This window comes from Homalodisca vitripennis, unplaced genomic scaffold, assembly GCF_021130785.1.
Source record: "Homalodisca vitripennis isolate AUS2020 unplaced genomic scaffold, UT_GWSS_2.1 ScUCBcl_6;HRSCAF=292, whole genome shotgun sequence".
Taxonomy (NCBI): domain Eukaryota; kingdom Metazoa; phylum Arthropoda; class Insecta; order Hemiptera; family Cicadellidae; genus Homalodisca; species Homalodisca vitripennis.
The window spans coordinates 170204-242292 of record NW_025776158.1 but is presented as its reverse complement, the minus strand read 5'-3'; positions in this window follow the sequence as shown (position 1 = coordinate 242292).

Sequence of the window (72089 nt, the reverse complement as noted above, 5' to 3'; positions counted from 1 at the left end):
TTTACGATCACCTTCGTTGTCAAGGATAAAATTCAATGTTAGGATCATAGGGTCAATGACCAAGCAACCGTGCATCAAATTCTTTAAATTGTAAGAATGAAGTTGTTGAGATGAGAGCTCATTCACTACACATTTTAAGTGATTATTTAGATCGTAATACTCAGTTGTCCACACATTTCATCAAGGACATGTAACAAATTATATAAAATATAACTAAGAAAGCGTATAAGATCTTTTACTTTCCAGAAGGAAGTGGTAGTCAGTACAGAATAAATGCATTATTTAACTATTGAAAGCACAAGACAGATTTTAATCTACAGGCTGAATGGCACTTATTTGCTTCATACCATGGGGGAAATGCCTGTGATGGAGAAGGGGCACGACCAAACATAAGGCCACTAGAAACAGTTTACAAAGATTTATATGAGATCAAATCGAAAATATTGACCACATGTATGCCTTTTCCAAGGGAAATATTAAAGGCATAACTAACATTGGTGTTATCCGGAGGCCACTATTTTTGGAACAGTTTTCTTACCAGGGACCTAAAAACACTATATCATTAGAAATAGCAGACTTTGTTTGACTAGAAAATTACATGTCATTATGACGATTGGTTCTGTTTTCTGTGTCTCAAAAGAAAGCGATGTCAGTGAGAATTAGGCTACTCGTTCCTATCTACTTTTTGTTAAGATGTGATATAAGTAGGTTTAGATTAAGTTATCATAAATAGGTTACTAACATTACCAAAATTAAAGTTAACATTTACAAGCACACACGTGATCTTAATAGAGTCTTAATAAAAAATACTGTAAGAAAAATATAAGTTCTTGAAATAAAGCAACAGGAAGATCATACCCTATCCACCAAAAACTGTCAGAAGAAATAAGTATGCAACTGAACAATCATTTAGGGTAATTAAAAGTATAGGATGTCAAACTGTACGGGTACTTTTACTATAATCATTAAACTAAAAAATTGTGATAAAATCTCTTGTTTAGTTTTAAAAATTAACTAAGTAATAAAAAGATTACTGAAAACCAAATGTAGATAACTAAACCTAATATTGTTTTAATCTACTGAACTACTACGAGTGTAAGGGCTCTAAGCTTTTTGAAAACTCTTCCATTTTGAATACATGTTCTAAGCATATCATTTGTTGATTTTTTAAATTCGTTTTTAAACTTGGTCTACGATTAAATACCAAGATTACAATTACATTAGTACTCAAAATAATGTAACTAAAAGGGCTAAATTAGTTGATCTTGATTGTGATGTAGCATAACTATGCCTATTGATTCTATTAGACCTACTACGTCTTCAAAAACTAAGTTTAGGCAAAACTAAGTTGTCACAGAAGTGCCAGGAGAAATACACGCAGTTTGAGAAGACTAGGACAAAAACCCAACTGAATCAAACATTTTCATTAAATTTTTAGGTGATTAAATTGTTATGTATAGAAACTACTGATTACGCTAAGAAACAAATGACTGATACGTCTGCAAGGAAAAATTGATATCTGCCAACAAATGGAAAGACGTGAACATAGACCAAGTGAAAGCCTATATTGCACTTTACATGAAGAGCCGAATAAACAACCGTAATGGACACAAAGATCACAAAATCGATTTGATTTTACTCATTTATAATTTTATTAGTTTATCAGTCTAGGATGCAGTATAATAAGAGGCTACCAACACAATCAGATAATGATTCAAATCATTGATATTCATGACCGTACAACCAACTGAAAGCAAAATGTCGGACTAAATAACGTAATAGATACCTATTTCAAAGAACAATATGGTTTTGCTTGTTTTCAATCTTAGAAATTAATGTATAAATATTAATATAATTTACAATTAAAATAAAGTATATAAATTAATATAATTAGAACAAAACAATAACATTTAATGACCTTACGTATTTTCAAGGATAAATGTGACTGCTTGTGAAACAAAGAAGACGTATGTCACTGTTCTTGTTGCTATTAGTCAATAACGAAACATGATTTTAATTTTAAACATATTTCCAAACACGATTTTACTTTGAATTAATTTTGGGTGAACTGAATTAAGTTCTATGCTTTTAAAATCGTATTATGGTGAAGCTATACTTTTACATGTAAAATACATGTATTTATTTCACATTGCATAAAATAATTAACTATATTTAAACAATATGTGAGCAGCCTAGTACTTACAATTACTTTAGGCAATCTGCATTTCTGCTGGTACTGATGCCATAAAAAGTACATTCATTAATAATTAAAAAGTCATAGTTTGTTTGATTTCAACTAAAATAGTACACAATTTTTCATTTAATTCATAATACCAAATTTTGAATGTTCAAGTCTTTTCAAGATGGTTTTTAGATAGCCAACATCATGTTTGTTCTTACTTTTCTTGTGCTTTTCACCTTTCATTCTAGCAATACAAAATGACAATTAGGATTTAAAGATACAAGGTCATTATCTAGTAACCATTTAAAACATTGATCAGTGATTACAAAAATTATTTTGAGCCAATAACTGCTTATTCATCGCCATTTTACCTGTCGTACTGGCCTTCTCTTCTCCTACATAAATGAAATAACATCAGCTGGTATGACACCACTAGCAATAGCTGGTAATGACGTCATTAGTCTCAATAAAGAAAGCTAGCAGTGATTATCTATAGGTCAAATGTCGTATTCGATAGTATCGATATTTAACACCGATAATCATAATCTGATTGTGTTGGTGGCCACGTATTATACTGTAGGCTCAGTCTATGTTACATCATAGTGAGTTAGTTAAATTATTGTACTAATTATAATAATAATTATTGTAATATAATTGTATTTCCCCAACCTGAAAATGTCCAAGAAACAACAGTTTCGCAATCTTGTTAAGAACTGGCTTCTAGATCATCCCTTTTACTCTTTAAATGAAGTTTTTGAATGGAGACTACTAAAAGATATGCATATTTCGTAGAAGACAACACAATTTTTATGTTGTTAATAATTATTGTTTTTTTAATTCAATTTTGACGCAAATTCTGTTCTTAATGTTTATGAATAAAGCACACTTGACTATTGACCATTGACTAACACGATATATCAACACCAAGTACTAGGCTAATTTTAATATTTAGTAACATGTTCATAATCTGATTGTGTTGGTGGCCACTTATTATACTGTAGGCTCAGTAAATGTTACATCATAATGAGTTGGTAGAATTTTTACTTTTATTAATTGATGACCTTGCCTTATTTGTGATATTAATGTTTAACTATTTTGAATTTTGTGTATATAAGGGATCTTTTACATGTATGTTTTTACTTTTTACTATTATTGTGCATTACCTTGTTTTACCATTTGTTAATTGTTAGTTTTAATTTTCTGTGAAAACTTGATTTTATTACTTGAAATCTATTTTAACTTTAAGTAAAGATGTACCTGTATAGACATAAGTAGTACTAACTAAATTATTTGTTTTGAATGCCTTGTGGAAACTTGACCTCAACTGTATGAGTTAAGCTTACCTACTTGTTTTTGTTGCAATAAAGACTTTGACTTTGTTAGTTAAATTATTGTATACTAACATGATACATCAACACCAATTACTAGGCTTATTTTAATATTTTGTAATAGGGTATTGACAAACAACAGTATTTTCAGTCTCTAGAGGCCATTACTTAAATACCATATATACACAATGTAATTTTGTTTTAATTAATTTGGAACAATAATTTCAAACTGAATTAACTTAGACTTTTAAGATTGGATGGGTAGGGTACCATAAGCGGACCCGGTTTTTTATATCGAAAATGGCAAAGATATTACTTAATCATAACCAACGATATGACCAATCGATACTGATTAATTATTTTGAACAATTAGTCCTTAATCAATATGAACCGCTCTAAACACTTTCAAATAATACACATATTCGTATTATTATTATACATACGATTATAACAAATTATTATTATACACACGTATAATATATAATTAATTATGAATAATTATAAACAGTTCAATAATTATGACATAAACCATACAAATTATGGCTAATAATTATATATGAGTTTTCCTGTTTGATTGATCTCGTTCTGGTTCACTTATTATTAATGTAATTTCTTAATTATTTATGAGTTTTCCTATATATACTCATATTTTAATTTAAAACATTGTTATTTAGGACTTATAGATACTTTTATATCAATTGATAGTCTAAGTAGTAGCCTATTTGAGATGTAAATATTAGGTATCAATGATTATATTCTTCGATATAAAAAACGGGGTAAGCTTACTGTACCCTACCCAATTAGATAATTACTTACTTTAGCCACTTCACACTATTTCTCAAAATTTCAACTTAAAATAAGAATGCAGAATGCCTGTTACTGTCCTACACAACAATCCCTTAATCATGATCTCATGTTTGAAAAGTGGCCTACCTTGGTGGCCAGCCAGCCAATACCAAAGTTAAAGTAGTAAAATTTCAGACATGATTAAAATTAAAATAAAAGAAATAACAATTAAGTTATAGAAACTTACAAAACATTTAATGAAAAGGAAGATAAGGTATTACTTAGCAACTGCTCCTTCATCACACAAGGAAAACCCAATCAAAACCAATTTCTTCTATTTTTTTGCCCGTGTTGTTTACTATCCCATCCACCTCTTTCTTACCCCTATTTAGCTTGTAATTCCCCTCTATAAAGAAACCCCTGATTCCCCTCGATTATTGAAACTTTTTGAGTTGTAAACTAAAATTTCAAGCATATTACCATTTAATGTGCAATTATGGATCGCGACCCCCTAAACATGAGAATGAAAACATAACCTACTATCTTAAGAAATTGATAAAAGTGGTTTGAGATTGCTATAGCTCTTGTGCTAAAGTAAAGTGCAAACTAAATTTTATGAATGTAATTCCATATATTATCAATCATTGGACACTTATACTGCACTGCACACTTAATAATGCCCAAATGCTTGGCACTGACTGTGCCTTCCATCATTCAATTTAGCACACACTAAAAGGTTTAAGGACTAATATGATTTCTAGGCTATATAAAATCAACTATGATACAAGGTAACTTTAACATAACCTAGATACCTCTTGACTAACTTTTGTAGTATCTTGAGATAGCCATTAGTAGAGTTTGTAACTTTTAGTTTCAAGTGGAACTATAACACACAATTCAGTTAGTCAACATTTTAACTCTCTCGTTTGCTTTTCCGCTAAGAAAACAATACAACAGTAGTGATAAAATGCCCATAGCTTCCATCTGTATTACATTAGAATTAGAAAATAGTCAAGTAAAAATAAAATATTATATTAACTATACACGTACACAACCTAGTAGTACCAGCAATCCCAACCACCACAAGAACGGAAGTGAGATGGAGGTGACTGGTGAGACGCGGAACAAGGAACTTTTTTTGTACCTTGTTGGTGCCATTTGGCACAGGCTTGGCGCGAAACCAAAAAAACCTCTTTGCCTTCTTACTCCTTTCATTTATTGTGGTTGCCTTGAGATAGTAACAACAATCACTACTAATCCTATGGACTGAGAACGGTAAAGGAGACATCAGGACCAAATTTATGACGTCACGGGTCCATGACGCCGAGTTGTGGTTTCCTAAAATATATTGTACAAATACAGCGGACACAGTAAAAATGATTGTATGTTCTTTTTTTTGGAGACACGTTTACTGGTTAGATCCAATACTTTCATTACAACTCGTTGCAAAACATTATACTTTTCATAAACAAAAAAATTTTGTTGAGTCATTTTGTTGCATATGAAAGTACGTCATTGGTCAGTCAGTCAACCAGCATTTTAGACACTTCTATCTCGTATTGCGAGAAATAGATAAATTAATGTAAATTCTATTACAATGGAGCCAAAAGGAAATAACCTTCTCCTGGAGGATAAATTCACGTCGCTTATTTATACATCCTTTCTTGATAGTAAATATTCTCGTAATATTCACTTGAACGGTCATGCCTTTCATTTAGTAAAGAATAGATCTTGCACCTGTAAATATATACGTATTTTATATGAGTATGTATCGATAGTTTCCTTTCGATACGAAAGGATCGATATTATATATGATATCGAAAACAATTTCTATGGTACCGAAAAAGTACTTTCTTTTTCGTCTTTAAAACATAAATTGATTATATTCTTAGACGTATTACTATTTTATATTTCAGTACTTTGGTCAATACAATCACAAATAGAACACAGCTCAGTAGCTCTTATTAAGACTATTGAAATTGAACTATAAGTTAAATATTTTTCCTGTTTGCTCCGCTTACAGAATGAAGAAGATAAGAAGCGCAAACGCGTTGGTTTTGTTTGTCGCCTGTCGGTCTGCGTTCCCTTTGTTAAGATATGAATAAATGAATTTATTTCCCATAAGTACAAGACAGTAATACAGTATTGGAAAAAAGCGAGAAATTAATCCGGCCACTTTATCCAGTAGCGTGACCAGTTGAAACTATATACAATACATTAACATAGTAAATCATAGTCTAGCATTTAGAATATTTATAAAAGAAAATCGCCAACTGTAACATCTGTGAGTTCAACTACAATAATTTTGAAAGAAGAAAATAATATTAGTGGATGTATAAGTAATATGATGTAAGTTAAGCAAACAGATGGAATCAATTGTAATGAATATGAAAATAGTTATCCTATATATTAGTTAAGTAGGTAATAAATATGCCTAATAAATGGGTTAAAGTTATATCTTATATTAGAAAACTACCAGCAAGAAAATAACAATTATTTATACTACTTAATTATACTAAGACATAATTAAGATATTCCACATCTTGTTGTGAAGAAAGCCAAGTGACTGTTTCTTTGCAAAAGTGTTTGAAATTATTAATAATTTTGATTTGAAGTGGCAACTGATTGAAATATTTAGGACCTAGATATTGAAAGGAGTGACGAAAAATAACTTTGTTGACTTTGGGTAATTTAAAACAGTTATTTACAAGACTTCTTGTATTGTGAAAATGGTTTGTCGTTGTGTTTTCTCTATTCCCACTTCTGATATAAAACAATCTCAGAACTTTAAAAACGAAAAGATGCTGAAAGGGTAAAATTTTTAATTGTTGAAATAATGGAAAAGAAGTTGTTCTTTTGGTTTTTTTAAGAATTATACGTAAAAAGTAATTTTGAGTGGTTCTTAACTTATCTATTAATGTTTTGTATGTTCCTCCCCAGCATGGTAAAGCGTATTGCAGTCTTGAGTTGATGAGGGCAAAATATAGTGATCTCAAGAGTGTCAAGTTACAAAAATTTCTCAAGAAATAAAATTTTCTAATTTGTGATCTTAGTTTTGCGTGTAAATCTAATATATGAGGTTCAAAAGTCAATTTTTCATCGAGCAAAATTCCCAAATATTTAATAGTTTTTACTTTTTCTAAGTATATAATATTGTCTTTTGTAGTAGAAAGTAGAATGTAAAAAGTAAGAAAAAGTAAAAACGAAAGAAAAAATTGTGTTCAGAAGGGAAGAAAGTCCCAAAGACCCAATGAACTATCAGAACAGAAATGCTTAAATAGACGAATTAATAATGGCTGTAAATAAATAGCTGTAATCTTAAAATGCGGTAGTATAGAATAGAATAGAATAACTTTATTGATCTCAAGGACATAAACATGCATCCGATCTTGTCAGTCATACTACAGATAAAACAACTATACTAAAGATAAAACAACATAAAACAATAGTGCTTTTCATAGCATGCAAAGCAAGTCAAAAAATACAAGCAAATAATATTTAAAATAACAATAATGTTTATGCAAAACAAATCAAACTGTAGAAGCATTAAAACGTATCTAAAAAGAGGATATTTACGCAGTCTACATCAGCAACATTTGATTCATAAAACTCACACACCCTATAGAACGGATTTGCAATTAACCAGGCATACATCATTTTCTTAAATCTTATAAAACTAACATGCTGAGCGCTCTGAGACAAACAGTTAAAAAGCTTAGTGAGAATACCCTCTTGGATAAAAAGTGGTCTGCAGTGAGAGCTGAAATCAGCCTTTGTAATAATTCTGATAGCTTTCTTTTGTACTAACAATATACTGTTTACTCTACAAGAATTTCCCCACAAAAGTAAACCATATGAGAAGATACTTTGAAATAAAGCGAGATATACCATTTTTAAATAGTCTTTAGAAACTAATGGTCTTAAATGTCATAACAAAAATACAACTCTACTTAATCTTTTTAAAACATGCTCGACATGCACATGCCAGGATAACTTGGGATCCAAAAAATCCCAAGCAGCTTCACACTCTGAGTAAAATCACATTTCCTATAATTTTCCTTTAGAGTAAATAAAATACGCTTGGTCTTGGTTTAAATGAAACAAATTTGATCTATACCAAGCATCAGCCTGCTCAATTTTTTTTTTTTTTTTTTTTTTTTTTTTTTTTTTTTTTTTTTTTTTTTTTTTTTTTTACGATAGGAAAATGCATTATGCACCGTCAGGGACAGGTGTTCGCCCTGGTGTGTGGGACTCTTACCCACTAAAAACCTACCGGTCCAGGCATTGGAAACCCTCTCGGGAACGCATCTCTGCAACAACTACTTCAAGAGGGTGCCATCGTTCGCCCAATGGGCATTACTTCATTCTAAAATCCACCAGCATGAGCTATTCTGGTGCTTTATAGCTGCTCTCTTCTTTTTTGCCTTAGCACCCTCTTGCAGAACGCAGCGACAGCGTTCCACGATTCGGGACTGGACAACATCTCTTCTATAAGAGTCTCCGGCGAAACATGCCCGATAGCTGCCTCCAGCTCCCTTCTCTCCGTTTCCCATCTTCTACATTTGAAGAAGGTGTGCAGGGCATCGTCCGCATCCGAATCCCCGTACTGGCATTCCGGACTCGGGATCTTCCCCATTCTGTTAAGGTAGAAGCCGAAACAACCGTGCCCAGTGAGAAGCTGGGTAAGGTAGAAGTCTACCTCTCCATGCTCTCTTTCGGTCCATCCCCTCAGATCACCTATGAGCCTAAAAGACCAACGTCCTCGACTCTCCGTCTCCCATCGAGTTTGCCACTCATCCATTGTGTGCGAACGGGCAGTAGCACGGCTGACAGTGCCATTCCCATCGTATACACGCTTCCGCTCATGAGCAAGAAGATCGATGGGAATTACCCCCGCAATCACAAGGACGGCCGGCTCCGAAACGGTACGATAGGCAGATGAAATCCGGAGAGCTCCTCTCCTTTGCACCGCCACGACCGTTTTCCTGTAACGCTTCTGCTGCAAGGCATCCGCCCATATCTCGCAACCGTAGAGGATAACCGAGTTCGTCACGGACATGAGGACTCGGCGCTTAGTCTCAGCGGGTCCACCGACGTTGGTCATGAGCCTACTCAGATTGGCCACAATCTTTTCAGCTTTCTCGGCCGCACAGGCGATGTGGTCCCAGAATGTCATACGGGAATCCATTCTCACTCCTAGATACTTGACGCAGCGTTTGGTATCGATGAGTTCCGTGTTGACGTTTAGCTGCACGACGGGATCTATCCTCCTCCTGGTGAGAAGCACGATCTCTGTCTTCTCGGTGGCCAAAGACAGTCCATGCTCACCCATCCAACAGAGTATTCGCCTCAGAGCTAGACTTAGCAATCTCTGGGCCTCATCCAACTCTCTCGCGGTTATGACTACGGCAATGTCATCTGCATAACCTACGAGGAAGGTGTCGTGCGGCATCTCCATACGAAGAACCCCGTCGTACATGATGTTCCACAGGTCTGGGCCAAGAATCGAGCCTTGGGCAGCACCTGCCGTCACTTCCCTACTACGAGGTCCGTCCAACGTTCCAAAGACCAGTTTCCGATCCCTAAGGATCGGATCTAAGGATCCCTAAGGCTCTTATTTAGCAGCCTCAAGAGATACGGTGGAATGAAAAACGTGGACTGTAGGGCACCGAGCATGTCAGCCCAACTGGCCGAGTTAAAGGCGTTCCTTACGTCCAGTGTTACCAGCATTACCAGTTTGCGGTACCGATGGTCTCCCTGCTGTACTGACTCGAACGCTCTGACAACCTCACCGACAGCACCAATCGTAGAACGACCCGCGCGGAAACCGAACTGGCGGTCAGAAAGTCCTCCAGCCGCTTCAACAGCCTGGATCAGTCTAGGCTTGATCAAACGCTCGAGGAGTTTTCCCGCTGTGTCCAGCATGCAGAGGGGTCTGTACGCGGACGGGCTTGTGGGGTCTCCTTTTCCCTTGCTGACCAACACTAGGCGCTGGATCTTCCAACGAGGAGGGAACACGCCTTCCAGCAGGCAGCGGTTATACATATTAAGCAGCAGCTGCGGTGAACCACTAGCCACTACTCTAAGCACTTCCACTGGGATTCCATCGGGCCCGGGAGCCTTTCTACAGCACATCGAAGCGATGGCGCTTTTCAGCTCTAGTTCAGTGAACGGAGGTACCTCTTCGGGTAGCTCAATTAAATTAGGAACAGCTACATCAGTTCTAGAAGTCAAAAGAGTGACATCATCCGTAAACATTATAGTTTTACAAGTTAATGTTTTTCTCAAGATCATTTATCATAACAAGAAACAATAGTGGACCCAATACCGACACCTATGGTACACTAAAGGGTACCTCAGCATGATCTGAGAAACCGCCTTTTGAATAAACTTTTTGAAGCCGATTGCTGAGGTAAGAATTAAACAGTGAATTTTCACAGCCAATTATACCATATTGTTCAAGCTTTTTCAGCAGAATATCCCGGTCAACGCAGTCGAAGGCCTTAGAAAGGTCGCAAAGCACCGCACTGGTGTCATATCCACTCTCAAGACTGTAGAGCACATGGGACACTAAATCCTCGACCGCTTCCACCGTGGACAGTCCAGATCTAAAACCATATTGACTATTGGTAAACAACTTATTGTGCTAAAAAAAGTGCTTAACTGCAATTTCATTACTGATTCGTAGACTTTAGCAAAAATAGGTATCAGAGAGATCGGTCTATAGTTACTGACCTGGTCATCCTTTTCACCTGTTATAAAGATTGGCACTACTTTAGAAACTTTAAGCTTGGATGGGAAAATACCTTCAAGTAGACTGGCATTAATGCATACGGCTAAAGGAAAAGAAAGTACATCAATTACATTCTTAAGTACTAAAGAAGATATACCATATATCACAGCTTCTCTTTTGTTTCATTTTGGCTACTATATTACATATGTCCATAGAAGAGACAGTACTCCATTTGAAGGAAATCTGACGGGTTGCGACTTGCACGAGATCGGCTCCCGCAGTATCCACTCGAAGGATACTCTGCTTCACATTATTTACGGCCTCCTAAAAAAAGTTGGCGAAAACATCGGTAGCTGGAATATCGTGATAGACACTGTTTGAGCCCAGCTCGCTCTTCACAACCTGCCAAGCAGCTCTACATGTGTTGTCTGAGTTGAGGATAAAGTTTACATAACTACTTTACTTAGCTTCAATTATTTCAGCTCTATAAAGCTTTTTGGCTTTTATAGGTGGATCTTTCTGTCAGATAGTAGACCAGTAGTACAAAACCGTCTAAAAGAGCTCATAACCTCATCTCAATGCGGCCAATTCTGCTGTATACCATCGCTGACATTTATTTTTTGGGATGTTAATGGTACTTTCTTATGTTTTACAGGCAAAAAGATATTTAACCAGTAAATGAATACGTCATTAAATTTATTAAACATATCTTAACAGCTAAGGCCACCCAACAAAAAAGCCCAATCGAAGCCGTTCAAGCACTGTTTAAAATCCATGACCTTCAAAGGTGGAAGAGGTCGAAAGCTAATTTCATCAAGACCCTCATTAGCCTTAGTGTCTGGTTTTATTTTACACAAAATAGACTAAAAAAATAATGGCCCGATATTTGGCAATCATGTACTTTCGCCATATAATCAGAGTTTACAATGTTAGTGACAATATAGTCAATACAGGCTAGGTCTCTTGTTGGTTTGAAATTTGTGCAATAAAGCCCAGTTGTTCTTAACACATAGTGGAGTCTAAGAATATTCTGTTCATTTCCACAAGCTTCAATGTTAAAATCTCCACACAGAACAATACTACTCTTAAATTTGTGCAAATATTCCAAAAATAAATCAAGTTGGTCTAGGAATATTCTAACATTACTACCACTGGATATATACAACGATATTACAATAACCTTAGTAGTAAAAAGTCTAATGGCACATACCTCAAAATTCATATCTATGCAAAAAGTGCTAACATCGAGTTCATAATACTCCAAGGTATCTTGCTCGTAGATAGTAGCACCACCATGCATTCTCTGCGGCCTACAATAGATTGAGGTCAGCTTGAAACCAGCTAGAGGGTACAAGTAACAATTGCCCTGGGATAGCCAGTGTTCATTAACACACAAAACATTTATATTTTCCAAACTGGTAATAACTTCAAAATCAGTCAATTTTTTGTAATGCATTGTACATTACCATATAACATCTTCAGGCTGTTTAAAGAAACACGACTAGGTAGGCCTACATCGTCCACTTCCCCAGATTCGGTTAAGTTAGTCAAAAGGCTAAGTCCTAACTGTGGCCTTTCAGTACATTCGAAGGGACTAAAAACTCGGGTCTTAACATAATTATTAACTCTACGATGGTGAAACTCTTTGATTAGGGTTCCTTCAGGCCAGAACTCTTCATTCAAAACCAACTCCAGATCACAATCACGGAGACCCATTTTGAAAGACTTGGTCTTATCATACTTGGTCTTAAGCAGTTCACAAATAGCGTCATCAACGCCGTTGTCACTCAAATGCCGTTTCAAATGTTCAGTTGTAACTTCTGGGGTAATCTTGACACGAACACTCAAGACTTCCTTTCAGTTGGATACCTAACTACAGTTTTCAGGTTGTTATCACCTTCACTAGCCCTAACCTTGGTACCAATAAGAGGTGCAGCAGTTTGGCTTACTTGTTTCTTAGTAGGCTTAAAAGTGTTTGTCTTTATTGCACTAAATTTTGATGCCACAACAGAAGAATAAGTTGAGCTTTTAGCTTCACACACCTTGTCCAGAGATTTGGATGTAGATGAAGGTCTAGGCCTACTGATATCTATGTCTTGGTAGCTTTCGTTAGATCCATTTGTTACGTTTGGATTTATATCCTCATTCACAGTCACCAGTCTATCTGTGGGTTGCTCTAAATCGATAGTCACAGCTTTGACAAGCGATTGTTTTTGTTTTAGGTTAACGATTTGGTCACCTAACCTCTCATTTTGACTAATGACATGGTCAAGTTTATTATTTATATCAATATTCTCTTTGGCAAGTCCTCCTACAATACTGAACAACTTACTAATTAAACTGTGTACATTGATTTGATCATCAGCTTGATTAACGTTACGAAATAATTCATCCAACTTATCATAGCAGAGAACACAAAACCAGTGAACACACTTAAGCTCACCGATTTGGAAATATTCCTTGTCTCCAATGTCTACACAAGATGCATGATGCCACTTTTGACAAAATCGTTCACATTGTAACGTTTTTCATCATCGACGCCATAACCTTACTTGTCAACTTGTTTGGTCGGATCTTGTTTATTTTAACGCTGTGGCTATATGGCCGGCTACCGTCTGTAGATTATGCAGACGGGCGTTGAGTGGTAACGTCAACCGTGACGTAACGAAAGGGCAGCCATAACTGTCACCTTTACACCAGTGCCTTAGAAATATAAAAAACACAATTTGTAGACTATTTTATTAATTGCATATTGTGCATTGGTAATTTATTGAACGTTAATGTAATAAAAGTGTACGCTTAAATAAATTAAAAAGAATAACAATATACAACTAAAAATTAACCATGTATCAGAATCTACACTTCGTAGTTTATTAAGATATAGTTTTGTTTCTCACAGTTTTTCTGGAATGTTTCAATTAATAGTCATTAAGAGAAATCATAATTAATTATAAATAATATTTGTCGTATTAAATATGTATGTCATTTAATAGCATAAAATAACTAGAACATTAATTTGTTTTATTTACTAATAACACTCAAATGGTTATGATTTCATTGTATATTGTATGTAAGTGGTAAGAGGGAAATTAGTCTCTCGTTTTGAGATATTTGAAAATTAATTCTTCCATTTACCGATTAAAAATAGTTTTATTATTAATCACTTATGTACTATCGGACTTTAGCAGGACTTTAAGTTCTTATAGAAGGGATCTTGGTACAGTTTAAAGTATATAGCATACAGTCTACATCACTACCTAACTTTTCTATTGTTTTCGGCAAAATACTGTCAGTTATACAAACGTCTGGATGAGTCAGACAGATGTAAAGTAACACTGAAACTGGAACTTGAAATGTTATACATCAATGTATAATTCTCATTCATTGTTATAAAACACAGGGATGTGTCATTACGATAACAGATAGGATTATCTAGAAAAGTTGGCATTTTACACGAAAGAATTTTGAGCTGTTAACTTACCATAAAAAGAAGCCTGAATAATTTCGTTAAGATGTGACTGGCCAAAAACGGAAAATTGCGTTTAAAGCAATAACATCCTAGAGAAATTTATAAGAGTTGTATACGACATCTCAACGAAACAGCTGATGGCATCTCACACCCAGCACAACTGTCGTAGATCTAATACATTTAACGTGGATGATACAGACAGTTCTTTTCATTACCACAATCCCTTACGCTTTCCCATTACTGTACAATAAATCTCGGGGACTGATGTTTCCGCAAGCTCAAAATTCTTATTTAACAAAAATCGATCATGAAAATTCCTAAAATTGACTCTAAATATGAAACTTGAATTATTAATTATAATTAGGAGAGGCAAACTAAAATAAAGCCGTAAAATGCATTATAAGAAAATTATTAAAATGGAATTAATTAACTGAGAACTTACAATATTTATTAACTTAAAAAAAATTAGTAAAAATAAGTAATTCACTTAATAGAGTTGTAAGAGGGATTGGACGTAAGTTACCAATGCGGTATAATGCTGTTACTAAAATGTGACAAATAGCTCTTTGTAAACATCCAAATTAAATAGTTAGTTATAAAGTTTGCATGATAATGTTTACACGGATCAATACTGTGCACTTTATGATCAAAAGATAAGATCACTGTATATTTCTAAAGATTTAAAATTTTATACGTACTTGTAATCTAATTTTTGTTTGTATTCACACTTATGGAGTCTAATCACAACTGTGAAGTTTGGTGCACAATATTGAGTATATTTTGTTACATCTGTACGTAATTTCATAATATTTAATTGTTCATTAATAAATCTTATAATACCACGTTTACGAGCGCACGTAATTGTTCTCGAATCACTTATTCTTAATTGAATATGGTCCGTATTTTCTTTATTATTGATAAAAGTTTTCAACTGGTCAAAAGAACTAAACTTTCTACAACCCGCCATTAATAACAATGCACAGTGCTATAGCTACTTCAAAACCTTTAACGTCACAGTCTGTGACGTCATAGTCGTTCCCGTTCTCTGAAACCAAAACCGGTGACCGGGCATATAGCCACTCTGTTATTTTAAATTCAAATATTTCAATATTTTGACTGAAATTACCTAAGTGTTTTACTTGTTAGAATTTTCAAATAGAAAATTAAATTTAAAATTTAATTGGTTATAAATCAAATGGAACAGTAATATTCAACCTTCTCACCAACAAAGTTGTACACATTGAGCTTGTCATAATCTGTATCTAACGGCAAAAACACTTGAAAATCTTTTACTTCTAGCTGTCGTAAAGCTCCTCAAGATGAATCAGTGACATTCCTTGGTGTTCATCTTGAAACTGCTTTAGATTGGGAAACTCATGTGACTTTCATCGCAAAAGATTGAGTAAATGAATCTTTATTACTAGAGTTTTAATTCACGCCAACCAAACGCAATACACTTAACGAAACAAATGAGAAATGTTGCAACTGAAACGTCAAAGATCGCAAGTATGGGACGGGGAATCCCCCACGACAGTGTCAGGCTCTTTTGCGGGAATCGCCGAATTATACATAGAGCTGAGCTAGTGCTAGTGGAGGAATCCCCGAAAAAGAAATTTTTGTGCTAGCGATTTATTTATAAATTAACACCCCAAAAAGGTGATACCCGGTGCGGCCCGCCCAGCCACCCCCCCCCCTTTGCTACGCCACTGAGTAGAACACATTTTAACAAAGAACATCACAGCATCAATACTACAGTGGTTGGCTTTATAACTAACCAGTTGTCAGTTGAGCACAATTTCAAAGACTCTCAATATTACTCTAACAATACTAATAGTCCATAGTTAGCATCATTGGCAACCTTCTTAAAACAGGTATAACTTGTACTGATTCAAAATGCTAAAGAGTACTCCATAGTCTATACAGATATTTAAACACAGGTTAGAGAGTCACATATAAACTAAGCTCCTTGTTTAAAAATAATTGCATTGAGATTATTTACATATAAATATTGACTATTCTCAAGTCTAATTATAATAATTATTATAATATAATAATAATTATAAATAACTGCTCAACACTTATTAGAACCAAATTAAATCCAGTGCAAGGTTTGTTTAGTAAATGTAAAGTTTTTCACACTAGAAGGTATTTTAGACTTAACACCCCTGACTTTTGTAACACCTTTACTAAACAAGACTTTCATTTATGTTTAAACATCCAGTCTCTGAGACCTGAACCTTTTATTATTCATACCTACTTTACAGCTTAACCGTTTGTTAGCTATGCAACAGTGTTAAGAGACTGGTAAGTTCTATTTTAATAATTTTGTAAGCAATTACTCAATTCATTAAAATTGAAGGGAAAATAGCATTTGTTAAGGGAGTTAAAATTTTGGGACTAATACATAACAGTAACTTATTGTGGGATGACCACACCAAAACAATTATGAATAAGGTTAATTCTGGTTTGTATGCAATGAGGAGAATGCCTGATTTATGCAATACTCAAAACTTATTTATTTTTCTCACATTACATATGAACTATGTATGTACTATAAGCCTACCATTAAAAAAAATTCTTCATGCAATTAAAAATGCATGCAAATTAAAATTTTTTTGAATCTGTCAAAGAATGTTTCCAGTAATTTAATATATAAGGATTTTATATTTTTGAAGCTATCATGTATGTTAAATATTAAATATCCTGTAGTAGCAGTAATGTGGTGCATCACCATGGCACTAGATATAAAATTTAATTTGTAATTGCTCGTCGTCATTTGGAACCATATAAAATATACAATATACATATGAAATAAATGGTCCTGATTGTAAAAAAATCCTGATTTTATAAAACGTGAAGCTACATTTATTTTGATTAAGAAAGTTAAAAGAGTTTGTGGTAGAGTTAGCTTTATATTCTTCAGAAAAATTTTAGTAACTTTTCTTAAGATCTTTCCATTATTTTTGTAGCAGTAAGTGAATATTGGTTTATACTGGTTAGAGATACATTAAAAATAAATTATAAACTTTGTATTATAGTTATAAGTGTGTATTATGATTTGAATACTTCTCTTATGTGAATTTGGCTAAACTTTTGGTAAACTACTCAATGTACAAATTATTAAATGAAGACATTTTTGTTTTTGATTCAATTACATATTTATACAATAAAGGCATGAAAATGGTTTTAAAATATTAATGTACACATTATTTGGTAAAAAATATTAATCTAACTTTTTGTAAGATACAATAGCATTGCAAAATAAAAATAAAGACTTAGTGTAGTATTTCTAATATGAATTGTATTGCAAATAATATTGGTCAATATTTTAAACTTACTTATAATAGTTTACACAGAAATTATGCTACATTGGTTTTATACATATTTTATACTCTTTCAAAAACACTCTTAATATTTGATAAAAGATTTAATAATTATCAAGTGTAAAGCAGTGTTGAAAGTAAGTGAGTAGGACAGCAGCAAGACTGCTGACAATGCAGAGTCAGCACCTGCGTGTGCTGGGAAGCAGTCTAGATCAGGCCTTGGACTCTGTAACATGTGATACTTTGTTGCTCAACTATAACAATTTTGCACAGTCTTTAAACTATGTACTTAAATGTCATATTTCAATCAGAAATGTTCTCCTATGTTAAACCATTCAGAATTGTAACCTTTTATAAACAAAGCAGTAGTAGAATAAATAGTGTTTTTGAAGTTTAAACTTTGGAGTTAAAAATTAATTTCTTTTCTGAAATCATCCAGTGGTGACAGTAGTATTTAATCATTATCAAAGTATTTCCTTTATATAATCACTTACTATTTTGTTGCGTTACAAATTTTGTTGACGATGGGATTGTCAACTTTGGGATAATGTAACTAAATGGTTGATTAATTATATCATGCTGAATTTCCAGTGACCATGTGAAAAGTGAAATTACCATGTGAAACAGTTTTTAACAGCAAGAAACGGTGTTTTTAAGTTGGATTTTGTGAAAATTTGGAAGATAAGTTGCCAGAAGAAGAGGATTAAATTGGATGAAGAAATCTACATGTGAAGACACCAAGCCAAGAAAGGATGTCAAGGGATGATGCCATTTTGTCATCTTCGTCTTCTATTACACATCACCAGCCTGGTAAGGGACGGAAGCAGAGCAGCCAACTTCGCAGAGTGACAAGCTTTGGACAGAGCATAGTGAATCTGACTACAACCTTCAACTGTCCACAGCCTCTGGCATTCATGGTAGTCACAATGGCCGTGATATTTGGTGAGCCTTTGTTCACATTCAGAAATTAAAGAAATAGAAAGAAGAAACATTGGCTGCAAATTTAAAAACTAAACATAGAATAATTGGTAATAATTAAAACAGAAATGAGAGAAAAAAGGTGCTGTGATGAAATAGTGAATGCAGCATTCAATGATAACACAACTATTGGTCGATTTTGGGTATTGATTGAACATGGAGTAAAAATTTATACTTCAATGTCAAATTGTCACTTCTAGGGCACCTTTTTCTCCATTTTTAAATTGGGATAAGAACATTAACTAATTAATACTTAGTATGATATGCCAATGTTTCCAGATAAAGATTAATTATTAAACTTTTGAAAAACTTTTAAACTTAATTTGAAGTACCATTAGCAGATGCCATTTAAAATAGTTACTTTACATTAGTATACAAATACCTTCTAGTGTAAAAGATATATATTGTTGAATATAGAAATCAGTTTAAGTCATCTACTTACAAAATAATAACTACATATCTACCCAGTTATACATATTGGTTGATATTGATGAAAAATCTATAGATTGATTATATATTATGTTTATTTTGATCACAAGCAGTTACTCGCAGCTTTACAAACTATATTCAAAATCAAAGGGTTTTTAGTGAAAGCTTTTATGATGGAGATTTATGATAATATTTAAAGAGAAGTATGAATATATCTGGTAATTATTTATTGCTTTAGTGTCCATGGCTAAGAGATTTAATAGTTAAATACAATTTGTACTGGTTTATATTTCAGGATTGGCACATGCTGCAGCTTACATTTCTGGTTCGAACCTATTACATTTCTGATGTCACGTTTGAGTTTATCTGCACTAATGAAAATATATACAATATAAATGTCTCGGAAACCTACTTCAGTAAAATAGTTCAGATCTTGTAATTTACTTCCGGTTTAAGATACAGTATTTCCAATGCCATAAGTAGAGTTTGCTTTATTGTCAGACGAAGAAAATAGGATGTACACACATATGACTAAGAAACACTACGTCTACGGCCTTTTTATCAACAAACGGTTTAAAAGTTTCTATTTCGAGCATTGAAATTCAGTTAATATATTTACGGTGCTACAGTAGAATTGCCTTGCTCTGATATAGAAAATACATTTAATATTGGGTTTCAAAATATATTCCAGTCAAAAAGCATCTGCTACCGGCCTAGTAATCTACTTGAAGATATTACAAGGTATCTTCATTACCTTAGGTTAGAACTGAGAAGTCCTTCGTATATAGTTTTTTTATCGATAAATTGTCTATAAGTATCTATTCCATTGTTTAAATTTCATCTAATATATTTTAAGCACCATAATTCAGTTGACCTATGATGAAAATGATGAAAAAATATATAATTATGTCCGACTGAAAAGTTACTGCGGTCATAGTGTCTATTGCAGCCATTTAATTCACTCCCTGTCTAATTTAACTGAGGTTCCACAGTCAAGTTTGTGTTGTTGTCCTGATAAAAATAATGCATACATAAACTTAAAACGAATACTTTTATCAAAAACTTTTGGTTACAAAATGGAAATTACAGGAACTAAAGTGGTGCAGAACCTTACAAAATTATATTAAGTTGCCTCAGAAACATTGAGGATGATACCTCGGTATTTAAAACAGACATTGAAAAATATTATTTATAAATTGATGTTAACACCTTAAGAATCATAAAACAGCTGTGATATTTTTGGTAAAAGTGGTCAAATATTTTCAAGGATCCGAGGAAATATTATTTATAAAAGGCATATCACTTATCTATACATACAAAAAATGAACATATTGCAACCCAATAATACAGCCTTACCTTATTTAACAGTAATTTAACTTTTAAACCTCTAAAAGATTTCAAAAGAATTTAGTTGATGACCATGTCGAGATAGGCATAAATTCATTATTGCAAAAGTACAGATATAAATAAATCTGTCATTTTTAGTGTTAATAAGAATGATCATTTCATTGCAATGAATGTATGTAGTTTTAAGCCTGACTTGTATACTGTTTTCAGTTTGATATGTCATATGAGAGTCAAACGCCTTTGCACAACCAACCGGCATCAAAGACATGCTTAGAGCACAAGCGGCCCAGACCAGAGCTAGCTAACAGCCAGAGCAAAGGAAGGGACTCCATTAGCAGAGATCATTCAAGAAGCTTCTTTCGTTTGAATGACTCCCTATGTCATCATGTGTAACATGTGATTCTCTGTAGCTCTATTATAATAATTTTCCATATTCTTTAAACTATGTAGTTAAATATCATCTTTCAATCACAAGTGTTCTCTTATATTAAATGCTTGAAATTGAAACGTTTTCTAAACCAAATAATTGAATAGATTGTTTTTTGAAGTTTAAACTTTGCTGTTGAAAAGAAAGTTATAGAATCATCCGTTGGTGGCAATGGTATCTAAAATTTTTCAATATTCCCTGTTGGGGGTGCATTATAAAAGTATCACTAGCAACTTTGTTATAATAATTTGGAAATAGGGTTAAAATACAGATGTTATACAGAATTTAGTAAAGTTTAAAAACAGATAACTATGAGATAAATAATATTCATGAAACAAAATTGTATATAGTACAAAAGCATTAGAGAAATAATAAAATATTACAGTTTTTACACTATTTAAATTTTTGTGGAGTTTCAGTGGCATATACATTCGAAACCCAATAAATTTATTGAAACCCTCTCTATTAGCAGATGCTTTTCTTTGATGGTTCTATTATCGTCAAATCGCAATGCAGATTTTGTATTCCTTTACAGACATTGTATCGTTGAAATACAGTCTGTTAGCAGAGTCTTTTTTAAACACATGAAGATGTGTAGTTATATCATTTGAAAACTGAAGACAAAAGCAGTAATTCAATCAAAGCTCTGATTTCAATAGCATTGTATCCTAATAATTATACTTATTTGTTGTTTAACTGAAGTAAGATCTTACAGTCCTTTACTTGGTGTTTGTATGTTGAACAGTAAGTAGCTTTGACTATAGTTTCATCAATCAACGAGTTCCATATGGTCAACTTATCTGGATTATTACCCAATCTTATAACTATAAGTATCAAACCAGGTGAACCATCAGTAATTATATTACAATATGGTGTCCATACTCTTAGTTTTGCCTCTGGCTCTAACGTACACCAAAGATATACCGGTTCAAGTTCATGTTCATGTAAAGTGGCCAAATACATATTCTGGCATATTTGTGTCTATTAAGTTATCTGCAGTACCATCAGACTCATCCTCAAACCGATGATCCTCTGATGTCAAGCTGTCATATCTGGAACAGATAGTATTTCTGGCTTCACCTTCAGGCTCTCTCCAATCTGGATCCGTGTTCAAATCATTAACAAAGTCACTCACTTTAAAAGGCCATCGTAATTTATTTCATTGGCTAACATGCTAGTAACTCGAAGGGTTGTACGAATAAATAAAGTAATTTTGTGATGAGTGGTAGGAGGGAGGAGGCTTCTAGGAATGACGAGTAAATGTAGTATACATTATTGCCAACTAGTAGACAGAAATTTCCCAACTGGTACCTGAGATCAATGTTTCGATTAAGGTATTAACATGAACACTCCCAGTCTATGGGACCCTTTTTGTTTACTTAAATACAAAATATTGTATTGCGGTAGTAGTGATTATGTACTAAAATATTGAAACAAAAAATACAAATGAAAATGTTTGATATACACCAAATGTAAAAATTGATGTTTTAAAAAGTTCTTTAGTGGTTTATGACAAGCAAATCTTTTTGTTTCATCCAGGACAGGTATGGTCAGAGCAAACTAAACATTTAGGGGAAGCCTCACTGGGTTTTACAGATGGAAACTTGTAACAAGTTGTTGTCTTGTGAAGAGTGTCATCTAGTTCTGCATTCTCTTCTTGATTTGAAGGCTCATGCTTCCTTCATAAAAGGTCGCTGATAAGGAAAATTTGAATTGTTACAATTATTACTTATGAACTGTTATGTCCTATTTAGTGTTCATTCATATATTCTGTGTGTTATTTTGTCAATGCTTGTTATCAAAGTACCTCCTCCTATTTTAATTCTAGATTAATTTATCTGGTTGTTTCATTATACAAGCCCTCTCAATTGTAGCTTTAATTTATAATTATTATTTATATATTGGTTACATAGTGTTAGTTAATTACTCTTTAGGTAACTGGTGTTTTTGAAAATTAAATTTTTATTACTGTAAATTGACACAACCCTCTAGGAGTATGTGTCAATTCCTCTGAGAAAACATTGATAGCCTTAGTGTTTTTACTAAAGAATTTAATTTCCAGAGGGAATAATTTTGGGTCTTAGATCACTATCATCTTGAAACATATTAAGTAAATCATTATCACTTTCATCATTGAAGTTATCATCACCTAATACCACCTCTTCATTTTCTTCTGACAACTCGTTTAGTATTTAGGTAACTGGTGTTAAAAAATTGTTATTGTTGTAAATTGACACAACCCTTTAGGAGTAGGTGTCAATTCTCCTAAGAAAGCAATGATAACTTATGTTTGTGCTAAAACATTTCATTTTCATAGGGAATAACATATTAGTCATAAACATAATTCAACTTTCAGATTGCAATAAAAACCTTTGCTTCCTCAGTTGGTGTTGATTAGTGCGGTGTCATATGATGTTACGATGTGTGGTGGTTGTAAAGAGTAAGCATTTTACCAAAAATTATCTCAACGGAGGAAGAAAAATTTAAAATTTTTACAGAAAACTATTAGGGTACTTATAAAAACCCTGATAGGTACTTATATAAATATTGTTCTATGAAATATTTTAGTGTGTTAAAGTTTTCAAAACAAGGAAAAATGCTTTGCGGTACTCCACGTGAAGAACACTCTGATGATGTATCCTTTCGCTGTGATGTGGCCTTGCCCTTGTGTGTGTACATATGTAGTAAGGTCTTTGGAGTTTCCTCTTGTGGCTTGAACTCATCAAAAAAGTGGGGATCTTGTGGGTTGAGTGGGTGAGTGCAATAGAGGCCGGAGAATCAGGCCACGAGACAGTAACAGCTGCTTAATTTTTAGAGGAAATGTCAGCTTCTAACAATTTTCGAATGAGGTTAAGGTAGTAGTCCATGATGTGAATCTTTACACTAGCATTAATTCCTTTCCTTTTTTCTCTGTAGATAGGAGGCATTCAAAACTGATAATAAATGCAACAACAGCTTCTCGTACACTTGACAGTTTTTCTTGTTGAATGATACCATTGTATCTGCTTGGTCAACGATTCACATATTTGTTGTAATTTATAACACATAGAGGCTTCACTTGATTTTTAATGTTCTTTTATTCACACTTAGCATTTCAAATTTGTCCATAATAGTACTCATGATTACATTAGCACACCATCGTACTATAATCATATTATTATTGTGTAACACCTCAATATTATCCTTTTTCATTTCTTTTAGAAGACATGGCACATTTTTAGGTTTAGAATTTAACATGCCATACGGGAACATATTTTTTATCATATAGCTTTGAAAACAGATCTGAATTTGATACCAGTTGTCAATATGAACTGTGTGGTTCTTATTCAGATATGGTCTTAGAATACTTTTGATGAAATTTCAATTTTTACAACTGTCTTCGTCCATATTTGTACTTCTACCATTATAAACTATAAAGTATAAAACTACATTGGTTCCATAGTCACACAGGATGTATGTTTGACTATAAATCGTTTCCATTTGTTGGGTACCTATATAATTGGTGAAAAGCTAGTCTTCTCTTCCAGAGCATGAGGCTTTCATCTACAACCAAATTTTGGTATCGCTGAATTAGTGATATGCATTTTCTCTGCAATGTTTCTATCACTTATCCATTCTTATATAGCTTATTTCTAGAATTAGAATTGATGTTATCATCAAAGTGAATCAAGCACTGCAACAGTAGATATCTTCTCTCAGGGGTTCGTAATCAATAGACAATATGCATTCTTTATTAAATATTTATGGAGAATAGTACAAGTGACAGAAAAAACATAATTACAGGTTGTTAAGGTTCTACAGTACAATTATTTAAAAATTTGGTTTCTGTGTAGTAGGGTTGTTCTTGAAGCTACATCGTCAGTTTGTTCTTGAAATGTTGAGGTGTTTCATTTTTCAGAAACTCAGGCAGGTGGTTGAAGTACTTTGCGCCTTTGTACGAGGGCTTCTTCTCTATAAGACTCATGTGGTGGGGTGGAAGGGCATAATTTGAATTATGTCTGGTGTTACACAAGTGTATATCCTGATGACTTAGCTCTTGTGTGGTTATGGCATGCAGGATGGTTTCACAGATGTAGATTTTGAGTTGCTTAAAAAATTCTCTGCAACTTTCTCAGTGGCGTAGTCCTGCTAGGCATCTAATTGCTCTTATTTGTTGCAATAGGGCCGCTTTAGTTTGGTGTTGGAAGTGCCTACCCATGCCACTGTGCGATATCATAGGTAGGATTCAAATAAGTAAAATAAGCGACTTTGATTATGTCCAAGCCACCTACCTGTAATATTCTTTGAATGACATAAGATCCTGAGGAGCGTTTCATGTACAGCTGGTCAATATGCGGTTTCCATGTCAGTTTTGAGCCAGTTATGATTCCAAGTTACTTTATTGTTTCTTTTATGCTCAGTTTTGGAAGTGTGTTTTGTTGTGTGTGTTTATTTGTGGTGGTAAAGGCAATTTATACAGTTTTTTCTCATTAGGGACTAGTTCATTTTTTTAGCAGTACTGTTTGGTTAAATTGAGGCGTGTTTTATTGTTTCTTTCTAGTATTTCTATTGCCTTTTCTGATATGGTGAGAACAGTATCGTCGGCATATATGACTGTGTTGCAAGTGCCTCGAAGTTGATCTGGCATAGTAAAGTAAAGGCATGTCAGGTGAGAAGTAAGAACAGAGCTTGTCTGAGCACTGACTCTTGTGGTACACCCTCTTTACTTCTAAGGTTCTGGAGTGAGTTTTTTATTTGTTTGGCTGTCATTTAAATAGCTCCAAACCATTTCAGTTCCGTTCCTCTCATTCCTAGGGCTCTTAGTTTTTGGTGTAACCTGCCATAGTAGAGGCAGTCGAAAGTTTTGCTAAAATCTAGGAATACACTGGTTAATTAGCAACCTTCTTTCAATTGGTCTATTATGTGTTCTGTGAGTTGGAATAGTGCTGTAGCTGTTGATCGACCTTTGAGGACTCTGTGTTGTTGACAAATGAGAAGGTTGTTATGTTCCAGGTGGGTAAAAAGTCTTTCGAGGGTGATATTTAAAAAAAGTTTTAGAAGGTTGGGATTGATGAGACTGGTCTGTAACTGCCAGTGTCTACTCTTGGTCCGTTTTTATACTTTGGCAGTTTTTAGTTGGTATGGGAAAATTCCTTGTTTTAATGATTTATTTATTGTTCCTGTGAGTGGGAGTGTTCTTCTTTAATGTTTTTTTTTTTTTTATTTGCAGATATCTCATCAAGCAAGGCCAGATGATGTTTTTGGTTTTAAAGTTTCAATTGTTTTCAATACTTCTCAATGTGTTGTTGGACAAAACTATAGATTTTGATTTTGTGGTAGAAAACAGGTCCGGAACATCAAGTATTTTATTGATATTGTTTGTTTGCAGTATCCTTTCTGCTGCTGTAGTGAATAATTTATTAAAAATGATTGCTACTTCTTGTCGGATACTTATCTCTTCAACATTTGTTTGAAGATGTATTTGGTTTTCTGCATCTAGCGTAGTTTTCCTTTCACCATTTATTATTTGTCATAGTGCCTTTGATTTGTTTTCTGCTTGGTCAGTGTGTGTGTGTGTGTGTGTGTGTGTGTGAGAGAGAGAGAGAGAGAGAGAGAGAGAGAATCTTTATTTCAAAATAGTTAAGATTTGAAATGGCGTTATAACAATCAATAAAAGATACAATCATGAATACAAAAAGTTAAATTAATTAAATTAATCATTCCATTCCAGTGTTTCCCAGTTGAGGAAATCATTGATGGCGTAAAATGGTCTGTCTAGGAACCAGTTCAGCAGTTTATGTTTCAACACCTTCGAGTCGATACTCTTGATGTTTTCTGGCAGTCGACTGAAAAACTAGACACCGGCATAAGAAGGTTTCTTCTCAAACAGCTTCTTTGAGTGAGTTGGGGAACAGTTAATCCATACCTAATATGGCTTTCAAAAAGGGCATAATATGCTGTTCTAATTTCCTCTACAGTACTGACTGTTTTTGTTCTTCTAATTGCAAACAAAGCACTGCTTAACTTGTGGCAAAGTGCATTAATGTGACTTTGCCAAGAAAGATCTTCATCAATAACAACTCCCAGTACTTAAATTATGTCACAGACTGTGTTCCAGGAATGTCAGATATATCCCCTTTTTCCTACCAAATGACATCTGTTTGGTTTTTCTGTTCATTGAAAACAAGGTTGTTGTTGTTGCAGTACTCACATGCTACATTGATACCAATGCTTCTTCTAACAGTTCTAACTCGTATTTGCAGATAGAACTACTGTGTCATCAGCATACATTATTGCATGACTGAATTGATGAAAGCTGGAAGGTCATTTGTAAATAATGCAAATAAAACCGGCCCCATAACAGACCCCTGAGGTACAACCCTTGTCACTGGTAGGAGGTCAGAAATCGTGTACTTGTCATCCCTCTATAAGATTGTTTTATTTCAATCAGTTGACTTCGTCCGACAAAGTAACTATTAATTCATTTTAATACTGTGCCTTAATACCAAGTGACTCCAGTCTGGCTGATATAAGGTCATGGCTGAGACAATCGAAGGACTTACTAATGTCTATGAAGATGCTTATAGTGATATTGCCCTCCAAGTTGTCTAGGATATTACATTCATTCAACAATTGCTCTAGTGTTTGATTTCCCTTTCTACAACCATGCTGGCTTTCTGTTAATTGATTATTTACTTTTAGATGTTTCAAGAGCGATACTAGTACTAGTTTCTTGATGATTTTAGACATGGATGACAACAAAGAAATTGTCCTGTAATTGTTTAGGTCGTCTTTTTTACCCTTTTTATAAAGAGGAATGACTTTGGCAATTTTCATTTTTGATGGGAATTGGCATTTTTGGAGTGAAGTATTCGCAATATGCAGAAGGGGGATAACAATTTCATTTTTACAATGTTTTATCAATTTAGAAGGAATCCCATCTAGACCAGTTGAGGCTTTGGCTTTAATAGAACCTATTATTTTTTTATATCTTTTGTTGTAGACCAAGGAAAAGAATCGAGAACCATCATGATATTTGATGGGTAAATGTTCCTCACTTGTGTGAAAGTCTAAGTGTTTTTTTGAAGTTACTTCAGCCATTGTTGAAAAATAGTTCTTAAATAATGTAGCAATTTGATAGGATCCTTTATCTCTTTTTCTCTTATTTTAATAGAAGGTATATGTGTACAATGTTTGTTGGTTGATTTTCTTTCTTCATTTATCACATCCCATATTGCTTTGGTTTGGTTGTCAGACTTATTTACATGACTAGCCAAAACCCGCGGCTCCGCTCGCGTGGCAGTAGAGAGGGCTACATCAATCAAGCATCGAAAAGAAATACTAATTTTATTATACGTTTTTCCAATTAATTTATTGCTCTACTAATACATCGTAGCATATCATAAAATCTATTATAAAAGTTTTTTGTTTATTTTAATGCGTTTTGGTAAACAACGTTATTAGTTGTATTATTTGGAGCATAAATATAAAGGTTCTTCGGGTTTCCGACTCTTGAGCAAGCGACGTATAATTGACCGTGCGAGAAACATGAGGGTTCCAGATGGATTCCTGCGACGTTAAGTGATTGTCCTTGTGCCTTATTAATCGTCTTGCCTATTTTTTTAAACCTTTTACTGATGGAAAATAACACTGTTCTTGGAAATTGTAAAAAAGATATCAAATCACGTTTATCAAAAATTTGACATTTGTGACACGTTGTAAATGTCAAAAAATGTTTGTTTACATAGAAACGTCAAAAATATTTATGTTTACTTAGTTACTGTCAAAAATAACAACAATTTTTGGTCGCATTATATATGTTTACAAAGAACAGCTGATTAAAAATTTGAAAAGACTCTTTCACTTAATAACATATGTTTGCTGCAATGCATTTCTTACGGGTATTTCTGTAACCAGTGGGGCGGAATCCTGAATCGGGAAAGGGATAAAAAGTATCCTATAACCTTCTACAGATCAAGACGAACAAATTAAAAAAAAAATTAGGCGAATCCGTCCAGCCGTTTGTGAGTGATGCTGTTACACACGAACAGTTTCATTTTTATATATATATAGATCTGCATTTACTTCACAAATAACTGTTTTTAACTTCTAACTTCTGATCATATTGGTTTTTAAATGAAAAAGCTTTCTGCTTGTCTTCATCTTTGCCTCATGAGCTTTAAGGAAATTCATTCTTTAATCTCTAGCTTCTTTTTCATAGGAAGGTTTTGTCTTGTGGTTGAAATTATTTCAGGTCTTTTTTAATGGGCATACGTGATTCATCATCATAGTTAGGATGTCAGCAAAGTTATTGTATGCTTCCTCTGCATTTCCAGATTGCAGCACTTTCTCCCAGTTTTGATCTGTCAAGTTTTGCCTTATTCTTTCTATGTTCTTGTGATTGAAGTTTGCAACCTCGTGTCGTCGCGACCGGAAGAGGGCACCTTCCAGAGGAATAATAACCGTGGATCCGCCACTAGATTCCCTCTATCCAAAACCTAACCAGCTTTGATGATTAAAGATTAACTAATAATTTGGATATAGTTCCGAAAGGTTCCCTAACAATTTATCAAGTCCCAGGCCACGTACACTCACTTCTACCATCCACTCCACCCGATCGCTGCACAACGACTCCCGCACAACCTTCGGTCTAAACCTGCTAACCTAGCAGGAACCATCCTACCAGAAGAATTCCGGATGGTAGGAGGCTCCTATTGTTTAAGCTAAGGGCTAGAGGTCGGCGCAGCTGGCTATCGCGTTCGCGGCTACAGAAGGATTACGCGCGCCAAATTCAAATCTGTAGCGGCACTCGCCGCAAGTTTTGACGAGTTGAATAAGCTACATATTATTTTCCTGATGAGTTGTATGTATCATTCAGGCGCAAGGTACAATACTGGCCTGAATGATCTGATAGTCCTGTTTTGAGAATCTCCACTGAAATTTCAGCTGTTTCAATGTTTGTACAAACAATATCAATATTGACATTGCACTATTAGCACTACATTCTGGTTGGTGGCGGTTCAATTCTTGAAACATCATAGGTTGCCAGAATTTCTGAGAAGGCTCTCCTATCTCTTCAGTCAACCAGGTTGTTTATGTTAATGTCTCCCGTTATTAATATGTCAGACTTTTTAGAGTTAATCTTATCTAACATGTAGTTATTGTGCTTATTGCCTAATCAATAGCAGCGGTTGGTGGCCATAAATGCCTAACAAATAAAAGTTTCTTTTTTGTCAAGTATTATTTTAACTGCAGAGACTCCTTAGTATCTCAATGGGTTATTCACTTCGTTTGTAGGTTAGCAACTACTCCTTTAATATGTCTTTCCCTGCTGAATGCAATGACCAATGAGTAATTAGCAACTTGTGCACACATTATAGGATACTATAACGAGATAGCACTCTTATAGAATATTATAAGAGTGATAACTCTTGAGTCCATGTTTTATAAACGCTACTATGTTCTGGCCATAGCCAGAATGACAATGTTAAGGGGGCGAGGAGTCTAGAGCCAACCCCAAAGTACTTGGAAAAGCCCCAGTCTGGCCACCAGACAACAGCCCCAAACATTAGTTCAAGTCTAACTAAGGAGGCATAAAGCCAATCTCAAGTCTCGGCTTAACTCCCCATGATCTATCGTCTGCATTGTATCAAAGACCATTTCCTTCTGGTGAAAAACCTTTCCAGATGGTGTCCTAAGTTCGGCACCCTATCAAGGATGACGCCAACATACTTGATCTCGGACGTTAACTCGATGGAAGTTTCCCTCCATCTGACCCCTTCTAGTAAAGGCAGCATGGGTGGGGTTAACACTAAGACCCATCCCATCACACCAGTTTCCCACTATGTTGAGGGCAGCATTAGTCAGTTCTGTGGCTGCCCACTCACAAGAATCACAATGTCATCAGCAAACCCCTGTGCGGAGACACTACTACTGTTCAAATAGAAGCAGGTCGTCTGCAACTAGTTCCCACAGAAGGGGAGAATGGATGCCACTCTAGGTACAGCCCCTCGTAGTCGGCCGCAGGCCGAGAGAGAATTATAAAGTTAAAATAAAAGAGAACGTGAAAAGTGAAAAACACAACAAAAGTAACTTGGACCATCTCTGTGAGTTTGTTTCTCTTCACAGGTAACTGTACTCGAAAACTCACAACAACACAACTGCAACAATAGAAGTGTTCGGCCGAAAGGCCGAAATTCCCGAACTCGGTGACCTGCTGGCATCCCAATAACCACGATCTTGACAATTTTCTATCTCTCTCGGTGCCCCTACCTCCACGTGGTTGCGACCGGGCAACGGACTCCAGGCAACCCCCCTGCTACCCAGTAGGGGGGCAATAAGAGGAGCCGCACGACACGGACCCGTGCAATTTCCTGGAGCCCGGCTAAAAGGGGCATTACCACCTCCGAGAGAGGTGTGAACAAATTACCGGACCGGACATCAATGGATCCAGATCCCTTCAAGCGTAGGGGGAAGGTCACAAGGACCCCCCGGGATCTAGACCAACCAAGCCGGTGGACCCAAAGAAGAAGGGGGTCAAGACACCCCCTGGGTCTACCACGGCACAGACAACAAGCCACCCCCCCAACAAAGACCTTGTAAAAACTGGGAGGCGTCATTTATACCGGATATGACATTCACCAACAGAGACCTAGACATGGCAATGACATTGACGGTAGGTTTTCCCTCCAGAATTCGTTCCGAATCCGGAGGGAGAGCTGTTAACAAGGATATGACGGACGACCTCACCCCTCCTCGGAAAACAACCGAGAGGATAGTGACGGGAACTACTGACGAAGACTCGGAAGGTTACGCATTAGTCACCAAGAAGAGGAAGAATCGCTCGAGTCCGACCCACGACGTTAGAATAAGTAAGAAAGACAAAGTCGAGGCCCCCGGGGTTAGGTTGGGATTGAGTACCGAAGAAGACAGCGACGACTCCGACAAGGAAGATACTACGACGACAGGATTAACAAATTACGACGCGGTAGATAACTCAACTAACCTGGTACTAAGGAAGCTGAGACTGCTACAGAAAAAGACGGGATCCGCGTGTGGTGTACATATCTGAATCCAATATAAATAGTCAGCTATCTAAAATATATTTGTTAAGATAGGAATGTTGATTGTCAATCTGGCCGTTGGCGGTTACATGTATGTGACGTCATATGAGACCATACCTTTTGAAATAAATCCTATTGGCTACTGAGGTCACGCCACTTCTCCCCGCCAACGTTCCTTACCGTTCCAGCAGCGAGTGCTCTCTCTCAGTCCAGTTTTACCCACGGTCCGTGAAACCCGCGTCCTCCCGACCAAGATGTAGTTCAATAGTTTTCCTTAATTGGTGTAACTTTATTACCAAGTTTTATTACCACCGGCCACGAACATCACACCGCGGACAAAGTCAGGGATATCGAGAGGGAACTTCATCCCATCCTCCGACGTGCACGAATGTTACACGAGGAAAACCTGACGCTAAGGGCTTGAAGAAAGGAATACCATCGTCAAGATCTTCAAGGAAGCCATCCCTCCGACCCAGCATCACACAGCACCGCAACCAGGACCCTCGTACGCTCAGGCTGCAGCTAGGCAAGCTACGACCAGAACCATCCCACCCAGGCCTTCGAAACCTACTCAGACGATCCTCGTCAACCCGAAGATGGAAGGAGCAACGTCTGAGGAGGTAAAGGACTTGGTGCGCCGAACTGTGGACCCCAAAGCCTTGGGCCTAAGGGTGCACAGGGTGATCCGGAACGGTGGGGTGGAAATCGAGCTAGAACGGAAAGATCAAGCACAGAGATTAGCCAAAACGCTGCAGCCCGTCGTGAACACGAGGGAACCCAAGCGAAGATTACCGAAGATCATGATTTACTATGTCCCAAGGGTCCTGGAATCAAGCGAAATGGCGAGGGATGTTTTCGAGCAAAACATCCGCTCAACAGGGATGGAGCCGACAACCTTCGTGGGAGGCTTCACCCCCCTCTTCAGGACGGGCCCAAGAGATCCGGAGACGTCTCACTGGGTTTGCGAAGTAAGCCCAGTGATAAGACAGACCCTTATGCGAACTGGACGAATCTGCCTTGGATGGAGATCATGCAAGGTAGTGGATTACATTGCGACAACCAGGTGCTACAGGTGCCAACGGTACGGCCACCTGGCTAAGGTCTGTAACGCTGTTGGGGACACGTGTGGACATTGCGCAAAGGACGGACATTCGATCAAGGACTGCAAGGATAGGTGTAAGCCACCAACTTGCACGAACTGCAAGAGAGCTGGAAGAGACCATAAGCACGCTCTAACCTCGAACACCTACCCCAGGTATCTTGCGGAGTGTTCCAGGATCTCGACACACATAGATTATGACTAGACCCCATCGACGAGAGATCCTGAGGGTCGGGCAGCTTAACCTCCGAAACTCCAAAGCTGCCGGAGACGAAGCCAGACACACGATGGCGGATTTAAATATGGACATTCTCCTTGCGCAGGAACCCTACAGCGTGTCAGGCAAGGTCAGGTGCTTCGGCTTAGCGTCCACGAACCTCATTATTGGGAACCAGCCACAAGAAGCTAGACCGATGGCAGCGATAGTCTGCAAGCCGGAACTAGAGCCACTGGAATTACTGCAGTTTAGGACGACACACTTCGCGGTGATGAAGATCAGGACAAGCGTAGGACCAGTGACTTTCGTATCCGGCTACTTCCAATTCAGCCACCCAATAGACAATTATATTGTTCAATTGGACAACATCTTGCGGAGTCTGCGAGGAGAACATGTCGCCGTGGGATTGGACGCTAATGCCAATTCTACGTTCTACGAGACGAACGACCGCGGGGCTGAATTGGAGGCATTGATTATAAGAAGAAATCTGGTGGTTCTCAATAATGAGGGACCCAGCACGCACAGTTCGGGCACGAACATCGGGCGACGCCAGGCATTGCTCGATACATAACATCTTGGAGAGAGCTGGAGAACCAGAGCATGAGCGACCACCGACTCATATCGTGGACGATTGACTCTGCGCCAGCAATGAATGAACGATCCGGTACGGTGATGAGAGTGAACAAGACGAACTTCGAGAGGCTAAACGAAACAGTACAAGCAAGACTTCAACAAGCGGGAGTAAGCCCGGAGGATGAGACTCGTGTATTCGGGCATCCACAGGAGGGAGCAGCTGAAGTATAAAGCTATGATCAGGAAGAGCAAGGCGGATATCTGGCAGCGGTTTGTGGGAGAGACCGTAAATGACCCGTTTGGGTTCATCTACAAGCTAGGGGCTGACAAGCTGAGACTCAAAGATGTCATGACAACGTTGAGAATAACTGATCAGGAATTTACGGAGGACATGGAGGGGACGCTGCGGCACATCCTAGGGACATTAATGACACCAGGCGCGATGGATGAAGAAGACGAAGAGCACCAAAGGATCAGGGAGGAGCTTCTTACGCCGTACGATGGGCCAGTGGATCAGGACTTCACACGAGCGGAACTCGCCAACGCAATCATCAAGATGAAGAAGGGGAAGGCTCCAGGGCCGGATGGCATCCCAGCTGACGTTCTGAAAAACTGGTCCGTCGGGGTGGGGGAGATCTTTCTGGAACACCTAAATGGATGTTGGCAAAGTGGACATTACCCATCCGTCTGGAAATCGGCACTAGTACGGATTATCCGCAAATCAGGGGACAGAGACTGGTCGGACCCAACATCCTTCCGACCTATTAGTCTATTATCTGTTCTCGGAAAGACTTTCGAAAGGCTAATTTGCGAGAGACTGACGAACCATATTGAAGGACAAGGACACCTGTACGACTCTCAGTACGGTTTCCGGGCTGGGCGGAGCACGGTGGATGCAATACAACGACTCCTGGACTGGACGACAGCAGTGGACTCAAAGCACGCAGTAGGACTCTTCTTGGACATCAAGGGAGCTTTCTACGGGGTGTGGTGGCCAGCCGTGTTCCATAAACTTCGACAAATGCGAGTATCCATGAACATCTATCGGATTATTGAAGACTACCTGTCCAACAGGACCGCATTTATGGAGCACGGGGGCTGTCGCGCGCAGATACCCGTCGAGAGGGGTTGCCCGCAAGGGTCAGTCCTGGGACCCATCCTGTGGAACTGCGTGTTTGACGACCTTCTGAGGATTCCTCTACCACACGGTTCGTCAGTCATAGCTTTTGCGGATGACGCGGTCTTCCTCGTACAAGGAAGATCCAGACCAGACCTGGAGGAAAAGATGGCGGATATCTGTACTAGACTGGACGCCTGGTCAAGAAGAGTTAAACTGCAATTTTCAGCAAACAAGACAAAGGCCATGATATTAGCCGGCAATTTACACAGAGGACGACCACCCCAGATCAGACTCTCCGGACAACGGGTCGGATACGTGGGGCAGCAGGAGCACCTCGGGGTTCTGCTCGATAAGAAGATGACGTTCCTTCCCCATGTGAAGGCCAGCGGCGAGCGAGCCAAGGCACTCATGGGGAAGACTAGCACGACTAAACTAGGGCATAAGACCAGCCACGCTGCAAACTATCTATCGAGCAGTATACACCCCGATGGTGAACTATGCTTCGCGTGTTTGGGCTCACCGGGTCGAGAATGTACACGTGAGAAGACAACTCCGGATGGCGCAACGGCACGCACTCAGATGCATTACAGGGGCATACCGGACCATCTCCTTCCAGGCCGTGGTGGTTATCGCCGGAGAACTTCCGATCGACCTGAAGATCAAACTGGACAAGATGCTGTGGGAACGGAAGAAGGGACTACGAGATGGCACAAGACAACAACTTAGGGAGCAGATCCCAGACCAGTGGCAGAGAGAGTGGGATGAGGCGGACACTGGACGTCTTACCCACTCCATCTTTCCGGATGTCCGAGAAAGGCTACAGCTTAGGTGGATCCGGATTGACCATGTACTCACTCAGTTTCTGACGGGGCATGGCCAGTTCGGTGAGTACCATCACCGCTTCAGGCACTCGGAGGACGACCTCTGTCACTGCGGAGAACTCGACACCCCGCACTACAGCATCTTCCATTGCAGCTCCTACGACGAACTTCGGCATGATCTTCGGACTTTCGTGGAGGGAACCCTGAATGAGCAGTGGCCGTGTGCCTTCCGGACTCTAATGACAACACCAGAGTCGGCATCCTTGACGAGACACCTCTGCGGGGCTATCCTTGAGGACAAGGCTGCTAGACGACACACTGAGGAGTGACAATGACGGGAAGAGCCAGGCAAACTTCGATGTCAAACTGAACAACTCTGACTTGAAGAGGCTGGCAAACTTCCAAGGAAAACAGAACTTTGACAACGCAAGGCATCATCACTAGCTGAGACATCTCCCACCGGATAAGACAAACCCGAACTAGACTTCCCCCTTTTCGGCGGCACTGGGACTGCGGCTGCACACCCGCAGTAAGGCTGAGGAGCACCGTGGCCCGCGACGTCGAACCCGTCCTGGGAACCCTCCCCTCTCCAGGAGCGTCGTAGCGGCAGAAGAAGATGATCCAACACCAGCACAGCACGACTACCACAGGACCAGAGATACCGGATACAACTCATACCGAATCTGGAAATGACAACGGGAGGACATCGACTTCTGCAAGTCTCCGCCCCTGGACCCAAGAAAGAGACACCAGCCGGCTGCAACGACTCTGCTCGCGGCCCTTGCAGATGGCGGCCCCTTCCACCGACACCGGGACTCGTCCAATCCGTGGAGGGGCCCAGAAGTGCGAAGCACAAGCGAGATTAACAAACCCGTTCCGAGGACATAGCACCACTAACCAACTACCCAACTTCCCTCCCCTGTAGAATCCTTTACTTACTCCTGCATGCCTGACTCCAACAAAACTTCCCCTTCCCAAAGCTCCCTTCTATCCTGCATGTCTTACTAACATTGTTAAACTTAGGTTAAGAGATTAGGATAGATTAGGGACCTTCAAGTAACAAGTTCAGGATTTGCAATAGTATAGTTTAGGATAGTTTAGAATATGATGTCTTGCAGACAAGTATATTCTTAAGATATAGATTTAATTAAAAAAAGCCCCTCGTAGTCCTTGCACTGATACTCGTCCCCATAAGAGTGGTAACAACCCTATCCGCGGGTAAGGATCTTATCCAGTGAAATATTTGACCATCAATACCAGCTATTAGAGACCGCATTATTTCGCTGTCTGCACATCAACTGATGCAGGGCTGAGTCCCACGATCTTTTTGAAGTATAAACATATTGATTTGCATATAGAGAGCGCTCCAAAAGAGACAAACCTAGAAATCATTTTCCCCATGGTTTTGAGAAGAAAGGAGGACAGACATAAAGGACAGGCTGATCCAGTCTAGAGCTCCCCTGCTTCGGTATAAACACTACTCTAGATACTCTCCAGGACAGAGGAATGTACCTGAGGGCACAGAGGTCATAACCAGCCTAGACAGCATGGGAAGGAGAATATTGAACTCCCGCTACAAACAAACCAGTCTCACTCCGTTTCCTCCAATAGCTTTACATGAACTAAACGAGTAAATTACTCACTCAATCCTTCTGAAGGTTTTTACACAACGCACCAAACTCCATTTTGAGTGAGTCGCGTGCCTTAGGTCTCCATCCACAGTTGAGTAGTTCATCCTTTCATAAATGATACAGTTCAAAAAGTGTGTTCCTACCTTTACCTTTAATAACTTCCTCCGGTAGCCGTACGAACCTTGCGGTTTTACAGTGCAAGACCTTCGTGGTAGGTTATAAAACTACCCCAATGTTTTGCTCTCCTGCATAAAAACGCGACTCTCTTCCTCAAAGTGACCAATTCAAAACACCACTAGGCTAATTTGGACCTCCTCCTGTTAGACAGGCCAACTGAGATCACATGAACCCACAATAATTGTAGAATCGTCCAGCTGTACTGTGTTGTGAATCCGTTTCCTGTTACTACCATCGGATTCTAGGTGTACCCTTGGGTTTTCCTTGTATGACACCGAGTCTGTATTCCTCGGATTCCTATACAGAACTTTTTCAAGTTCAGGTCTTTAATTTTAAAGCAGATGTGAGCATAAATGGAAAGACTCTTTCTAACCGTGTATGCGATTAACCATACCCTCAGTCATCATACCCCCCTACGCGACCGCTTGCAAAATGTAGGAGCATTACCCACGTTTACAATCACTAGACATCAGGACATCAATACTCCAGAAGAGACGTACCTCTGCTGTTTGCGTTGGTGCTACCCCACGCCCATGCGAGTTAGCGTCGCAGCCAATCACCAATGACATAATACTCCCAGCAAGATACACAAAAGCAGCTATCTCTCTAGATGGTGTGGAATCTACATCATCACGTGGACGATATGACAAAAACATCAGTGTTCTTCCAGGGCCAATCAGCCTAACGGTCACAGTGGACCGATATTAGGTCAACGGCACACATACGGTAACAATTTAATTTTTAAATATCTTAAAAACTGTAAGAATAGGTTATATATCAATCAATCTTTATTTATATATACATAGAGAATAGTATTGCGTCAAAAACATTAGATTGTAAGAAAAAACACAGGTTTACATATACATACATACATACAAAAATTTTACTGTACATAGGTAAAAAATTGTTAAAGATTAGATATTACATTAAGATATTACATCATAACAGTTGCTATAGTTTCTTGTTTTGTCAATGGGTTCTTCAGTTCAGGAACTCTCGTACTGTGTAGATGGATCGGTGCAGTAGCCAGTTTGTCAGTGCGGTTTTCAGTTTTGTCTCAGGCAGCCTCTTGAAATTCTCAGGCAGGCGATTGTAGAAGATGGCTCCATTTTATAGGAAGGCTTGCTCTCATATAGACTAAGGTGATAAGCGTCAAGCAGAAAGTTGTATCTGTACCTGGTGTTGTAAGAATGCTGTTCTTCCATTCTAGTTTGGCCCGATTTTACTGTAAAGAGCACGGTTTCAAGGATGTAGAGTGAGGCCACTGTCAGTACTTTGAGCTCCTTAAAATCCTCTCTGCAAGAGTCTATGGGGCCCAGTCCATTCAGAGTTCTTATTGCTCTTTTTTGTGTTCTTATTGCTCTTTGCAGATTTGTGTCACTTGTACCTCCCCAGGCTACCAGTCCGTATCGAAGCTGGGACTCAAGAGTGAGTAGTAGGCAGTTAGTGCTGTTTTATGGTCGCTGATCTGTTTCATTCTTCTAATGACAAAGAGACTGGGAGTTCAATTTATTGCATAACTGGTTTATGTGAGGTGTCCATGTTAGGGTATTGTCTAAAGTTGTGCCTATGTATTTATTTGAACTGACAGTTGTGATGTCTGGGGGCCCCTGATGGCTGTTTGGGGTTGTTGTGAAGATGAGTTGGCAGGTTTTGCTTTCTCATTTTGGTAGCAGTATTGCTTTGCCATGTTATAAGCCACATAGGAATTTATTTCCAATTGTTCTTTATTTTTGTCAGCAACAATCAATGCTGTGTCATCCGCAAACATGACCGCCTCGCAAAAGTTTTCTAGGTATTTTGGAAAATCGTTTGCTAGAAGAATGTACAGGACAGGGCCAAGCACTGATCCTTGTGGCACTCCTCTAGTTATTGGTAGTACTTGTGATTTCATCTTTTGTAAGACATGATTCTCTTCATGGGTCTCTACCAACTGTTTCCTGTCACTTATATAGCTTTGAAACCATTGTGCTTCTTTTCCAGAAATACCGAGAACCCTTAGTTTCTTTATTATCAGTTTGTGGTCCAGGCAATCAAATGCTTTGCTGAAGTCCAGCAAGATTCTAGAGGCAATGTAGCCTTGTTCTAGCTTTTCTATGAGGCCTTCTATGAGTTGCGTAATGGCTATTGTTGACCTGTTCTTGATGAAGCCGTGCTGTTTAGAGGTAAAAAGGTTATGCTGATGAAGATGCTCTGTGAGTCTGTTGAGAACTACTCAAGAATTTTTGAGAAGTTTGGTATTAGGGAGATTTGGCGGTAGCTGGTTGCTTCAGTGGTTTTTTCACGTTTGTATTTTGGATATATTTTAGACGTTTTTAAAGTGCTAGGAAAAACTCCTTCGTCAAGAAATTTATTTATTAGGTTTGTTAGAGGGGCTGCTAGCTCATTCTTACAGTATTTAATTAATTTAGATGAGATCTCGTCTTCTCCAGCCGAAGTTTTGGGTTTCATTGAATCTATAGGTTTTCTTATCTCTTCTTCAGTTCCCTTGTAAAGTTGGAGGTTTTGAGCCAATATATTTTCAACAGGGTCTTCTATTGTGCCATGTTCTTCCCTTTTGTTTTGTTTCAGTGTTCTATCTGCAATTGTCACAAAAAAACTGTTTAAGTAGTTTGCTATTCTCTCGGGTGAGCTGAGTATGCCTCCTTCTATATTCAGGTTTTCTAAAATTGAAGTCTCACTCTTTTTCTTCCTCTCTGAATTTATTACTTTCCATAAGGCTTTTGATTTGTTCTCTGCTTGCTCTATAAGGTCTACATTGTGCTTTTTCCTCGGATCTTTCAGTTTGAGGACATAGTTTTTCTTTCTGAAAGTTGTGTTATTTTTGTCTTCTATATTACTAGTGAGGGTTTCTCGGTTTAATCCCTTTAAATATGATCTTTTGAGTTTTTCACATTCGGTATCCCATACTCTTTTTACTCGTGTTTTCTTTATTTGTACTGTTTTATGTGGGCATACCGCGTCCAGAGTAAACCGCAAGACACTATCCAGAGCAGTGAAGGCAGCCTCTGTATTTTCTTTAGATATTACATCTGCCCAGTTTTGGGTTGCTAAGATTGTCCGTATTTCCTCCATTTTGTGCATATTTATAACCCGTTGTTTAGACTTTATTGGAGTATGATTGTCAATGTTTACGGTTACACGACACAGTTGAGCAGTGTGGTCTGAAAGCCCTGTGGTGATCACACTGTGGGATACTTGATCCACACTTATGTTCGTGCAGATGGCATCAATAGAGGTCTGGCTGTGGTTGGTGATTCTAGTAGGAGTTAGTTTTAATCTCTTAATATTGAATCCTTCTAGAGCTTCCATTATGACTATCGGATTTTTTGGATTCGGGATTTTGTCTAGTTGTTTGTTGAGAGTATATCAATAGCGTTCTCAAGGTTAGAATGTGGAGGTCTATAGACTACCACTAGGTATAGAAAGCAGTTTTTGAGATTTATCTTCAGTGTTATGGATTCACAGATCATTTCAGTTGTTGAGTCTGAGATGGATACTATGCTGACCTTGCTTTTTAAGTACTTGTTGTTAAATATTGCCACGCCGCCTTTCTTATGTTGTGTCTGTCGGGGTTGTGGGAGTGAAGGAAGTGTGTCAGTCGTTCTATTTTATTTTTGATTCCGTCTATATTTTGGTGGGCTATTACAATGTTTTGGCGTAGTTCGTGACCTTGTGTTGTTTAGGAGGTGTTTTATTGTTTTGAAGCTGGAGTTCCAGAGTGTTCGTGGTTTGTGTTTCACTTTGGTCTTGTCTCTTTCCTTGCTGTGCTGGATTTTGTCTAAAAAATCGTGGTCTGTGGTTGGTTGCTGCTTATGTGGGTTTGTTTCTTGCCTGTTAGTACTTTGGCCTGTGTTGATTGTTATGCTTTTTCAATTCAGCTGGTCAGTAGTGAGGTTATTTGCTGTGAATACTAAGAGTTCCTTATTGTCAAGGGCGTTTGTCTGCTGGATCCATTTGCTTATTGTGTCATTCCTGCATAATATCACGTAAAGAAAGGATTTGGTGTGTCTAGATAGTGCTACTAGGCAGTGGGGGAGTTAATTGTATTTCCCCTGGGCTACTGGAAGTGCGTATTACAGCTATGTTTGCCCTGAAACTCATGGATGGTGGATGCTTTGCATCCTCTTTTGCTAAATTCGTTCTTTTCTGCCTGTTTGAAAGCCAGAACAGTGTACTCATCTGGGTGTAGGTTTAGATTTTCTAGGTCCTCAAAGGTTTGTATATCTAGTTCACCTACCATGTCGTTTGTTGTTTCCATTCCTTGTGGGTAGAATTTTGAGAGGACAGCTGTCGTAGATTTAGTGCATCTGTAGGATGTGCTTAGCACTTTGACCGTTGTGCTATTTCAGAGATTTTGTAGTATTTTACCTCCAGCTCGGATATTATATTTATGTAGGGGATTTGATTGGTATCACCTATGAGTAGGACTACTTTTGCTCCGGAGAGGGTCGCTGCAAATATAATCTCCCCAGCGTGCATCATAAGTGCTTCGTCTATGATGAGCCTATCATACTGGTTTCCTTTCTCGATATGCTGTGAGGTGTTGATCAGAAATGAGTTTAGGGTTCGGAAGGTGTCATTAATGTTAGTTTTACAGTAGTTAGGGTGTGTGTCCTTGAACCTGTTTCTGAAGTTAACTGCTACGTCTCTAGTAGGGAATAGGATTAGATCTCCAGGTTTAAAGTTCTTCTGTACGTAGGTGGTTTTGCCACATCCTGGTATTCCTTGTACTAGGTTAAACGGAATATCCGGAGTAAGAGTAATATTGAGGTGTTTTGTGCTATTATATAGCCTCAGGTCATTTAGGAGCTGTGTGTTATCTGAAACGGATGTTATCATTAATAGCAAAATTGTTAGGGGATAATTTGTAATTTTTGTTTTCGTTTCTTTGCAGTTCCATTAGGCGTGCACCGTCATACTCGAATTGGTATTGTGTTTGTGTTTTTTCTGTTGTAAGCACTTTTCCTGTGCGTATATTTATGATGGCATACTTTTCTTAGTCTTTTGATAGAAAAGATCTATTTGGGAGTGTTAAGTATTTATTGCATTAAATAACTTAAATTGCTGGCGCTACATACCCAGTGCTTCCAATCCTGCTGACTGCGCCTCCCGTGGAATCCTTCCCTCTCAATTGGTGGATCATCCCCTTCGGTGGCATGGACCCGACTGGTTGCGTCTCCCCTCCTCGACCTGGCCAGATACTGATTCCAGCCTGGACTCGGTCTCTCTGGAGGAGCTAGGGGAGCTGAAGCATTCCACTCCTGTCATTGCCTTGGCCACAGCACCGCCTACGTGGTACCTCCTCATCCAGTACTCTTCCTGGAGGAAATTGTTGCACGTGATGGCCTACGTCTTGCGTTTTATCCACAACTGTCGTTCACCAAACCGCCACTTCGGACCTCTCTCCAAGACAGAACGGGACTCCGCCCAGCTGCGAATTTTCAAGACCGCGCAAGAGGAAGCTTTCACTGAAGATCTGGCTCTACTGCGGGACCGAAAGACGTGTTCTACCAGACTTCAACGCCTCGCCCCATTCCAGGGTCCGGATGGAATTCTCCGCGTCGGCGGCAGACTGCGCCACGCTGACCTCCCGCCGAACATGTCTCACCCGTGCATCCTGCCCAAGAAGCACCCTGTCGTGGACCTCCTCATTGACCATGTCCATGTCAAATATCTCCAGACTCTTCAGCAGCGCCTCAAGTGGAGCACTCCTTCCCGCAACCTCCAACCTGGAGACCTCGTCCTGGTGCATCAGGATACTCCCGCTCTCTCTTGGCCCCTTGCACGGGTCACTGATGTCACTCCAGGACAAGATGGTACAGTTCGAGTGGTATATCTCAAGACCTCAAGTGGAACTCTCACTCGTCCAGCAGTGAAGGTGTTTCTCTTACCTCACCTCTACAATTAATTAACTGTCTCTCTACCACCGCCTATAACCTTTTTAATTTGAGCCTATGTTGCTCTTTCTCTCATTGAATCCCAAGGTGATTCAAGGCGGCCGGTATGTTAAGTATTTATTGCATTAAATAACTTGTTTTTTATTGCCTAATATGAAAAGGCTACTTTTATTGAATAATAATTATGTATATATTTTTTGGGCAATTTATACTCTATATTTGCCTTCATTTACTAAACTGTATATACTACATTAATTCTATATCTCTTTCTGCGGCCTAGTGCCTACAATACCATTCCTTACTGGATTAAAATATTCACGTACAGTAACAGACCAATGAACCATTGTTTCCCGAATCAGCTGTTTACTGTACACTCACCAACCAATCACAACGGTTGACTTATCAATTGCCCACCTTGCAAGCGACGGCACGCTTGCTGGTTATACTCTCGGTCCCGCCTGGGGCACTTATGTACTCTCTAGCCATTGCTTACCATACTTACTCTCTCCCCCATGTGTTACTCTCTTATTTAATTATTAGTTTATATCTATTTGTTGTACATTTACATTAACATTAAAGTCAGTGCTCTGGATTGGCAATCTCTACCAGAATGTCTCTGCTCCCGGACACCCGCGTCTACCGTGCTCTACAGGACTGGCCACAGTGTTATGAACTATTCGTTTGCGGTCGTATTGTGCGTGAGTGAATCCGTGAAGGACATCTTCTGTCTTCACGCCTGCCGACAAGACAGCAGCCTACTTCCACACTTACTGATCACAACCTGGCCCTCAACAACAGCAGACTACTGTTAGGTACCTCTCATGAAAACAAAGGTAACTGTTTATTTTCTGCACTTTATTTGAATATGCACTGTTCATAAACTCATTATGTGTAACCTGGTGAACTCTTGTTAAAATCAGTGTGTTCGGCGTCTTCACTGCCTAGTGTGAAGTGGTCCTTCTTAATCGAGCCTCTAAAATATTATCCACGGTTCTCATAGCCAAAATTCATTCTTTTCAGGGAGGCTTTTGTCAGGTGGCTTACATTGTACTCCTTGTATATTTTACTATGCTCTTTAAGGATATATGTTTTCTTTGATTTCCAAAGCTCTTTTTGTCCCTTGTATGTAGGTGAGCCTGTCGTTCCCAGTTGGACGAGTAGGGTGGTAGGTGTTTGGGCTTGGGAGGGACTCTTGAGTTGTTCTCCAAGTGCTGTATATAGCCGAGTCTCTTGTTGCTACTCTTGATATTTTTATTTGATTTTTGTACACTGTGTCATCAAGAATCCGGTGAATTTTTTTCTTCGTCTTCTTTTCTTGTGTATACAGGCGGAAGCGATGTAGGTAGGCATTTCTGGAGAACTGCAGAAATATCTGAAGGAGCTCTCTAATGCTTGAGGGGCTCAGGTTCACTTCCTTCATGTTTTCCTCTGAATTGATGGAGAAGAGCACTGGAAATTTGATGCATTCATTGGCCAGTTCTAGAAAGCGAAACAGTTTTTTCTTCCAGTTGTTACGTTTGGCGTAAAAACAGGTGATTATCTTTGTGTTTCCATTGTTGTCATGAGTTGTAGTGAAGTTGTTGAATGAGATGTTTTTATTCTTTAGTCTCTTTTGAATTGCAGTTCTCGCAAGATTAACTGAGTAATTTCAAATGAAGACGTATTACACAAACTTCTGATTTTTTATCGGACCCCTACATCAGTCATATTAGACCACGGTACAGCCAAAAAGTGAGGAAACTTCCCTATTTCCTGAATCCCGTGGACTATTGAAGTCAATCTAGATTAGACAGAAGAAAACGAACCCGATGAGTGAAACAGCCCAGTTAAATTGATGGAAGTAGAATAGAAAATATATTTTACTAGTTATATGTTGTATTTGTTTAATCTAGTTTTTATACTGTAAATCTAAATTACAAATTGGTACTCTCATTTATAAATATTAATTTTTCATCTTAGTCTGTGTTGGATTTAATAAGTTATAAGAGGAAAAATGGCATGTCTTTATAGTTTATCTAAAGCTTTATTCTTCACTATAAATTGCAAAATTAAAAAAAGCATAAAAATGTCTTTCAACAATTCTTCCAATATTCCATAATAAGAGAGACCTGAAAAATATGTTCTTCCTGTCAGTAAAACGTACACACATAGCACATGTATTAAATATGAACCCTGGACGTGATTTCTCGCTAGTAATAGTTCAATGTTAAAATCTGGTCAATGTGATTGAGGTAGAGAAAATGATGAAAGTGAAGTTCATCACATGACCCACATCCTACGAGCGGAACGAACTGTAATTTTTCTCTTTCTGATAACTTGTGGAAATTCAATATGTTAATATTTATACGTAATCGTTCCCCGCCTAAGCCTTCCCTAACAAAAGATGAAATTCTAATTTTCATATCACACTTCAAATCTGTCATGTGCTACTTCAAATACTTATACTAAACAAACCCCAAATGAAAGTACATTGATGCAATATTTTTATTAAAATAGATATATTTTGAACTTTTTACATAAGCTGATTAGAAACATCATGCAGGACGTTTTCACGATTAAACGACATCAGTCCTATGCCAATATCATAATCAGTTACATATATTTTGGCAATATCCGCTTATGCCTTTTCGATATGTTCGCACAGATCCTACACGCACTTCTATTCACCTCCACCTATAATGCAAGATCAAACTGACGGACAAAATGTAAATTGTAATCGTCCGTTACAGGCGACAGTTTGTCCTAACACATATATTCTGGTTAATCGCTCGTCGTTTCGTTTTGAAAGATAAGAGCGACGTCTCAGATTTGAATTCGATCCACGACAAATTGAAGTAATCGTACGAAATTGATGCAGATGTCCAAGTCTATGGAGCATTTCACCTCTTCTTCTTCTACTTATAAGGGGCGACCTATTACAAAGCAATAAGTATTTGCTAGTACTCGTTGTTTTTTTTAGTTACATCTATAGTTGTAATGTGTAGATACATCCTGAAGTTTCTGACCCCAAACCAAGTATACTTTTCAACCACCTTCATCTTGTTGTTGCTAGGCCTAACATACTCTCGTTCAAGTCATCTGAAGTATCTCTTCCCTAAACTTTCTTTAGCAAGATTTTGTCCACTTCCCACCTGTCTTCTGTGTTTTTATTATCTCTAGATCAAATGTCATGCTTCTTACAACCACCATCGAGGAGATTTATACCTTGTCTCCCTGGTAAGTCTCTGGCCAAGCAATGTCTTGGGTCCACAGTATTTTTAAGTATCGACTAAAACGTTTACTAAAACACCATACCATCTTTGTCCAACTGTTCGATAATTTTAATTTTATCGGCCAACAATAACACTACACGATGATTACACTAGTATTATTGCACACGATAAACAAAATACTAAGGAACACGAAAAACATATTAATTCATCCTACAGCAGACGAAATATTATTTACTTGTGCACAATACTTACCTTGGATTTCATGTAAGTTAAAAAAAACAAATATTTTCTTTTATGGAAGCTTCAGAACTTTATCAAGAAACTTGAATTAAATACTGAATACTAACAAGCAAGTAAACTATCAAGATTAAGCCAAGTTAAAGACTTTCAATAATCAAGCATAACACTTCACACAACTATATTATTCACTCCAAACTTATAAGCCTTTTAAGATTTAAAATAATATGAAATATAATTCATGTATTACTCATCTATGAAATAACTAAATAACAGTGACGTCACTGCCAAGTCACAAACTAACAGTGATATTCCACATCATACAGCGTTGGCACACAGCTGCTTGGCCACCTGTAACTAGACCAGTGACCCAGACACCGTGTCAGCATTGTCAGCGCTGACCTACAGCAATACAGCCAGCTGCTGTACTCATACTATTGACACAGCACTTGATTGCCATTTAATCAAGAGTTTTTAGGTCTATGTGTTTTTTTCACTATCTGACAAAGCAGTTGATTAGCACATCTAAATCAAATAATATACAGTAATTCATTCATTTATACTCTGACAATTAAACCACAATTGGAAAGCCTACGGACAAGTAGCTGTCTCCCACATATCTTAATGACGTCACTAGAATAGCCAACTAAAAAAAAGTAGTGACGTATTAGACTGTGTGATAGACTCCAGCTCACACCTGCTATACAGCAGAAAGTACAGAGTGAGAAGGTCACAGGCGGGAGCAGTGACCCAGCAGTTGCTGACAGTGCACACAACTACTCTGCCTCAGGCACTGCCACTGCCAACTTGATATCTCACTCAATCCGACAACTGACTTCCCCTTTCTAAAATATTAACAATTTTTATTTTCAATTATTTTCCTGACATAAGAAAATAATTCTCAAAAATGTCCAAAAACAAGACTACATCCGGACCTAAATATCCCTGTGGTATTTGTAGTATAGGTGTAAAATTCTCTGGTATCTATTGTACTGGTCCCTGCAACCTATGGTACCATGTGTGCCATGTGTGCTGGATGTGTAAACATTGCTGAAAAACATTTGAAAAAAATGAATAAAGAGGAAATCGACCACTGGACATGTAAAAACTGTAATACAACATCAGTATCCCTGATTCTACCCACTAAACAGGATCACATCAAAACAAATGGTCAGTCACCAGGGCCTGCACCCAAAATTGCTGAACATGGTCATCAACATCAGGAGAAAATCTCAACAACCTCCAGCTTGGCAGAGGAGTTAGAAATGCTCAGACAAAGTGTCCAAAAATATGAAGATCTAGAAGAAACAGACATGGAAACCTCTTTGACCATAGCGGATGAAGCTGGAAAATTCCTACTGAAGGAGAACAATAATCTCAAAAGAGACATTCAGATATTGTCAAAACAAAAATCCTCATTAGAAGATACTTTTGCAGGGTTGGAGTTGAAGCTGGAAGAAATGACTGAACAAGAAAACACATTTTTGCACAAAATAGAAACCCTGCAGGAAAGATTGCAGGAAAAATTGCATGAAACATTGGCTCAACTGGAAAAGGAAAAACAGCACAGATTAGAATTACAAAACTTATTTGAAGAGAATGACAGAATGCAAACCTTTTCACTAGATGAACAAAAGAAAAAAAATACTGGATCTTGAAAAATTAAATCAACATCTGACAAAAGAACTAAACGTGATAGAACAGAATAATTATACAGATTTAAAACTAAGTTTTAAAAAGATTAAAAAGTCAGATCAATTTCAAGATACTAAAATGCTCAAAGACATAGGAACTCAAACAGTCCATGAAGAAACACCTGTCATAAGCTCCAGCAGCCTCGCTCTGACAGAATTAGCTGAAGTGAAGACGAGACAAAATCGAATGGAGGACGTTGTTAAAGAACTACAAGAACAGCTTAAGACTCTAAATTTATCTAAACTCCCCAGCGCAAGTGAATTGACTGCACCAGGAATTAACATACATATATCTGGTCCAAGAACGTCAAAAAAGACATTTTGTGCCAAAACAAGTTTTTTCTGATAGGAAAAAGACTGCTTTTAGTATCTCGCTTCAGGCAGCCAAATACAACACTAAAATTGACACAGTTGGAGCCAGAAAAAGCACTCATAAAAAACTGAATTATACAACACCCCTTCCAGAACTACCTGACTGTTCTACAGAAATTGACATAGTTGGAGCCAGACAAACCACTTATAAAAAACCGAATGATATAACACCCCTTCCAGAACAACCTAACTGTTCTACGGAAATTGACATAGTTGGAGCCAGACAAACCACTTATAAAAAACTGATTGATATAACACCCCTTCCAGAACAACCTAACTGTTCTACGGAAATTGACATAGTTGGAGCCAGACAAACCACGCAGAAAAAACTGAACTGCACTCTTCATTTAACACAGATGCAATACCCACCATCAACTGCAAAGATCCGTCCCAATGGTGAAGACATAGAAGCATTTTTAATAGACACATAGAGATTTACAAAAACATAAATAACAACTACTTCTATACTCTCACCAGACCACACCCCGCTCCTGTACAAATCTTCTCCTCCCACTCAGAAGCTGATCCTGCAAACACTCTTGAAAATAATTTTTTAGAAACCCTCACTCCCAAAAAAAGCAGAGAAAAACTAATCACAACCTTATTGACCCAGGAAATCAACTAAGGATATTTCATCAAAACAGACTGCTTAGGTGGGAAAATTAACAGATTGACACACATTCTAGAACTTCATTTACCTGACCTGATAATCTTGTCAGAGCATGGTCTTAAAGAGTACCAGCTCTCAAGTACTAGACTGCCAGACTACAACTTAATAGGAGGCTTCTCTCGGCATACCTGCAGAAAAGGAGGTGTAGCAATTTTTTCCAGTGAAACACTAGAAAACCAAGTACACAATTTAACAACTGAGCTTGCTTGTGAACTTACGTGTGAAACTCACGTAGTACATGTGACTATTGGCAAAACCACAATCTATGTAATTGGAGCCTACAGACCACCAAGTGGATGCCTTGACAATGCCCTTGACATTTTATCTAGTACTCTGGACCTTATTCCAACATGGAAATGTTCTACTATAATCATGGGTGACATTAATGTAGATGGGCTGAATCATGACTATAAAAACCAAAAACCTAAAGACATGTTGGCCAGTCATAACATCACCAGGATAGATCTCCCACCCACTAGAGTAACTCTGAACTCTAAATCAGCAATTGACTTTGTTTGCTCTAACCTTGACATAGGTAAAATTGACGCTGATTTAATTATCACTGGCCTATCAGACCACAAAGCTCAGCTCTGCTCAGCTAGTATTCCGAACAAAAAATTACCTTTGCCCATTTTAACCAATAGACATTTCTCACAGAAAAACCTAGATTACTTCAAAAACCTGCTTCATTTAGAGACATGGCAAAATGTATATAACTCCCCTTCTGTGGATGAATTCTATGAATATTTTCATGAAATACTCATTCAAACTCTTAATGCAACATGTCCACACAAAAAAATCCCGCCCGAAAATAAAATCAAAATTCAAAGCAACCAATGAAGAATCTGAAAGGTTGAGAAAACAATTTTCTAAGATTCCTGGAAATGGAATTAACAACTGGCAGTGAGGGTGATAAAATAGAAACAGCTATCAGAAAAAAGAACTATGACCTCTACTTGAAAAAACTGAGGAAACAGTCAACCTCAGACTTCATTAATAACTCACATAACAAACAAAGGGCTGTTTGGGAGGTTATTAACTACGAAAATGCAATAACAGTAAAAAGGACTAACCACTTAAACTTATAATCAATGAAAAACTGATCCAGGACCCTTTGGAAATAACTGAACACTTCAACCATTACTTTACAAAAATAGCTGACATCACTCTCTGTAACGCTAACCAGGCCATAAATAATCAGCTAACAACATGGAAAGACTATGGCGATGTACCTGACTTCATCCCACTCTCAACCACACCGGAAGAAGTCCTTCATATACTCACATCCCTTAAATCGAAACCAGCCGCAGGTGTCGATGAAGTCTCTTCCACACTCCTAAAACACTGTAAGGATGAAATAGCAAATCCCTTATGTCACATAATTAACCTGTCGTTTTCACAAGGTGTCTTTCCTATGAAACTGAAACTTGCAAAAGTATTTCCTAAACACAAGCAAGGCAATACAACATCAGTGGAAAACTATAGACCTATATCGATTCTTCCAACGATATCAAAAGTAATTGAAAAAATCTTTCTGAATCAATTGACAGCACATCTGACTACTCAAAACATCTTGACGCCTCAACAGCATGGCTTCTTACGAGGAAGATCCACCACCACGGCTATAGTTCAACTGACAGAGTTTATTATCGACAAACTTCAAGAAGGTACAACAGTAACCGCCATGCTACTAGACTTCAGCAAGGCTTTTGATTGCCTAAACCACTCTCTACTGCTCCAAAAAGTAGGGAATATGGGCATTAGGGGAGCATCACATGACTGGCTTGCTAGCTACCTGAAAGATCGACAGCAACTAGTGGAAGTAAATTATACCAGAAACAACACATACCATAAAGCAAGATCAACCTTACTCCCAATCACTAGAGGTGTACCTCAGGGATCTATACTTGGACCAATGCTCTTCATATTGCTGACAAATGACCTACCAAGCTATCTTCTTGACTGGACCCAAGCTATGTTATATGCAGATGACACCGCTCTTCTTATTGCAAAAAAAGACACAGAATCTCTTGAAATAAATTCATTTATAGCCCTGAATATGACAAAGCAATACTGCCAACATAATGACCTAGTTCTTAATGAGAGCAAAACACAACAATTAATATAGAAAAGCCGAAGAACCAATGATTACTATGGCTTACCTGAAATAATCCAAGATAATGAAGCCAAGTATCTCGGCATAACAATAGATGACAATCTCTCTTGGAACTCACACATTGATGGTCTTTACAGCAAGCTCAACTCTAGTATCTATGCCCTTAAAAGAATAAAAAAAGTACTTGTAACAATGATACTACCAGGACAGCATACTTCTCTCTTTTTGAATCTCATCTGAGGTACGGACTACTCGTGTGGGGCAACTCCACAGTAAGAAACAGGGAGCGGGTTCTGGTTCTACAAAAGAAAGCAATTCGAATTCTTGCGGGACTGACTCCTCAAGACTCATGCCGTCAGGCATTTGGAGAACTAGCGATCTTGACAGCTGTCTCACTCTACATCTGCGAGACCATCTGCTTCACAATAGCTCAGAAACCTGACCAGCTAGGTGGCACACACAGCTATGACACCAGAAACACCTGTGACTATGCCCTCCCCACACACCACCTGACCCTATTTGAAAAGAAACCACATACATGGGGAGAAAACTTTTCAATCATCTTCCAGAGGAGCTCAAGAGACGCAGAGATGAGAAGTACTTCAAGACAGCACTCAAGACCTGGCTGCTGCAGAAACCATATTACACCCTAGAAGAATTTTTAAATACCTGATTGTACAACTAAATTATATTGACACAATTCTGTACTCTATGTATACGAATAAAAATTTCTGTATTCTGACTGAAGAAGCACTGACCGAACAGTTCCGACAATCACCGAAAACCCCAAAAATACGGCTAATCAGCGACCTCGGAGAGAAAGCGTGGGGACACAACCGAACAGTTCCGACAATCACCGAAAACCCCGAAAATACGGCTAATCAGCGACCTCGGAGAGAAAGCGTGGGGACGCAACCGAGCAGTTCCGACAATCACCGAAAACCCCGAAAATACGGCTAATCAGCGACCTCGGAGAGAAAGCGTGGGGACGCAACCGAGCAGTTCCGACTACCACAAACAAACCCCGAACATATGCGTGTCGATATGAGTACTAAGCTTATAATATAAGGAAATAAAAATACAATTGATTTTATTGTAGGTTTATAGGCGAACAGCCAGGGCCGAGCCCCGCCACTCGTCTCCAGGGTAACGGGAACAAAGAGGTTGAACATGACGAGCCCGGACCGATATCTTTTCCGGGGCCGTATACTACAAAACGTGGCACATGAAGGTAAAACCAAGTTGTAGGGTTACCACAACAAACCTGATGTCTTGATTGAATGTTAAATATTCATAATATAAAAACTCTAGTTTACATCATCTGTTCTTTTTCGATTTTAAACTCCATGTTTCGATATCCGATCCTACCTGAAATTCTCATTTTAATACCTTCATCAACAGAAACAGGAATATGTATGTCAGTGGATGATGAAGCCATATTATTAATTTTGTTAAATACTTTCATACCAATATATAAATGCAAAAAATGGTTTTACAGGAAACTCATAACAGATTAATGTACCATATTTAAGGGTAAGGTAAGTCAGACAAACTGCATAATATTTTTAAGCTAGTAGTAATAATTTCTAAGATAAATAGTTAAACAAATATGTACCCAGAAATAGTAAATTATATGTTATATTGCTTTAGTATTGAAAACGTGTTTTTAATCTTAATTGCAATTGATTTATTTGTTCATGTAAATAATATTAGCAAAATGTTTGATCGCAGTTTTTCTGTATAATCGGTCAATTTAGTGGTATTTATGTAATGTTTCGATAGCATAATCATACAGTTTAATAAGATAATCTAACAAGAGAAAAAAAATCTGTCATGTGATTAAAAAACAACTTAACGTGTTGTAGTTTTGTATAGTTATTTTAGAAGTTTATGAACCATACGTACCGTCTACTTAGATCATGTTTTGCATCATCTTTTACATACCATTTGTTTCTTCCAATGTTTAAACTGTAGACATGTTTAATTTTGAACTATTTAAGATAGTTATAATTGATTTGTTTTATTAAGAGGTTTAAATTTTAATTTGTTATATAAATAATGTTTAAGTGACTATTTATGTTGTACAATATGGTAAAACAGACCTCTTTATTAACTCCAACTTTATTATGTTGGTTAATGTACCAACATAACCAACAAACATTTACATTACATTTAGTTTACATTTCTAGTTTTAATGTAAACTAGAAATTTCTAAAGAAATTAAACATTTATTTCACCTATTGAAAGGTTTAAATTTTAATTTGTTATATAAATAATGTTTAAGTGACTATTTATGTTGTACAATATGTTAAAACAGACCTCTTTATTAACTCCAACTTTATTATGTTGGTTAATGTACCAACATAACCAACAAACATTTACATTACATTTAGTTTACATTTCTAGTTTTAATGTAAACTAGAAATTTCTAAAGAAATTAAACATTTATTTCACCTATTGAAAATAAAGAATTTCTGATGTGCACATAATCTGGCTTTAGTCCATGATCTTTTCTTTTTAGATAATAGTGATTTTTATAAAAATCTATTTGAGTTACACCTAATAAACAATCTGTATATTGCTTGTGTTACACCATTTTGTGTTATCAGTAAATACAAGTTGTTACAGCTGCAATATCATTGAATTTGACGTCGGTTTGTGTTTTGTGCCCAACGGAGAGCTAAAACATGCGTCAGGGAATTTGAAAGGTTAGATTACACAACTAACTGAAAGTGATACAATACCGTTGATGGCTGATAGCAATTAAGTTGATAGAAATGCTCCATACTCACCTACCATGCAACAAGCCTATCAATCGTTACTTTACAAGTGAGATGCTCGCATTGCGTTATGGGGTTCCCTGATAGGTACGATAATAATGTCGTAGAAGATTTTAAGAAAGCGAATGAAGATGTACTTAAATCTTTGGTGAAAATGACGAATTGAAAGGGAAGGGGCAGGATGTCCTTTTGTGAGATGCGTAGAAAGTTTGCTAGGCGGTTGTATACCAAGCATGGGTTACACCACAATGAGGAGGGAAAGCTGAATCTCGTAAAGCTAATGCGGAAAACCATCTTGAGTGATGCAAAGATATCAATGAGCCGTGTAATACTACCTAGCAAGGGAGATTAGTCGTTTGAGTAATGTTTAGATTAAAAAAGCCATCAGGGATTACCCGAGCAACTAGCTGTCTAGACAGTATTAGAGGAGTATTTTAAATTAATTAGAGACGTATTTGAACTTAGTGCGGCCCATCCTCTGCAGTAAACATCAGCTATAATTACACTACGCTTATTTAAAAGAAAACTTATCGGGTTCCATTTGATCAGAAACCCATAGTGGATGAGGTGATTAGAGATCAAGTCATCATTGGGTCTCTTATTTCTATGGCAGTCACGAGACACGTGCACCGGTTTATGGTACCTATAAAATACAATGTCCGGTTGGAAGGCCTTGCGCTCATCTCTGAGCGCAAGACTGATCTTTTGTCTGTTATATAATGTTTTTAATCGCTACAGTTCTAGCAAAGGTTTTCCTGATGTTAGTAGGACATTTTAATTTCGTCCGCTCGCGACAAGCCCAATAAAACCACTGATAAAGGTGCCCAAAATCGTACGATCAGGTTCTTCTCTAAGCGCAGAGTTCACGTCCGGATTCGCAGTAACTTGCACTGTTTTATCATTAAACGTGTAACTCGATCGGCAAAAGCTTTAATAGTTTCTCTCCTTCGTTGCTGTAATACGGTTTCCAGTCAATCTCATTGACTAAGTTTCTCCTCATTACCCCAATGACTAAATTCACTGACCAGAAAAAGATTGGCATGGCTTCTGCGTCACGGGAGCTCTCAAGAAGTAGCCAGGGAATCGGCCATCAAGCCGCTATAAAGCTACGAACAACAACAGTAAATTAATAAATATATGACAGAGGGAAAGATTCTTCTAGCAAGGATTGATAAGCTGACTTCCCAGACAGCCCAAACCCTTCCAATTAATAGATCATAAAGGTCTTGAATCTACAAAACAAGGACCTTATGGTGGGAGTGGAATGTCTTGAGTAGAAGTGCCGAGGGAAAATCTGTACCGCTTGCCCTAGTCTGCTTAAAAACATCCAGAGAACAAGGTAAGATCTACACGTTCCTTTTTATTGAAGTCAAAGTCAAAAATCTTTATTAACAATTTCTTCAAGAAATGGAATAGAGTCACAGAATTTACAATCATGTTTACAAATAAAGTTAAAGGATTTGACAATAAGTAAAAAATTGGTATATTTATTAATTGTGTACAGTTCTTCCTAGGTGGTCCTGTAGTTCCTGCAGCGGTCAATGAATTCATTGAGGGTATAAATGGTTTCTTCAAGCAGCCAGTTTCGCAGTCTTCTTTTCAGAGTGTTGTTGTCTCCTCTCTTGATTTCAAAAGGAAGCAAGTTGAAGAGCTTTGCGCCGGCATATGATGGTTTCTTCGTAAAGAGTTCCATCCTGTGTAGTGGGAGGATGTAATCCTGTGCGTTTCTAGTTGCATGCCCTCGAAAGTCTCCAAGCTTCTTCAAGTTTTTCTTTGTGGCGTGAAGAATTACCTCCAGAATATAGATAGCCGTTACTGTCAGGATTTCGCGATCCTTGAACACCTGTCTGCAGCTTTCATGCGGCAATAGACCCACCATAGTCCTTAGGGCACGCTTTTGCAGGACAAGAACTTTTTGAATATTTGTACTAGATGTACTGCCCCACAGTACCACACCATATCGTAGGTGACTCTCAAACAGAGCGGTGGACATAGCTTCATCTGTACTGGTGGCCTTTACCCTTTTCAGAACAAATGTTGCCGTGCTTAGTTTTTGGCACAAGTATTCAACATGCAGAGTCCATGAAAGACAGCTATCCAGAATCATTCCCAAGTGTTTTAGCGAGTCAGTCATTATTATATTAGGAGGTCCTGATACCCTATCTTTTAGTCGTCCCAGGTTCATCTGTTTTGTTTTTGTTTCATTGAACACAAGGTCGTTCTTTTCACAGTAGTCTTGTGCCATACTTAGAGATATGTATGCATTTATTTCCAGTTCTTCTGCAGACCTGCTGGTAGTGAGTAAGGCCATGTCATCAGCATACATGATGGGATAGCAGTAAGCTTCTAAGTACTTTGGCAAGTCTGAAACAAATAAGATGAATATAACGGGTCCCAGGACGGATCCCTGGGGCACGCCTCGTGATACACCCCTAGGTTCTTAAGCCACTCTCTTCACTGACCCTTCAATAACATGTTTGATTTCAACAATCTGTCTTCTGTTACACAAATAGCTTGTGAACCATTTGAGAGGTGTTCCCCATATTCCCAGAGAATCAAGCTTCTTCAGTATTAGGCTGTGGTCAAGACAATCGAAAGCCTTGCTTAAGTCTAGAAAGGTACTAACAACAGAGTTTCCAGACTCAAAGCTATCGATAACAAACTCAATCAGGTCAACAAGCCCAGTTGTAGTGGATTTTCCAGAGATGAAGCCGTGTTGTCTCTCTGGTAGGAGCTTGTTAAACTCAAGATGTTCAATTAGTCTTATTAGCACAACTTTTTCGATGACTTTAGATACCGTTGGGATAAGTGATATGGGTCTAAAATTGGTTATTTCATCTCTTTGACCTTGTTTATGCAGAGAAATTACTTTGGCAGTTTTTAGTTTATTTGGAAAGACTCCTTGTAAACGCGATTTGTTTATGATGTCCTTTAAGGGAGCACACAACTCTTCTTTGCAGAGCTTCAGAAGTCTTGAGGAGATATCATCAACACCAGCTGACATTGAAGATTTCATTCCTTGGATGATAATCCTGACTTCTTCACTCGTTGTAGGTTTGAAAGCAACAAGTTTGCTCCTCGAGTTGTGCTGAAAAACACCTGTACCAACAGTTCTTGGGGGGTTATTGGCTTTTAAAGTCTTTTCTGCCACTGTTGTAAAGAACTTGTTAAAATGTTCTGCTATCTTTAAGGGTTCCTCAGTTTGCTCTCCTGCGATGCTTAGCTTCCATTTTTCTCGTTCAGCACTAATTCTCGTAGCCCTCTCACAATTAATCATGCTCCAAATCATTCTACTTTTATTTTCAGAGTTAGTTATCAACTTTTCATTAGCCTTTCGCCTGAATTTTGGTTTTCTCAGGTGAGTTTTTTCCATCTGCTTTTCTAATTTGGGCCGAAAAGTCTGTTGGTTGTTTGTGGAGTGTGGGACTTATAAATGTACCTTGTCTGGATTGCGTTTTGTTAATTTTGAGTTTATGAATGTTCTGGTCGGGAAAAGCTGAGTCTGTTTGAGCTTCACTTTTTTCCTTTTTGCCTGTGCTAAAAAATGTGAAGATTTTGGTGCCTTTTGTACAAGATCTACTCTCTGATCAACTTTGTTCTTCTGGTCTGTATTGTTGCCCTGATTTTCAGCATTGATCTTGGTTCCAATTGATAGAATGTCTGTGTTTAAGGTACTTAAAGTTTCACCAATACTTATTATCTCGTTCTCTTCTTCAACAGAATAAGGTTTTTTGGTTGAGATTGTAGGTCTTGATCTCGTGAGGTAGGCAGGTAGTTCTACATATGAGCATCCTCATAGCGATGAATGTCTGGGAACACAGTAGACTGAAGGTTGCTGCTGAAATTTGAACCTGTTGGTGGTGAGATTTCCTTAGGGTGAACTATTGCAGAGATTTGGTGAGTTTCGGGAGTAGACTGCTGAACTTCTTGGTTCCTTCCATTTATTTTTCTTATCCACTTGCTCAAGAGATCATCTGCTGTTGGTGTAATGTATTTAAAAGATCCTGTATGTCTGGTTATGGCGACTAAGCAGTGGGGCAGTTACTCATATATTTCATCTTTATACTTGGCTGTTCGTATTACTATGATGTTCTTCGCCTGTCTCCCTTGGTATTCATGGATGGTTGAGATGTTATACCCCATCTTGCTTAATTCAAGCTTTTCAGATTGTTTGAAGACCAGGATTTTGTATTCCCCAGAATTTACCTGCAGGTTGGTAATACCGTTAGGGCAGATCAGCATTGACTCATTGCTTTCTGGGTTGCTGGTTGTCATGCCTTGTTCGTAGAAAGTTGAGAGAAGATCTGCAACACTACATCGGTATGAGTGACTGAGCACTTGAGTCAATTCTGCTGTTTCCAGGATGTTAAAGTACTTTAGATCATGGGGGGTTCTGTTTATGTAAGGTATTTGGTTTTTGTCCCGAATCAGCAGAGCCTCTGAAACTCCAGCAAGAGCGCATGCAAACAGAATTTCCCCTGCGTGTAGCATTAATGCTTCATCCACAATTACCCTCTTATATTTTCCTCCATTTTTCAGGTGGTCTGTGGAGTTTATGATGAAGGAATGTACTGTTCGACAGGAGTCCTTTATCTCTTTAGCAGATGTTTCTTCTCGTTTTAATTTTAGCCGCTTGCGGAAGTCAACTGCTGCATCTCGTGTTGGGAACAGTACAAGGTCACCCTCCCTATGGTTGTTGATAATAAAGGTAGTTTTCCCGCAGCCGGGGACTCCTTGGACCAACTTAAGCCTTGTTCCCACTGTTTCTCTGATACCAATACCCTTAACGCTGTTGTAGAGTCGAAGATGATTCATTACCTCTGTTTCCTCTGAGACGAGCAAGATATCATTTGCTGGTTTGATGTTAGCGTCAACTACATATTTTGAGTTTTTACATGCAAGTTTAACAAATCGTGATCCATCAAAGCCATGGCTATATTGCTTGCCAGGGTTTCTTCCCAGTAAGATATTTCCAGACTTTAGATCGATTATGTCATAGTTGATTTTGGATGGAAAAGTTATTACTTGCTTCTTGACTGGATAGATGTTTTTCGTTTAAGCTGTGAGATCTATAAAATTGAGAGAATTGTTGCAGCAGAAGAATTTCAGCTTTCTGCCACAATTCCCTCTGCTCTGTCATAGCATGCTCAGCAAATGCCTGTTTCACGTTGCTTGTGTCAGTTGTACTTTTGGTCGGAGTGCAGTCGTTTGTCATGCTTTGTACCTCCCCCAAGCAGATTGAAGTCACTGGTTTCCTCCAATTTCTGTATAAATTTGGGATACTGTTTGTTAATATTCTGGATACCTCTTTCTGATGCTTAAAAAGTTTGTTTAGGACAGTGTCTATGTTTCTTTTAACGGTTATATCTTTAGTGTTAAGTCTGAACCTGTGCAATTAAGCGTTACATTCAAATTGCAGCAGAACTTGTAGTAGATCTCTTGTGGTGGTCAGCTCTGGACGTATTTGTAGCCAGGTGTTGTCTATGTCAATTGATTTTTTTTTTTAATAAGGGCATAAAACACGCAGGTTATCAATGCCCGTAGGGTTAACGGACACCTACACTTTAAAATGTGGTGTCACGTTATCAGTGCAAGGAATAAATAGCAGATCTCTGTGTCAAATAACATTATTATCACATTAAGACAATAAGAAAAACAACAGCAGTGAACGGAGGACTAAAACTAAATAAGAAAATTAACCAGGGGCTGTAAAGGGGCCCGATAGTTAAAATATGTCAGATAAATAATAACGTTAATAAATATAACAACATCTAATGCTAAAACCAGGTAAGTTAGTGAGGGTAGGTTGTAAAGGGACCCACCCTCACCAATAACAAATAACAAATAAATAGAAGGCCAAAAGTGCCCGTCTCCTTACGTGACACCTACATATTAAGATAGTGGTGTCTCTCACCTCACAGAAATTTTTAACTGTAAAGGGGTTTACCCTTGAATAAAACACAGAAAGTTTCCTAACGAAATTTAAAAGATTGCACTTAGGCGGTGCTAGTTAAGAGCCTTAAAACTAAATAACAACTCAGGGGTGAACTGTAAAAGGGCTCACCCTTACCTAAAACTAGCGGTTAAAATGTTTACTAAAACTAATCAGGTACTATATCACTCATATTCTGGACATTAATTTAGTGCTCTCCAGAAAACTAAAGAGCTTTGTTAAAACATCTTCTTTGTCACCAAGCAACTCATCTAACCGGCCTGGCAAACGATGTGCTCTCCTCTGCCCGGCGTAGAGGCGGCAGTCTATCAACACGTGGCTGACGTTTAACTCCATATTACACTCCGCACACTGCGGTGGATCACCACGACTCATTAGGAAACTGTGAGAGAGGCGAGTGTGTCCGATACGGAGTCGACACAGTACAACTTCCTCTCTACGGTTAGTGCGGTAAGCAGTCGACCAAGGCTTTACTGTGTATTTAATCTGCCGAAGTTTGTTATTGGTCACTTGATCCCACGATACATTCCACTGATGTTGTAGTCGTGACTTTACAATCGGCTTTAGATCGGACGCGATTGATCGCCTAGTACATGGAGTCAGAGAGATTGCCTCCTTTGCTGCCCTATCTGCGATCTCGTTACCAGGTATTCCAGTATGTCCAGGTACCCATAGTAACGTAATTGCGATACCCCGAGACATCATCTCGCTCAAAGCGTAGCGGATCTTTCGAACAAGGACATGTTTGGAGTACATGTCCTTGATAGCCAGCAGACCGCTTAGCGAGTCAAAGCACACTACCACCGTATTTGTTCTTGGACATACAATATTTAACGATTTCAAGATAGCTGTTAGTTCTGCTGTGTATATTGAAGATTCAGGAGTGAGGCAGAATTTGTACTCTCTATTGGAAGTGACAAAGGCACAACCCGTTCCTGCCTCACTCTTTGAGCCATCTGTGTAGATGACATCGCAGGGTGAACAGGATGACAATATTTCTCTACAGGCGCTTGTGGACAACAGTGATGCGTCTTGCTTGTCCAACTGTAATAACGACAGTATTACATTTGGAGTTCTGACTGTCCATGGTGGCCTATCCATCTCGTGACATACCTCAACATCAATCGCTCTCATGTCCACTTCTGCGAGATGTAACAGGATTCTAATGCCAAAGGGTGCGGGGGCATTAGGCTTATTGTGGTACAAGGGGGCAAGTGATGTGTCTAGGGCAACCTCAAAGGCCGGATTTTCTGGCCTTGATTTTAAACTAAAAAAATAGTTCATAGCCAATTGAACACGTCTGAAAGATAGGGATGGCTCACCACTCTCAGCTAAAAGACTGACAACGGGGCTTGAACGAAAAGCCCCAGTAGCCAGTCTGACAGCAGAATGATGGATTGAGTCCAACATTTTAAGGGCTGTTGGCTTGGCAGAAGAATAAACCTGTGATCCATAATCAATACAAGGTCGAATATATGCTTTGTAAAACTGAAGCAGCATTTTCTATCTGCACCCCATTTCGTTCCGCTTAGAGCTCTCATCACGTTAAGTCTCTTTAGACATTTCGCCTTAAGTTCTTTAATGTGCGGAACCCACGTCAGTCTGTAATCAAACCACAACCCCAGGAATTTCACACAGCGACTCGCTGGGATTATTATTCTATTTATCCTAAGAGTTGGATCAGCGACACTCCTCAGTCGAGAAAAAGTAATACATTTAGTCTTTGAAGGAGAGAAAGAAAACCCGGTTTGGTTGCTCCAATCTTCAAGACGGTGGATGGTGAGCTGAAGGTACCTCTCTGCAGTAGCCAGCCTCCTGGCAGGGACAAATACAGCAAAGTCATCTACGAATAGAGAGCATCTGACAGGAGCTCTGACGCAGGAAGTGATGCTGTTTATGGCCACAGCAAAGAGAGTACAACTAAGGACACTCCCTTGAGGTATACCGTTCTCAAGAATTTTGGTGTCGGACAAATGAGTTCCTAGTCTTACATTAAAAGAACGCTCATCCATAAAACCTTTAATAAAATATAACATATTACCGCCGACGCCCCAATTTGAAAGGGTATTTATAACTCCCCTACGCCAAGCTGTATCATACGCTTTTGTAATATCGAAAAACACAGCAACAAGTTGCCTCCGTTCAAGGAAAGCATTCAGGATTGACGACTCTAGACACACTAGGTGGTCTAGAGTTGAACGGCCTTGACGGAAACCACATTGCTGTGGAGACAGGAGATTATTGTGTTCCAGGAACCATACCAGTCTACGATTTACCATTCGCTCCAGTATCTTACAAAGACAACTGGTAAGCGAGATAGGCCTGTAGCTAGTAGGGGAGAACTTGTCTTGGCCAGGTTTGTATAATGGTACAACGTAAGAGTTACGCCATGAACTTGGAAAGTTGCGTTCTTGAAAAAGTCTATTGAAAAGGGACAAGAGGCACGCTTTAACCTCTACAGGAAGGTTTCTCAACATGGCGTAGTGGATGTCGTCAGCACCGGGAGCTGAGTTTATAATGGGAGAAATAGCAGATTCTAGTTCGTCAAGGGAAAACAATAAATTTAAGGGACTTATATAGTTATTTTCATTTATGGGCTGTGCTTCATGTTGTACTTTATATCGCTGGAACAAAGGACTGTAGGACGTAGTCCTCGACACGTTAGAAATGGACGAGGCCAGAGCGTTTGCCACATCTTTCGGCTCGGTTAATATGGTGTCGTTCACCCTTAAGCCAAGAATAGGCAGAGGTGGCTGTCTTCCGCAAACTGCCTTTAGTCTCCTCCACACCAGAGATAAAGGGGTGGTACGGTTAATCGAAGAAGTAAATTCCTTCCACGAATTTCGTCGACATCTTTTAAATATGAGTCGAGCTTTAGCTCTGGCAAGACGAAATCGTGCGAGGTTTTCCTCGGTCGGAGATCTATTAAATATCCGCAAGGCTTTCCTGCGCTCCCGAAGCGATATCCTACACTCTTCTGTCCACCAAGGTAAGTTTCTTCTTTTGATGATTCCTGTTGTTTTTGGAATACTTTCTAGAGCGGCGCTTGAAATAGCAACTGTTATATTGTTGACGGCGGAGTCTATAGCTACTGATGTTGAAACATCTGGTGCCTGTAAAATTTGTTTAAATTTGTCCCAATCTGCCTTATCAAGCACCCATTTAGGTCTTTGGGGCACATTACCTGGAATATCGAGAACTTTAGTTATGACCGGTGCATGGTCGCTACCGTAAAGGTCAGAGGAAACTGACCAATCGAAGCGGTAAGCAATTTGTGGTGTGCACACGGTTAGGTCTAATACTGACCAGGAACCTGTTCTCGGGCAAAGATAAGTTGGCGAGCCATCGTTCAACAAAACAAGATTCAGATCATCAAGGACCTTGGAAACCATGTTGCCCCTTGGAGAGCAAGTAGTAGAGCCCCAAACACGATGGTGGGCGTTCAAATCTCCCACAAGTACGAAAGGATGAGGCAATTGATTAATAAGGTCCAATAGATCTTCTCTTGGAAGACATTTTGGTGGCGGGGGGATATAAACACAACAGATATGTAATTTAAACGGTATGTCACAATCTTTATGCATATTACTTGTAGAGGTGTGTTCAAAGGTACCTCCACTGTATTCAGAGAAGGATTCGCGAGAACCATAACTCCTCCACATGCATGTCCGTCATTAGGGTTGTCATGGCGGAAGATATCCCATCCCCTGATGGAAAATTGGCGTGCACGGTGAAGCTTGGTCTCCTGAATACATATGACATTTGGTTTTATTTGTGATGCTAGTAGGTTCAGGTCTTCCAGATGGCTTCGCAGTCCGTTAATATTCCATTGTATAATATTCATATAAAATTAGGTTTTAAAAGTAATTTTGTTTTTTGTTTTTCCTTGATTTTGTTTAAAATTTACAGTAGTTTTTTCAATTTCTGAATGTGGCCTAAGGTCGTCATCAAACAAATCCTCCTCCATTAGGCTGGATTTGGAGGACTGGTATGAGGGAGGGGTTCTGTTGGCACCCTTTGACCGTTCGACCAATTTAGAGGCAATTTTTTGATTTTTCCCAGAAACAAGTCTTTGGCGTACTTCCGGAGATATACTTTTTTCCCCGTCACGCTGGAACCTCCAGCATTAGGGGTTTTTAAAAATTGAGCAGCAACCAGGCCTTCAGTAGACTGTTGCTTGTTAAAAGTGTTCCGTCCCTTGGTTTGAGTAGGTGTAGCCGGTCTTACAGACACAGAAGGTGCAAGATCTGATATATCAGCGCCTCCACTACGTGGGAAGGTCTTGGCACTGATTTGTTGTACCAAGGCAGCAACCTGTTGCGTTAGTTCTCTAACCATGCCTTCCAGAGCTGAGCAGGAAGCACACGGTTTCGGTTGCACAGGGACAGAGGCAGCCTGAGAATAGGATACGTCCTTCTTCGGGGTTTGTCCAAGTCGTTTCCTATACTCTTTACGAGCATCGACGAAAGACAATTTCTCGCTAGTAACTATTTTCAGCACTTCCTTTTCTTCTAAGTATACTTTACAGCTGCGAGAGCTTGAAGGATGCTTGCCCTTGCAGTTGACGCACTGTTCTTCACCACCGGCACAGTCCTTGTCACTGTGACCACTTTTTCCACAAAGACTACATGTTTCAGGGTTATTGCAAGTTTTGCTCGAATGCCCAAAACGTTGACATCTATAAGACCTCTGAGGATTTCTAAAGTATGGGCGAACTTGTAGAGAAAGATATCCTGCTCTAATTGTGGCTGGTGGGTGAGGAAGGGCAAAAGTCAAAATGTGACCTGGTGTAGGTGTCGGTACACCGTGTTCAACCTTCATTATTCTCACCACATCAGTCACAAGACAATCTTTCAGTTCTTCTTTCAATTCTTCAATTGAGCAGCATAGCATATCGCGACAGAATACAATTCCTTTGCAGAAGTTTAGTGTCTCATGAGGATGGACAACGACTTCTACTTTGTCGTAAAAGGATCTCATGGAGAGGAATTTTTGAGCCTGTGGAGCGTTCGCGGCCTCTACCAAGATGCTCCCATTACGAAGCTTCCTAACAGAAGACGGCGAGCCGCCCACTCCAACTAGAGCCTTGTTAACAAGGAAGGGGCTCACCTTTGCCAAGTTCTGAGTTTCGTCTTTGTGCTTAAAACTAGAAAAAGTGGGGTGGGAAGATTTTGAACATTAATTTTCTTATCTGTAGTTTTTCTTTGTTTGGTTGTTTCCTCTTCAGATTCTGAAGAGAGGGCACGTTTCTTTTCTAGATCCATAGTAGAATCTCTTTCTACAACTCTATCATTTTTTTGTGCTTGAGAAGTGTTTAGGGTAGCCATTCGATATATGAACCAGCGCATCGTGATTAAAGGTGCAGGCCGAGACATCGGGAACGGGTATACCCTCGGGAACCTGTCAGCCAAAGCTTGGCAGGGCACCCTACCCCAGTTCCCCGGGGCCCGATGTTATCTCGTTTAACCGAGTCGGGAATTCACGCACGACTCGGGCTCGCACGTGGCAACAGAAATCTCCGACATTTCTGTCCAATAATCACTTCCTGACCAGGGACCAAAGTGGCTGGCACCAGGATTCATACTACCGTTTGCTTCGGCAGAGCAAGCTCACATCAGCTCTCTTCTGCTACACCTTCTCAGAGTGTAGCAGTTCAAACACTCTCCACAAACAATAGCACGATCCAGTCAGGAAAAGGGAGGAATTAGGAATAGGTAGGATTTATGGATGAGACAGGGGAAAGTGCCAGGATTGGAGATGTGTCTGGCATTACCTCGGGGTACGAAAGGTCGCCAACCTTTAAACGTCAGAGTAGGACGTCCCCCTACGGGCTATGTCAATTGAGAGCAGGAGGGGGTATTTAATACAATCATTTAATACCTCCAGAAACTTAAATAATTTTGTCTTCCAATTGTTTAGGCATGACGAGTAGCAGACAATGAGGATAGTTTTCCCTTTAACTGTAATTGATATAAAACTGTTATAAGAGGTCTCATTTGCTTTGACTCTGTATGATATTTGTGTCAGTAGTTCTAGGGGCAGTGATGGTTGGCATGTGTTAGTGACTTTATCATACAATGCCATACCGCATGCTTTTTCCCAGTCACAGTCAAGGTTCAATTGTGAGGAGATCAGAGGAGTTTCGTCAGGAACAAATGTAAACATTTTTAGGCTCGTTATGTTACCTTCATCCTGGGGGTTTAGAAAGGACAAGCGGCCTGTGCTTGTGCTGACTGCGGTTTTCCTAATAATTCTTCTACAGAGTGATCTAGTCTGGTGTGTATCAGTATCTTCATCATCGCTTAGTTCATGTTTCCCTACATTCCTGCGTGTTACACCATCCAGTTTGATCGCATGGCCGGATTTAGAATCCGACAAGTGTTCCAATATGGGCTCTTTCTGTGTTGCCGTATTTGCTTCAATGCGCTTTTGAGATACAGAAAAGCAATTTCTTCCTTTCTTGCAGGGTATAGATTTATTGAAAGTACTTTGTTTCGATGTTTTGGTTTTCTTAGATTGCTGTTTATTTTCAGTTTTGAAGCAGTGGTACTGGATTTGAGTTTCTAAAGATTCGACTCTGTTTTTTATACTATTCAGACTGTTTTCGAGTTCTGTTGATCACTCAAAATTCTGGGGATAAAACTTGACTGCATGATAGTGGGAGTAGTTAGACCTAGGTCTGTTTGAAATTCTATGCTTTGATTTTCGGACTCCGCTTTTTCTGCCCGCTCCCTTTTCTCTGCCACTGCCTGTAGCATTTAAGGTTGTCCATTTCCTTAATGTACCCCGTCATGAGTTGTGTTTGTTCCTTGTCATGTTCTTCGAACATGCTCTGAATTTCTAGGCAGTCTGATTTACTTTTTTCAGCTTGAAGGCGAATTTCATGGTAATTTTCCTCTAATACTTTAATTTTTGCAAGATACGTAATTTCCTTGGACGCAGCTTCTTCAATTAATGCCTCCAGAGTAGTCATTTTTGCTAATAGGTTCTGGTTTTTATGAATCAGTAATTGGTTTTCCTCCAGGAGAGCAGCCACCAGCTTAGCTGCCATGTTCAGCTTTTCTTCATTATCATTACTTTCTTCTAGGTTATTCTCAATTATGCTCAGTTCAAGTACTTTCACTCACTCATGCATTATTGACTGATTCAGTGGGAGTTTTTTTCTGATCCGAGCTGAGTTCGTCAACTTCACTGTATTCCGTCGCGGCACTTGGATCCTGTACAACAGTGTGATGAGGTATTAGGCATCGCTTGCATTGCCATGACTCTTTTCCTGCTTTCTTTAGTCTTTTTAAGTCACTTGGCGATACTCCTACACATTTGCATGGAACCAGTGTAGACACGGCCCAGTGCTGAGTATGGCAGAATATCTCACACCCGAGCCGCAGATTCCACAGGGAAAGCTGGACATGACTGCTACGATTTGCCAGACTCCAGTCGTTAGTTAAATAAAATGTTGAATACAGTTTTTTGAGCCAGGTTTGTCTGATTCCTATTGTTACAATAAATAAATGGTGAATACAGTTTTTTAAGCTAGGTTTGTCTGATTCCTATTGTTGTAATTAATAAAATGGTAAATACAGTTTTTAAAGCCAGGTTTGTCTGATTCCTATTGTTGTAATTAAATATATAGTGAATACAGTTTTTGAGCCAGGTTTGTCTGATTCCTATTGTTGGTCAATAAAAGTGGTCTGATGTAGTTTTTCACTTTATTTATTTTCCATTTTACAGCTGCAATGCATAAATAAATAAATAGGATTGTCACACTTAGGAATCTAATACCAAGGTAGTATTAGTCAATATTGCACAACAGCTAGTCCGCTGGCAGTCGACAGCAGTGGAATGTGCTGTGTTTGCAGAGTCATCGGGTAACTGAACTGAGCTGTTATAGATTCAAGGTGTAATCAGTCTTCTATGAAGAATTACTGAGTGAAATTAAGATGTTGTTCTGACTGCCTTTTATAAGAAAATAAAACTTGGTATAGTGTTTGTTTTAATATTGTAACAGTACATAAAAATGTGTTTTTTGAGCAGTCAAGACTTGAGTAGTATTATGTTGCTTTAATAGTCTGGCTTTCTTCTCTGGTATGTAATTCTTGTTTAGTTAGTACATTATTACTTACGGGTTGTTTCTGTGAAAGAGTTTAGTTGGAATTTGTTGTTTTACCCACTAAAACTTCACTAAAATTGGGGAGCACTTTCACTATGAATGTTGTGTGTCCGCCATCTTGTTGTTCCTCTCCTATATTGAAGAAGGATTCACTTAGAAAGGACCATCAGTTTCGGCCAGGGGAAAGAAGGGACCACAGTTCCCAAGTATTTCAATGAACTGAAAGGAATAGACTCCCCTGATTAGGGAGGTGAAAAGGCGTAATGACACGCATTTTTTCAGATCCAACCTCCACCGTGCAATCTACAATTTGGAAAAATGGTTAATCACAACAGGCCTGGATATTGTCCCAATTCACTAACCTTGTGCCAATAAAGGAATCCACCGGAGCCTATCAAGTGATTAAGCCTTTGGGGGTTTTATTTGGAAATCTACATTTATTTGATCATTCAGAAACGCTTTGCAGAAAGAGGTTATTTTCCATTTATCATACCAACCTACAGTTAACCGTGAGCTCCAAAATTTTGCATACATAATTTTGTATACTCTAATCTCTCCAAAAGAAAGACCTCGTGAAGTTAGGGAGCCTGGATCAAGTAGGGTTTCTTCTCTAATATATATATTATATATATATATATATATGTATATATGTATATATATATATATATATATATATATATATATATGTTTATATATATAAAACTCTAATGAATTGATTTTGAGCGGCTCTTAGTTTATTTATTAAATCTTTAAACCCATTTCCCCAGCAAAGCAATCCGTACATTATTCTTGAATGGACTAAAGCGTGATAAAGAGCTCTCAAGAGTTCCAAATACTGACATTGACAATTATAACTTCGGGCCACAACTTTGGTCATGGAAAATAATTTTATTTTCAAACTCAAAACCTTTTAAATCAAAATTCATATATTTTGTTTTTGACACATTAACTATCATTTGATTTCGAGAGCACCAATTTCTAAGTATATCTAAATCATATGAAGAGCAAGAATGCAAAACGCGTTATATCCATTTTGGTGGATTTTGAACTAAGTACAGAAATACATTGCTTAAGTTATGTTACACAAGTTACTGCTGGTTTTGGTTCAAAACAAAATATATCCAGTTAATAAAAGCTTTTTCAATATTAGTGTTTTAGTCAAACCACATTATATCCAATTTTGGTTCAAATCAAGTTATATCCAAGCGTGTTTGGTCCAGATTGAGTTATATCCATCAGTTGCCTCTAGACAGATGGTGTGCACCGACCCACAATTCCATTGTGCAGTTGTTGTTGATGTGTGATAGGTATTCATTTTGAGGTAATGTTTGAGCTAGTGTTGATGGTTGTAGTTTGTGTTTTTACGTAAGAAGTAAGTTTTGGTATTGAATTTTAATGGAAATGAGAGGTGATGATGATGTTGAAGGGTGTGTTAGTGTCAGTGTAGGTAATGTTGGTAGTAAAAGAAAGAAAAACAAAGTGATTGTGAGAAAAGTCAAGAAGAAAATACGCTACAGTGATCCATTTGTGAACCTTCCCTGAATGGCGGAAGGTATGTAACCACTTAGTACTTGAAAACGATGATGGCAGTACTACTGGTGGAGTATGTAGATGTTCACTCCTAAAAAATGAAGATGTGAAACTGTTTCGGAGAAATTTATTTTAAAACGAGTCAAAAGTTGACCAAGATAAATTTTTAATGTTAAATATAGTTACAAACCCTGCCAGCAGAAGCCGTGTTAGTCAGAAAGACCTAAAAAAACGGCGTGAAGTAGCTCCTGAGGTTTTTGTAAAACTTGTCCAAGGAAAACGTATACGTGTATGTAGGGTAACTTTTCAAAATGTAGTCAAGCTCATTGGCTCCAGCAGAATATCAGGTGTTGTGAACCGCTATTTTAAAACAGGCTTATTGCCTGCGGAGAAGAGAGGAGGAGATCGAGTGCTTGACAAAAATGTTGCTAAAAAGCAGGAGGTTAGGAAATTTATTTCAAACTTAAAAGCAAGGGAAAGCCATTACGGTCGAAACAAAAGTGTTCGCCTTTATTTGCCATCAGAGTTGCAAAGCTGCAGACATTTGCACTGTGTTTACAATTCAACGGTTGAAGAAAACTTTAAGGTAAAAACTTTAAGGTAAACCAGTCCATGTTCTACGAAATTTGTTCAAAGGAGTTTAATGTGGGATTTTCTAACCCTCGAGTAGATGTTTGTACGACATGCAAGTATCTATCAAGCAAACTAAAAACTGAAGTGGATGAAGAATTGCGTAAGGTTCACAAAAGGGAGTTGAAAGTACACAAAGCTCGATCCAAGGCTTACTATACTATGGTTAAAGATTTTAAGAATCAACCTGAAAATCATGTTGTAGCATTTGACCTACAACAAGTTCAATGTCTTCCAAAAATTCCCATTCAAGATGCTTTTTATTCTCGCCAGCTTGGGCTGTACAACTTATGCTTGTGTGACGTGAGTAACAGTAAAAACTATTTATTTACCCGGACTGAAAACCAATCTGAACGAGGATCAAACCAAATTGCAAGTGCCCTCTACCATTACCTTTGCAATGTTTTTCCAAAAACTAAGGACTCTGATAAAATAAAAAAACTAGTTCTAACAAGTGACGGATGTGGGGGGGGGGGCAAAACAAAAATAACATTGTGCTAGGTATGCTCCAAAACTGGGTTCTAACAATTGCTCCTGAAAATATTAATACTGTCATCGTAGTATTCCCAGTGAAAGGTCGCAGCTTTTTGCCCTGCGATAGGCTATAGAAAACACTGTGATGGCGTGTTTGTTTACCCTACAAACTGGTCAATAAACAATTAGAAAGAAAATACCCAGCGCCAGTTCAAGAATCTTCCAAACATCCAAAAGGCAAAAAGAGTTGTCATTAAAAAGAAGAAGAAAAACAATTTGTTAAATGACAATGAACAAGTGGTCATGGTAACCAATGAGGAGCACTACTCAGTAGATACTTGTCTGCCTGTGTGTTTACGAAACATACTCAAGAGAGAAGCCACCATTAATGCCCCCACACCGGCTAATGCCTGAAGCTAAATTGAAGGACATTAATTAGCTTTTGAAAAAAAATATTCGGGAATGATTACGAAAATGACGAAAGGTTTCTGTTCTACCACAATCTACCTATCGGTGGAGTTGAAGCAGATTTGGTGCCAAATGATAAGTGTGACTGCTTGGACATCGAACAAAGCACTGATATACTTTGAGCCTTTTTTACATGAACTCTTATGCTTTGTAAAGTGTAAATAAACATGATGGACTAATTTAAAATATAAATAACACTAAAATATCAAATACAAAAAATTACAAGTTGTGCTTTTACTTTGTTCACTGGTTTTTTAACTT